Raw genomic sequence first — 72,089 nt, forward strand, 5'->3', positions numbered from 1 at the left:
GCACCTTAGAGGGAACACTGGTAATGATATTCATTTCAAAATGTAATTCTGGTCAGTACTGGAAGAAGCGATATTATCGACAATATTTTACATATTGCCTTGCGTATCGTGACAGGATGTCTGCGACCTACACCATCGGACAATTTCCCTGTCCTTGCAGGCAACCAACCAACTGAGTTTCGTCGCGAAGAAGCCATCCTGTCTCTTTCTCGCCGCACTACGAACCCCAACCACTTGCTCCACTCAAGTCTCTATGAGTCTATGAGCGAGCAATCGAGCATCCTCGGCAACTGAAATCGAGACAACCATTTGTATGTGACGCACAACTCCTGATGAAAACCGCTGAAGACCAATCCATCAGCGCGACTACCTGGGAGGACAACAAATGGAGCTCAGAGTGGAAGAAGAACTCCTCAAGACTCTAAAGTTGTATCTCCGACACCAGCCCCCATCCAACCGGAATGCATAATTTGCCAAGGAAGGCCTGGGTGCGGCTCAACCGCCTGCGTACTGGGCTAGCCTACAGGAGTCAGACTATTCCGCTCCAACATGCACAAATGGGGGATGGCTCCATCCGCAATCTGTGAGTGTGGCAAAGAGGAACAAACCACAGACCACACCATCTGTAACTGCGCCAAATGGGGTGCGTGGTCTGCTTGAACTGGATGACGAATCAATGGATAAATGGACGAATCAAAGGATTGCTGCTCGACACTTGCTCAAGCATCTAAACCGCATCGCCACTGCCCAAGAGTGGTAAAAGACAGAGCCCTTGACCCCTGGAGTAACAAAGAAGGTTTAAACGAAGAAGAATCGACAATATTGTTCTTGTTGGAATTTGGAAACAGTTTCCTGTGTTCAGTAACAACTTGCAAAAGAAACTGAAGTTGTGGCTCATCTTCAGTTAAGATTTTGTTAAAATCCTGGATTAGACTTAGAGCAACTCCTCTCTCTGCTCTGTCATTCACTACTGAAAGTCCCTTCGCCATGTGTAAAGCTTGAATAAATGCACCATCTTCAGTCCAATGAGCAAGATCCTTTGAAAGTATAATTATTGCTTCATCTTCACCCAACAGCTGAAGAAGCCATTTTGAATTAGAGGTGTAATACTGTTCTAGACCCTTATTGCTAAGAAACGCATCTACTTTGATGCTTGGTCTCCTTGGTGGACGTTCTCCTGTTTCATCTAACATGGTTGCCACCATTAGCTTTTTACTTTCCACAGACAATCAAGAGTCAAACAAGGCTAGTCCAACCATTTCTTCGGACAGATACCATGAATGCAAATCAAGCTTTTTGCATAAATCGCCTTCGCCATCCAACAAGTGCGATGCATAGCACCTGAAGCTGGAAAGCGGATTCCACGCTCAGGAGTTTCTCCAAGGAATATGATAAAAAACGGTTATTTTAGCTATGCATGAATGCATAAAAGTTAAAGAATACTTATTTCGTTTATTGCTTTACCAGTTTTACAGGTTAGTTTATGAACTTTGTTAATTGAATAGGTTGGGCCACAATACTTGTTTAGCACTGTTTTGTGCTAGAATACCGAAAACAGGTTTTTTCTAAATAACTGCTTTTCTACTCAAGATAGACGCAATCACTGTTCAGAAAGCAGATAGGAAATCATGCTTTCTGCATCTTTTGACACAAAAACCGTATCTCTAGCTCAAGCAGTTTTTGAGATATGCAGGTTTTGTATTTTGGAGGAGGGCGCAAAACTTTAGGGGTGGAGGGCCACCTCTAAATCAATTTGAAATTCAAAAATTTTTTACAGGTGTTATTTTTTCTTACAACCTCACCTTTTAAAAGGGTGTCCCACACAAAATTCAATTTTTTTTCATTTTTTGCCAAATAAGAGCCACCCTAATGCGTAACAATAAATTTCCCTTAGAATGTGTTTTCTATAATGACGTTAAAATGACAGTGTAAACGAATGATAACATTCGTTTTCAAGGTCATTTTTGCTTCACTAGGGACTTGAAGAGTGTTTCCTAGTGTCATTTTAGACAAAAGTAGCGGAAGAAGTAGCGGTAGCGCGCGCTATTTTGGTCCGAGTAGCGGATAGTGCGTTACTTTTGTAAATTGGTAGCGGTAGCGCGTGCTATTTTGGTCCAAGTAGTGGGTAGCGTGTTACTTTAAAAGTAGCGGGTACCCACCCTTGCTTATGGGTAGTTATGGGTAATTCGATGTGGCTTATTGATAATTTGACGTGGCTTATGGGTAGTTTGACACGGCTTATGGGTAGTTTGACGCGGCTTATGAGTAATTCGACGTGGCTTATGTGCAATTCTGCATCAATTATGAGTACTTATGGGTAATTCGGTGTCACGTATGGGTGCTTATTGGTAATTCGATGTAACTTATGGGTAATGCGACGTGGCTTATGGGTAATTCGGCGTTACGTATTTATGTGTAATTTGACATGTCTTATGGGAACTTATAGGTAATTTGACGTGACTTATGGGTAATTCCACATGGCTTACGGGTGCTTATGGGTAATTCGTGGGACCGATAAAGAAGTGTGCCATGCATTGTTTGGAAAAGGATGAAATATTTAAACTCAATTCAAGAGGCGTTGTTGTTGTTCAATCAATTTCTAGTTCAATTTTGTTGTTCAATCATCATTGCAGGCATAGAACATCCCTGATAACTTCTGGACCACAGCATAATACAGCAGTCTAGAAATTATTATTGCAGTTGTAAAAAAAAAAAATTTGCTAGTGATTTGAAAATGTATATTAGGAGGCATCTGGCATACCTACCAACTTTTTATGTCAAATTTTAGCTAAAATTTTGCCTATAAAAGCTATATTATACACTAGGTATATGTAGTAAAAAGTGTTAATGTATGACAGGTCACTAATTAACGTTTAAGTATTTGAAGAAATTTTGTTCAAACATTGTGATGCCTCAGCAGTCAGCATCAAGGATTTTTGCTGTTAATTATGCAATGGCGTACACAGGGTTGTCTATCTCAGAATGGCCCGTTTCGGCTAGTCCGATTCGGCTAGTTTCCTATTCGGGTACAGTCTTTCTCGGCTAGTTCCATTTTCGACAAATTTTTGAAAATCCAACCATAATCCTTCTGTAATCCAACAAAATCCTTAAGTAATTCCAACAAACCAACCGAAAAAGATTGCAGCCGAATCGGACTAGCCGAATCGGACTAGCCGAATCGGACCAGCCGAATCGAACTAGCCGAATAGTAGCAGACCCCGTCTATCTAGCAATGGATTTAGTAGCCTACTTGCCTAATTTATAACCATAGGCGCCGACTTATATTTTTGCTCGGGGTGGCGGTAGCACAATATGGCAGCCTAAAAACTATCAAACTGCATGTTTTTGTTTGATTTTTACTAAGCGTGTTTTGTAGATGCAATTGTCTTTTCACACCTGATTTGTAGCTCGACAATTTACAAAGTAACTTTAAAACAAAGCACAGGAGGTATGTCGTGAATTTGATTGTTACGTTGCTGGTCTGACACTTAACATTTGGCAAAAATATTTTTGCGAACAGCAGCTCTGTCAATCCAACTGCTAATCAACTGGTCAAGTTGTAACCGTGAAGCTTCAGCTTGATAAACATTTAAAATTAGGACGTGGTTCAATCGCTGTTGCGTCATGGTAGATCGCAAGTAGGTTTTTATGTGCCTGAGTGCACTAAATGATCACTCCGCCTCGCAGGTGGTGGAAGGCAACGATAAGTATATTTTCACAATGCAGACCACGTTTGAAAGCATTAATGAAATTGTTTCATTGCTTGCAAATAGATCAAGCAGTTGCGACATAGTTGAAACAAAAATCTGTTTGCTGTTGAAAACTTTCCAGCTGTTGCAATTCCAGACGCAGAAGCGTTGGGTTTATGTCTTCTTTATTTTCTATGGTGTAATAAGCAACTCCTATTTCAGACCAATAAATTCTCGCCTCAGACTTTTACAGGACGACTTTTCGTAATTTTTTCTATGATGTAACAAGCAACTCCTACAGTATGTCAGACCAATAAATTCCCGCCTCACAGTTTGTCACGCATTGACACGCAATATTATTGCATGAAGTAGATAACAAAGTAGAAATTAAAGCATGAAGTAGATGACAGTACACTCCAATTGAAATCGGAAAATAATTCAAAATGCAAAATCTTGAGTAATTGAAAAAGGTTGCTTTCATTATTGGGAATTGGCAGGGGGTGTAGCTTTCCTCGAATAGAGTCATATAACCGTGTAAATTTGCAGAACGTTAAAACTGCTACTTTACTAAGTGCACTATTTAAATAAAACTCAAAAAGTTTCGAAAATTGCATTTTTTTAATGAAATTTGAAAATAGATATTCATTTAGGGAGTGGAGCTATCAATCATCCAGATAAGTTTATTTCCAAGTATTTTATAGCTGTCATGATTTATAGCGATATTATGAGCAGTTTAAAAATTTTCAAAAAAGATTTTTGAGGGAGGCAATGGAAAGATCGTATTTTATTGATTAATAAATCCCATTGTAAACCTAACGTAACAATGACTTATGACAAGTAACAAATAAAACGATCGCAACAACAACAAGGAAAAAACTTGTAGCCACGTGTTGCGTAATCTTCACGTAGCTTGCTTGATGTTTCGCTAGTATCATGCTTGTGACAAAACAATCATTTTGTTTGCAATACTGTATTGGTTCACCTCTTGCTTCACGTTGACTTGAAGCGAAAAACAATGATCAAAAAAAGATTTAAACTTCCGTTCAAATTACATTTATTTGCAGTAAGTAATGTAACCTAAACGGGGTGGCTGCCACCCCGCCATAGCGGTTACGGGGTGGCGTGGCCACCCCGTAAGTCGGCGCCAGTGTTTATAACAATATTGTTATTTGCTTTGACAGCGCTAACCAAAACATATTGAATGTCGTCTCTACTTTGCTAAGTTGATGAAAATTTTCTTGGAAACGTGATGCAAAGCCCAATACCTCCTGCATATACCACTGGTTATAGGCAATCTCACAAAACAGCCTGAAACAAAAGCACGTAAAGAAATAACTCAAGTAATATTACAGCAGTCATAAATACGGTATTACTGCCCCACACAGTAAACAAAGCATTCAGATTGGCATTGAGCCAAGTGTGTAGACTGTAGATGGTACAGTATCATTCCTTCATAGTAGTTTTATAAAATGGCATCTTGTTCAATTGGCATCATCATCATGTTCAATGGCATCATCATCAATTTTCAGTGCAAACGTCGGTAGGAAAAACCAATGTCGATTAGCCTCAATTTTGGTGGGTGGCTTTCAACTAGAAGGTGAAGTTATGTTTTTGTTTTCACTGAAATTTTCTTTGATTGTATTCAACATTTTACGAGGTGCCACCAATTATTTTTAGGATGGAAATGGACCAGTAATTCATGTGGTTATTTTGTTTTCTCCCAGGAAAACAACTCGCAAGTTTTTTTATTCTATTTCAAAAACGTTTAATTTTTGTTTTTGATAAGGAAGTTATGCTTTGTTTTAAAATCACTGCAAATTCACTTTGATGTGAGGTCAAAACCCACAACAATTTGTAATTCAATTTTCATAAAACAGTATTTTAATCCTTGCTTGTTGAACTTACCCAAACTTTACAAAATCAGTCAAAGGAACTGTAAATTTTCAATCCCGTACCTTAAAAAAGTTTACATTAAAACTATTCTAAACCAGGAAGTAGCATGTATGTTGTATCTTGTAATGTTCAACTCTTATAAAATAGTTTTCTATGTAGTGTGATGTATCTGTTTATGAACTGGATCAACATATAGTTTGTAGTTGTACATACGAGGTCCGGCTAAAAAGAAACGAGACTGGTGAATTTTAAAGTTTATTAAAACCCATAGCAAGTGAAGTTCACTTTGAATACGAAGTACAACTATAATGTGACCTCTAACGGTCACCTTCAAAATATTCGCCATTGGCTTCCATGCACTTTGTCATTCTTCTTGACCATGTCCTGAAGCATTCTTCAAATTCCCTTTTTTCTATTGATTTGATGTGTGCTGATTGGTGAATTCACAGTTTTCCATTGCCGGCTCTGTCTTTTTGTCTCAGGATCGTATTGAAAAATCCACGATTCGTCTCCTGTGATGACCCTTTCTAATATTGTTTCATCTGCATCAATTTGTTCAAGAATGTCTTGACACACGTTCAGACGACGAGCTTTCTACTCTTGTGTCAAGAGCCGTGGAACCATTTTGGCACACACTTTTCGCATGCCCAACTTTTCTACCAAAATGCTTCGGACTGTTTCTTTGTCAAGTCCAAGTTCGCCAGCCATAATTCGAATAGTGAGCCGGGGGTCACTGCGAACCAACTGACGAACCTTTTCGATGTTTGCATCTGTCTTAGAAGTGGAAGGTTTTCCTGATTTGAGATCATCATCCACATCCTCCCTTCCCTCCACAAATCGCTTGTGCCATTCAAACACTCTTGCTCTCGACATGCAAGAATCACCATAAGCCTCACGCAGCATCTTCAAAGTCTCTGTTGCTGTTTTTCCAAGTTTAACACAAAATTTGATGTTGATTCTTTGTTCAGTTGTCATTTTGCAAAATTGAAAACAAAATCACTTTATTCAATAAAAAAGTGTAATGGAAATTGTTAACAGATACTTTACCACCTTCACTTCACTCTCCCTAAAAACAAACGCAACAATGTCATTGTGACAACACATCTGTTGAACACTCAACAGATGTTATGAAACTCTGTGAAAGCATTGATTCGAGTGAGACTTTTGTATTACGCAGTCTGTGGTGTCAGTCGCGTTTCTTTTTAGCCGGACCTCGTATACTCTCTTTCTGTAGGTATCATGGCTGATACAGCCCTTGATGTACAATGATGTTCCAGTTTGATCGATCTCGTGCATCTTGCCAAATTTTAGTAGGGTTTTTGATATGTGGTTTAAAATTGTGCAAAAATGTCAATCTTTGAGCTCCTCTTGACCGTTTTCCTAGTATTTTTCCACTTAACGATAAATCTTCAAGTTCACCTTTCCTTATATGACGTGACCCAAGAACTTCAGCTGCCGCATTTCTACAGATCTCATTATCTGCTGCTCCTGGCTCATTTGTTGAACTGCTCTGTTCGTTCGAAAGTAGATCTTAAAAATATTTTTTTTGAAAACTCCAGCTGTGTAACAGATATGTAAAAAGTTGGCACTAACAACAGAAAAAAAGTTGTTAGTGCCAACTTTTGCACGTTTTCCATTTCTTCACCTGGCAACTTCTGAGAAAACTTCCAGATTGCATCAACGACCAACGTAGTGCAAGAGTTAAAGAAATCTCTACACTGCTACATCAGCAAGAGTGGCTGAAGTCATTTTTTTGGGTATACTATTCACCCTTGATTCTTTTTGGGAATTATGATGTGCAGTGATTGATTGAGGGAATCTTTATTCCTTATCTTTGGACTGCAAAAGCATCTTAGTCTTAGACAGCTTAGTCTTGCTATTTTCATACATTTTAGACTGTAGTGTAGATAGAGGATTTGAACCATGGATGCAGGCTCGATCACCAATTGACAGAGCAAAGTTTTTGCTTATTCATAAAATGTTGTAGTCAGTTTGTTGCATATTTTTTTGAGGTCTATGAGTCAGATATAGCCTATTTTATTTGTGATAAATTATAGCAAACATTGATCCAACTGTTTATTTCTCAGTTACTATAATTGCACTTTGCTTTGTTGGCTTGTGTTTTCGAGGCTCATTGTTTCTGCGCACGCGTCATCTAATTTGGCTTAATTGTTTCTGCTGCGCGTCATCGAATTTGTTAGCGCTTTAGCTGTGGGAAGGTGCCTTCTCAAACGTAGAGCCAGTATTGTTTCACTGTTTACTTTAAATCACTTCAGTTTTTTGTTAAATGCCGTCCGCATGGCTGAAATCTTTTGTTGTTGATATTGTTCGGTGTTTGTAAAGAACTATTTTTAATCCTTTAAAAAGAACAAACAAATAATCTTTAACGAGTTGTACGTTGAAGAAAGTTTTAGAAAAGGATAGGGGAGACTTACAATACAAGCTCCCTAAATTTGAAAGTCTCCTTAAGCAGCCTTGAAGGGCGTGCCAAATTAAAAATAGTTTTTGTTGTCTATGGAAGTAAATATTAAAACTTGTGTTCTTAATATAGCAAAAACATGAACAAATATTAAAATCATGGCAGTTGCTATAGTATGTATATTCATAACGTTTTTAATGATTTTATTTACAGAAAACATCATTCTCCATCAAGTTTTGTATGTAAGCAATGTCATTACTTCTTTTTATGATAGGAGTTGCATCATACTATTATTTATATGTGCTATATTTTGATGAGGCTGAAAAAACATCCGAAGAAGATCTCAAAGACAAAAATGTAACTCAAACAGATTCATCTCAGGCCCAGGGAACTGTTCAAAAGCTTGTTTTTTCATGCAAAAAATTTCTCCTGAGTATTGCTGATCCAGCCAACAATAGTTATGCTGATGCCACCAACACAACACGAAATCCATTTTTATTTCGATCTTTTATTGACAGGTATGTATACTATTTTATAACATACTTTGGCCATACCTTCATAAAATAAAATTGTATATACCATACCTAATCATCTCATGAAGGACGGGTTGATTCTCACGGATATCTGTGAATTTCATTTACGGTAACTTGAATAATTGGAACTGAAGTTTTGTAACGAAAAACTGTTTGAAGATTCAAACCCATCTGCATTCTGCATCATGCATATTTATAATCAAATTCCTTTTTATGCAGTGTAGCTCTTTCATCTAACTGAAAGCATCAAAATGATATTTACAGAAAGGGACTGTTCACCAGGTGTTTCATTATAAAACGACTTAGCGTTCTTGTGGTGAAAAAGAAGAATGCAAGTTATTTTATAAAATGATATTTATTAGCCCACATTATAGATACATAACCATAGCTCAGGGCCAGATTATAAGTAATACAGGCCTAAAGCTTAAATTACTTGTGAGCTATTAATCAAACGCTACAACCCAAATTTAAACAAACAATTATTTGCGGGCGGCGCGTCCATTCTACTAAACATTTACTAAGTTAGATGGATCACCTACGCGTTGGTGCTAATTCTTTTGTAGTCATGTGGTTGCCTTTTTGTAATGTAATTGTGTTTTCTGTCCGTCTGTTTGTTTTCCACACTATTGCTTTTAACCGTTGCGTATTTCTTGTTGCTTACAATCAGTTAGCTAGCTACCTTCAAGAAGTTGAAATTTATTGCATTTTATAAATATTTTCAGATTCCTGATGAGGGCTTAAGTTACGCCGAAAACGTTCGATTGTTAAAACTTTTTGTAAATATGTAAAATATATTGTTGCAATGCTCAACCCTGTGGTATTGTTGTGTCTTGCCTGTCTTTGGTACAAGAAAGCGAACTCTCTCCCGAAACTATATTATTTTTATGTGCGTAGAAACTTCAAAGACCTACTTTGGCTTATAATATGAGTATCAATGCAGTTTCTTTTTTGCCAGTTGGAGTTTTTTCTGTAAAATTATACAGTATGAACTTGGCAACAAAGAACTATTTTTCCTTTCAAACAAATCTTTCATGGCGTAATCATAGTATAATACCATAAGAAGCACAGCATTTTTAAAATATTTATCCTTGTTTTACGACCTGGCCTTATTTATAGTCAAGTGGGTCGAATTTCAATGAGCCTAAAGCTTCAGCTTGTTTACTTGTTTAGCTTTGTGAATAACTCCTCACTGTCATCACTGTGTTACAGATTTAAGACATTTGCTGATGTCACAAGTGCAATGAAAGAGGCTGGCCTGGGGCAGTGCCATCTCATCTTAGGCATTGATTTTACTGCCAGCAATGAATGGCAGGGCAGAACAACGCATAAAGGTCGTTCATTGCACAATTTAGGATCAACAAGGTTAGTCTCTTTACAAGCTCTTTATTGTAATGATCTACTCTTTTGTTTGCTTTCTTAATCATGAAGCTGTGACATCAAAAGTATGTGTAAACATTTCTGTATAGGTGGTGTTGCTTTGCAAGATTTTTGAATGCCAGTATGCAACACGTGCATTGTAAAATAAAATGTATTTTTCAGGAAAAAACTCAGTAAATTGTATGTCAATAAGATATTTTATTTACTTTTTTAACTTAAAAAAAGAAAGTGCTTATGAATATCAAAATAAAGTATAACATGTTGATTGTTGAATTGATATAATGAGTCTTGTGGCTATAATTTGAGATTACTTACAATAAAAATGACTTTTGTTTCAGAGTTCAGAATCCATACCAACATGTCATCACTGTCTTGCAGCGCACGCTGAAGGATTTTGTGGATCTTCATGATTCTGTCTCGTATGGTGATGTTAACGAGCATTCAAAAAAGCTTTTATCTGGCATTCCAGCGTATGGATTCGGCGACACAACAACGAGAGATCACTCAACGTTCTCTTTGAGACCGGATGGTTTGCCTTGTTCTAGTTTCGAAAACGTGTTGCAGTATTACAAAGACTGTGCCAGTCAGAAAGTGCTTTCTGGGCCAACCAGTTATGCACCGATCATACATAAAGCGATCGAAATCGTGGAACACACCAATCAGTATCATATTTTAGTAATCGTAGCCGATGGACAGTTTGTCAACAAAGGCCCGACCACCCAGGCTATTGTGGCTGCGTCTTATTACCCTTTAAGCATCATAGTAGTTGGGGTTGGGGACGGTCCTTGGGAGACGATGCACCAATTCGATGATTGGTTACCTCAGAGACAATTTGACAACTTTCAATTTGTGGAATACGAAAGAATTGTTAAATCATCAAACTCCAAACATTTTGAAGCTTTACTGGCAATGCATATGCTGATGGAAGTGCCAGATCAGTATAAAATGGTACACAAACTTGGCTATGTCGGAAACGTACAAAAAACTAACAAAACCTTTAAGCAACTGTGAGTGTTATTTTTTAAACCACGCTGTGCTACTTTACAAATTTAAGCTTTTTTGCTTTTATTTATACGTTATTGGATGTGCCTTGAGTGTACTGTAGTGTAGAACGTTTCTGTTATGCTATCAATTGCACTGGCCTAACCTACAATGCTTTCAGAAATTATGTCACTACTCAATCTGTTTTTTTGCTATGGTGGACTTTTTTGAACACTTTTTGGTGTTCACAGTTGTTGTTACACTACATGTTGCATATCGACAACACAGCTGTTCAGCAGAATTTGTTTAGCTTGTTTTTACAGAATTTCACTGTGCCGTTTGAGAACTAGTCGCTTATAAAACATTAGCCTCAACTTTCCTTTTGCAAATAAACAAAACTGGAAACCTTAAGTCAGGGGTTCCCAACCTTTTTTACAAAATCAATGGCCTCCCTATTTTTTCAACCTTTTGAAAAAATTAAGAAACGTCATCTTATATTATTATTTTTAAAACAACCGGGAATTGAAGACCATTTCATATAGATTTGGGCAAAAGGTACCAGTGTTTTTATTAAATTTTAATTTATTTCTTTTGTTATATAGTGTTGGAATGGACTTGGAGATGATAAATTTAAAAAATTATTATTTTTCAAATTTTTCCATAGCCCCTTTGAAAAAGGCTTATGGCCCACTAGGGGACCATGCCCCCAGGTTGGGAACCCCTGCCTTAAGTGTTTATCCTTTTCTGTTATACCGACAAAACATGGAAGAAAACATATTAAGTACAGTAGTACACCGGAATGGCCCGTTTCGGTGAGTCCGATTCGGTGAGTCCGATTCGGTTAGTCCGATTCGGTGAGTCCGATCCCTTAACGGGGGATTTTTTCAATTTTTTTTTTAATTATCGGGTACCATAGCCTAATTATCATTGCCGTTTTAGGGTTAGGGGTTAAGGGTTTGGGTTAGGGGTTAGAAGTTAGTAACTCACCGAATCAGACTCACCGAATCGGACTCACCGAATAGTAGCAGACCCGTAGTACACAGTACACACTCTTGTTGCACCATACAACTTTTTCTACCGGCAGTGAACAGCTAAACTTAATCTAGAAGTATTTTTTTCAGATAGTGAAAATTTGAGCTGTTTATTTGAGCAGTCACAACAGAAACTAATTAAACATTACAAACAGTACATCAGCAGATTTATTTGAACATAATGCGTTCATCAATGCATAACATCTAGGATTTGCAAAATACAAAACACAAAAAATGTTTGTGGAATTAAAATATGGAGAGAAAATTTCAAGTTGTTTATAATTTTTGACAACATTATAATTAAGAAGTATATATTTGAGTTTTTGTTTAATAAACCATAACTTTCACCGTGATATCGTAATTCCCAGCACCTTAAATAATTATTATTCTTACTTGTCATTTAATATCAACACCAAGATGGGTTTGCATACATGAGGTGCAAGTACGTGGGCACTTGCACTCACAGCGATAGGAGATGGGGGTGCAGGGAGGGGAGCAGTCGCACGCTCGTTACAAAAAAATGTCGCAAATTTTGGCAATTGTAAAGTGTTGTGTGTATAAAATATATTTGCAAAGACAGAATTTAAGAAAATTTTGTTCGCACCCCCAAAACGTATATTTCTCCTACGGCTGTGCTTACACTTAGAAAATAGCGCATTTCCACCAACACTATCTTCAATTTTCATAAAAAATATCATGGTTTCAAAACTTTTGCTATAGTAGACTGCCCCAATACCGTAACTATTGGCTCATGTCTCTTTGTAGTTCGGAAAGTGAATTACATAGAAACTAGATTTGTTTAATTTATGTATTAAATCAAGTTCTGTGTGACTCTATTTCAAATAATTTGGCACTTAAAAGGCAACATGTTGAACACATAGTGCAGTAAGCACAACCGATGCCATTTTTGACATTGCTTCAACGAAGCATTGTCTTGTTAAGCGATGCCAATTATAGCGTGCTTGCTAACCAACCAGCCACTTTTGTTTGATATTGCCATTATTTCTTATAACGCCAGTAAATTGCAGCCGCGTCAGTTTTAATTGTAGCAAATTACTCATTGTACTAAATTTAATGTTTTCTATCGTGCAATAAGTGCTTAAAAATTCACTTCAACTTTTTAATTTACATTTAATTGATTAATCGTGTTATTTGATTATTATTGTCGGCTTCTTACGTTTTATGCAACAATTCGCTTGCAGTTTCTTAGTCGTGATGTTTTCATTGTTTTTTCCCATGTGGAATCCTAGGCTGTGGTTCATATGCGGTTTATTGGCACTCTTAAAGCTATAGAAATTTTTGACTGAAATATTGACAAATGTGATTTCTGTTGCTGCCATCGCAACTGTTTGCAAATTTAGCCTCATTTCATTCACCACTATAGATAAAGTAAATGTTCATCATGTTTTAACTTGAAAAGAACATTTTAAATACAATTTTAAGCTTTCAAAATCCAATCACGTGATTGCACTGTTGAAAAAAATTTCCGAAAGTTTGTTTTAGCTACCAAACCTATAAATAAGCATTAAGCAGTGGTTAATTTTAAAATCATACTACCTCCTTCATCGACAGGGAAATTTCCTCCATCCGAGTGAGCTAATAATAGAAATGGAATAGTCAATCACATGAATGAGAACAGCAAGCAGGTTAAGTTAAATCGTGTTGTGTAAATGTATTGCTAACTTAATTTTTGAAATAACTTTTTGCTGTTGCACAATGCATGCCATATAACGAAGTAGATCACAATTTTCTTCCACAAGTTATATATTTCATACAATCACCTTGCGGTTCTATGTGACTAGGTCCGGACTGAACTGATGAAAGAATTTAAGGAATTGTTGAGTTGCAGTTAAATTGTCAATTTTGTGTCCCTGATTTTGATGTGTACTGTATTTTTGTTGCTGCAGAAACAATGCCATTTAAGCGTTGTATTTTAATGTTTATCGGTCAAAAATCATATCTTCGTTCTAAGCACAACTAGAATCACCCCTCCCAACGTCATTGTCTGGATCCCCGTCAGTCGCATTTGGTTTTTTCTTCCATTCTCCTTTTTCTTTCAATCAACTGGTGCAAGTTCAAGGCAGCCGGTCCTTTTGTGCAGCAGGGTTTCAGTACCAAAAATAAATGAAAACGTGGTAAATTAGTCGCGTATTTTGCTGCCTATTGCCGGTCACATTTTCTTGTGCTGAAACTGAAAATGCTCTCAATTGCCGCTGCTCAAATGTCAAACATTATTTGCTAAATAGTTACAGCCCACAGCTGTGTCCGCTTTGTTGATACCGAAGTATATTTGCCATGCAAATAGAAACCAAATGTTTCCACCACTCTTTCCTTCAAGACTGTTTGTTCTCCAGGCACGAGATATGGGCCGTGCTTGACATTTTGTCTGTATTTGTATGCACTTGAAGAGTCTCTTAGATATTACGTTGACTTAACGTTTTTAAACTTTAAATTGTTGCAAATGTTTCTTGAAGCTTGTTCTATGAAATAAACTTTAATGGCCGATGAATCATTGACTGCAGAATTTTTTTCTTTCTAACATTAAACCTGATGCCAGTTGGTTTATATTTTACAATTCGATAATTTTTTTCTCATTAACGTTTATTTTACAACTTTTGAAAGGTTCAACGATTATTCTAAAAATGCGGTATTAAACCAATAGGCTTTCTCGCGCCTTGAATGCGAACCGAAGTTAAGTTCCGGTTGAGTTTGACACAGAAAGGAATAAACAACGTTGTATTCAGCTGTTAAAATTTATATCATATTAGCCTCCCAAGCGATCTAAAATTTGCGATTTGAAGAATTTTATTGAGCGACTGCAATTATTTATGACGTCACCTCGTCTTCTTAACAACGCCACCAATAAATCAGTACTTTTTTACATTAATTTAACGTCTGCAGACATAAAAAGCACTGATTTTCTTGCTGAGGTCGCAATGAAACAGTCGCATACCAAATTCGGCTATGTGACGGCATGCACGAAATGCGTTCTTCATCTTTTACCATATAAAAATACTAAATTAAATTTCCATAATCTGACAGCATAGGCAACTTAAAAACATAAATAGTAGCCGAATGAGTTCTTGCCCGTGGTGCACAAACTATTGTTCCGGAAACAATGAAACACACAACGAAAACCTCAATGGTTATTTGCAAAACTTCGTTAAATTAGTTTCTAGATACTGCAGCTTACTTGCGTTGGAGTCAATCAGCTATTTCCTGCCGCCAGTTACGTTGGGTGATGCTAGATAGATGTAAGTGTTAAAGCTTAATTTCGACCACATAAATTCAGAAACATCTGTTACTCGACATCAATCGATGCTGATTAGATATTTCCAGTTAGCAAGCTAATGTAAAAAAAACGAACTGGTTTGTTTGCTCTGTTATATGTGATGGCATATTGAACTCGCAAATCTTCTAGAATCTAGAGGGCAAAAAGCAATAGCCTATCATCGGCGTGCAGTGAAACTCGTGGTGATTGAGGCCAGTGGTGCCGAAGTTAGTTGAGGATTGGGGGGGATAAATCAACATTTAATCAAATTTTAGACGATTTTGAACATTGAGGGGTATGCATACTTTTATACACAATTTTAGTGGTACCGGTATTAAGTTTATTAAACAATCACTGGACCTCGGTAAATTAGCTGCTAACAGCATAATATACAGATAAGAAATCATGGAGATAAAAGTGCTACCAGTGCTCTTGTGAATGACTGCTGTAAGATTAAGAAACAAGCAAAGAAAAACTGGTACCTCCAGGAGGATTTGAACCTATGACCTTCCTATAAATATTTAGTTTTTTCAAAAATAACAAAAGTTATTCTTTTCTTCTTGTCCTCTTATTCACCACAATCACCACACTTAGTGCACTATAGGACAAAGTCACTAATCAAGAGACTGAAAACGATGGAAGCTACAGAAGAACATCTGCAAATTTATCACAAAAATAATAACTTTCAAAGACATCACAAGAACTTGTTACAGCCGAACATATTGCGTCTTACGGTAGTGGGCATTGAAAACTCATTAGCAATGTCATTTATGCTGATGTCATTAAGAATATTTTGCTGAATGGTGCAAACAATGCTAGCACTCAACCTATCCTGTCCCAAAGTATTACTCAGCCAGGTTTTCAATCTACGAAGATTGGAAAACGACCTCTCACAAGCAGCAAAACTTACCGAGCAAACTAAGAGGATCTCAATCAGCTGGAGTATTTGAGAATAGAGAGGTTTTTCCAACTCGGACAATGTCTGGTAAGCCCTTTTAGCATCGTACAGAGATTTTGCTCCAGTTGCCTTTCTGAATGAATCAATTTGATAACTCATCGATTGTCTATTCAGCTCTGGATAATTTTTGACCATTTCAGGAACTAAGCCGGTTTTGAAACTTTGTGCAAGTTGTTTGTAGCTTACTTTTCCGAATCGGAATTCAGGCTACTTTCAAACCGTTCGGTCAGTTCAGAGATAACTCTTTAAAAATTTCATTTTCAATATATTTTTCACTTTTGTGTTTTATTTTCATGTTTTTATTTTGTTGCACAACTTTTGAGGTTTTTGCTTAGAAACTCCGACTCGCAAGACAACGCCAAGTCATCTATTATCTACATGGCCATATGAATGGCCATATAGATATTATATAGATATATGATCTCAAATTGCTTCATAGAAACGTTGTTTTGACATTCTGTACATGAGAAAATGTGATCTTTAATTGCGCTTTTCTGTACAGAATTCAAATTGAGGTGTTCCCCAGCTCTAGTCGATAAATGTCTTGTTGACATACCGATGTATGTCAGGCTTGCATCACGCAAACAACTGAATTTATAAACGACATTTGAGATCATGTCCAGAGGCTGGTCTGACTATCAAACTAAGATCTTTGAAGCCTTGTACATAAAACGTCACAATCCACTTTTGAACAGACAATTGTATGCTTGCGGCTCGTCTTTCTTGCTCTCTGTATTTTAAAATTAGTTTTTTCGCACCTTGCCTTTCTACCATATCATGTGATCTGTTTAACACCTTTTGAAGCAGTTAACTTTGATTCTCGTGGAGCCTATCGTTGAGTTTGAGCTAGTTAGAAGTACTGTGCAGTTTTTGTTTTTTCCTGTTTATAGATTTTTTGTTTGTGTCTGACAAAAATCCAAGTCGTGTTACATACTACCTGAAAAGTGTTTCGGTGCTCGTACTGGTTGTTTAATTTTCGTGGTTGCATGTGAAATATTCACCGGACCGCAAAAATATTCAACTTGTCAAAATGGACCTTTGCTAAAATTAGTTGAGTAGCCCTGGCCTAGACCCTAGATGCTGAAACTTTTTCTTTCACTGCGGATGTTATGGCACAGGTTATCGTGTTGTATTCATGCAATTGTAAATTAAGTTATAGAAAACTTTGGCCTTAACGCTTTTGATCTTTTAAATCTAACCATTTAGCGTCTGAAGTGCAAAATTTGGAGGACTTGAGCCAAGGAAGAATACAAAGAGGAAATTTTTGCGTACGTCCCCTCTTCAAGTCAAAATTGTCTCAAAACCTCAAAAAATGTGGCAAATATTAAAGAGCTTTTGCTCACGATTTTAGATTTGTTGAAATAATTTTTCGATTTTAAATCGTGCTAAAAGGCAAAAATTTTGCGCCTTCGGCGCGAAACATGCCGCCTAAGACGCTGCATAAGAAACTGAAGCTTTCAGTAATGCGAAAGAGGGTCTGGGTGGCAACCTTCCAGAAGTATGTGATGCGATAATCCAATAAACCCCCTGTCGATGTCAAAACATCGTTCCCGCCCCTGCTTAAATTACCCCCTCCCACTCTCAGGAAGTGCCCGGAGCCCCTGCAGTTGAGTGTCTGTAGTAGCTGCCATCAAGCCTCCACCCAATCTTTCAGGGACTTTTCTTTAACAGTAATTCGAGATGCTTGCAAAACAACTAAATCGAAGTAGTTTACAACTTCATAGCAAACATTTCTTTCTAAATTATTGGGGGGGGGGATGCTGCCAAAATATTGGGAGGACATATCCTCCCCATCCCTCCCTACTTCGGCACCACTGATTGAGGCGCTGATATTTTCCTGACTTGAGTAACAGGTTTATATTCAAACTTTGATAACTTGCGTTATTTTTTAAGCTTTATGTTTTGACCACACTGCTGCTACAGATAGATAGTTTTACCAGATGAACGCAAAATGAACTCCAAAGAACAAAAGTATAAGCAAAGTGCACTGACTTCCATATTTGTCTAACATTTTTCTATGTTGATTCGCGCAACGTGACATACCTTTGTCACTGATTTACTGATGAGATGATATTTTTTATTTTGTACATCTTGCGATACAAGACAAGTAGGATGTTGTAGCTGTTGCTGTACATCATGACAACGCAGAAAAGAGTCAAGCCACGTTCATCACTTTCACGAGTTTTCAGCATCAAAAAGCATCATATTTCGGTTTAGCCATAATTTTCTCTTATTTCCTGTGCATATTTTCTAAAGCAATTAACGTTTTAATGCAGTGTCTTGTGATCATAAAAGTAATTTGGCTTGGAAGAGATATTATTTAGCTTTCACTATAAGCAAAACCTGTTCATGTGGCCAATATTGGTTTCAATCCAGTAAAATATTTTATTGGAAACAAAGCGTGCTCTCAAGGACAGTGCAGAAGAATAGTTCTTCTTACACCTCAACCAAACGTGAAACAACTTCATTTAATGATTTATGACGTAAGTTATGCTATACTATTACTACTGTGCATAGTCTTTGATCTCTTACTTGCAAAGTGTGCGACTTCATTTTGATATGCCAAACAAATCGCAGCATTTGAATAATTGTGTTTAAAATTTTATGAAAAAAAATCACACAAGAAGAGCGAGATGCATTATTAAGAATGAACACCAACATGAAAATTCTGCAAACAATTAAAACAAAAATTTGACTCATATTTTCGTCACAGAAAAAAATTGTTTTCACACGAGCTTGTTCGATCATAACACGCTAAAATTCGGCATCGACCTGCTATTACAGCTAGATTATTTTTAGTTTAAGCCTATTCAAGTCGAAAAAAAATTGATTCAGCAACACAATGAAAAAAAGATATAATAAATTCATAATACATCAAATGATTTATTGTAAAGATATTTGCAGCAGTTACACAAGTGTTGTGCTTTCGACGTAAAATTCTCACGAGCAACAAGAAGTTCTGCATTTTTTACACGTCTGTTTATCATGTTCATGGTAACAGCGTTAAATTGTCAAAGTAAAATTAAGTGACAAACAAACATAGGCTGATTGGTCAAAGTAGAGTCTATTTAAATCAAAATATTATCATGGGAAAATTTCAAACAAAGCTTCCGAAGTCACTTCACATACCCTTAACTGTGCCTTAACTTAAGTTCTTAAAAAAATTACAATGGGCAAACACGAAACTCAAAAAACATCTAAATCAGTTATCAGTATTTAAAAAAAAAATTTTGATCAATTCACGTCACATTGACGTCATTTTTCAGAAACGCGACTGACTCAAACTCGTCACATACAAGAAACGCTGTTCTCCACGAGGTGAAAAAGTTACGAGTTGCTCTCTGTAGGCTATGCTTAATCCTGGGTAGTTTTGATTATGCGAATAGGCTACCGTACTACGGTACTCGAATTTATCCACCTCTTTGTTTGAAATCTCTTCATTAGCGGCTGGGAAGAGTTAAGACACATGACACACCTGTATATTATTGCAGAGATTTTTTTTCAGATTGTGAAAGGACATGTCTCAATGCTTTTTTCCCTAAAACTAGCCAGTGGTTGAAAACAGTCATGCCTCTATGCCCTTAGTTATGTTAATTAAGCAAATTAAAAAACAAATTGAAAAACTTTAAAGCATCGCGATCTTTCTCTTGGTTGACACGCTGCCAAGCCCCTCTTGGATCCGCTACTGATGTCGAATGAGGGATTTGAATGTGTCTATTTTCCCATGACATTGAGGTTTTAGAGTTAGACTGAGAGTGATGCCCTACCATTTGACATCAGAACATATGTTTGTAACGTTAAAGGCTAAATTTTATATTGAGAAAAGTTGAACAAAGAAAAATATAAGATGTTAGCAATAAACAGTTTTCTTTGATGTCACGTGTTTAATTAATTAGCTTATAGCAGTCTACAATTCGGGGAAGAATATTTTCTCAATTCCCTTAAATGGTAGACTAAGGCATAGCCTACACAGGCTGTAGGGCTACAAATCAAAACAAATAATGATTTTAGTTACAACTAATTACAAAGAACAACGCAAAGGCTTCACCTTAATTGGCAGGGTAGCTTCTTTTAGAAACTTTGAATAATATAATTTATATTAGTTTCTTACATCATCTCAAACAAACAAAGTTCTGGTGTTTTCTGGCTGTTTATTTTGGAATAATCACGTGAGTTACATGTGTAGCCATTCACCATTGCCAACTGCGTGAAGCTTTTTTACGTCAGTGTAAATTATTGAGTTAGAAGAAGCTCATTGAATTTCCTTGAAATATTCATGGGATTTTTATTTTCTAAAAGCTTTTCTGTGGACTTTTAATTTAATTCCAGTAGACTCGTCCATGCCATAAGTTACAAAACAATAGAATAACTCTTTCCAAGCTGTTAACGCTTCAATCTAATCAGCCTAACAATGTAATAAAAAAAAATTAACAGAAAAAAATTCTAATTAAAAATTTAAAACAATTTGTAAAATAATAAATTAAACATGGCTGTTTAATTTTGGATTGAGTAGGTCTGTCACAAAACTTTGTCAAGACAATACTAACAATTCTTTCATGCTTTTTGTTTTTTATACTGCGTGGGGAGCTAAACACGAGGTTAAACTTCAAAGATACATCGCCTCGATAGCTCAGTTGGTTAGCGCGTGACTTCGTAAACGAAGAAACTTCAAGATCAAGCGGCGCTGTTTCCACTCTCGGGATGTGCGCTTGAGCAACGCATTCTAGGGACTGATCTCCATTCAGCGGCACCTGATGGATGGAATAATTCCCGGCAACCACACTTTAACAATAGAAAACTTCACTTTGTCAATCTCGGTAACCGCCCTGCGTCAAAAGCATAGCCGTAGGAGTGTAAAATATTTTGGGGAGACGAACAAAATTTGCCCAAATTTTCCAAAGTTTGCCCAAATTTTGTCTTTGCATAATATATTTTCAAAAACGCAAAACTACTCACAACCTCTGAGGTAGTGCAGTCTAATAATAGGCTAACTTTACAGTTGTCAACTGGGCCGTGTACAAAAACACAGGAAACAAAACGTTGGCTACAGCAGCAAAACAAGACTAACTTAAATTTAACCTGCATTTAGACCTGTCTAGTGTCTGCGTCCCAATTAAATAAACCATCAAATTGAAACACTCTTGTGTGGTACAAAAATATATATATTAAGCCTAACTGGATTCAACAATTTGAACTGAGACTTCAGCAATAACTGGATAACAATAATTGCTGAATACTCATGTCGCCAGATTATTTGAAAAACTCCAGCCGAACTCCAATAAAAGGCCAGACCAAAAGTAGCTCAACCTTTTCATTATGAAGATAGTCCAAAGACACAGTAATTGTAAATTTGCATTGAAAAAAAAAACTAAAATGACAACCTATTTATATACGATGGACTAAACACTAGTAATTTATCTTGCAAAACAGACTATTGTTTAGAAACCAAAATTTGTTCTTCGAAGCCTATACTAGTAAGTTACTGCATATGAAATTGGTTGCCTGACCACTGACCAACCATTTTTAAAAGGAATCACGAATATTGTGCAAGTTCCTAATACAAGAAAAATAGATTTTATTGCAATGTATTGTATCGATAAATGTAATGTATACACTCAAACAATCAAAAACATGATAGCCTCCTACTGTATATTCTGTTTTTATTACATAGGTAGGCTACTAGACTAAACTAAATTCTTATTTTACTGTTTGGTGGCTGAAGTGGCTATTTTACCACCAGAGAGCTAAAGTGGGCCCGGTACCCGGAAGGGGGCCCGGTGCTTTACCATCTGACGGCTGAGCTGGCTGTTTTAACCTCTGATGGCAATTCCTTTGAATCTGATTATTTTAAGATCTTGATAATGTTTGAAGTCGCGGGGAATCTTTTAAATCCGCCCCTTAAATATTCCGACACGGGTCCAAAAGTACCATCTAGACCCCCTGGGGCCCCTTCCGGTCGGAGGGCGCTTGCTATGCCTCTGATCAAAATATTAAAGTGCACCAACTTGCGATGTAAAATATTTTTTCCAAACAATTTAATACTCGAATCAGGTTTTTCAACTGGTTTGCAAATGAAAACAAAACAAAGAAACAGACTAGACGTGGAAAATGACATCCGTTGCGCTCTTTCCAATAGGCTACTGCTTATTCCACGCAATCATGAGTTGTTGAGACAAAAACAATCTATCAAGGCTTTGTCAATCCGAGGATAAAGATTCAAAACCAATCAACCACAAGCTTCACACTGACTGTTAAATACATTGACTCTTGTTGAACCATAGGCATACGAAGAGCTCTATCATTCTATTAGTAACAAGAGAGGAATCCTAGTTAGTCAATTGAGAAAATTAGAAAATTTGGGAAAAAAGGTTGTAAAATTGAAACTGGACAAACAATACTTCGAAACTTGCATCAACCTGAACATTTGCCCAGAATTTTTAACTTCGTATGCCTATGGTTTAACAAGACAAACTCTCTACCGAAGCTCTAACATTGACTCTTATATTTCAAATATATTCTTTGAATAAAGTATTTTTCAGCAAAGTTCATCATTGATTATTTTAGTGTGAAGAATATTAGAAGCTACAGAACTTCTTACTAGCAAGAGTTTAGTTTCTCTGTTCTATGAGAGATTAAAATATTATTCTAAACAAGTTATTAAACTAAATTTGTAGGGGGAAATTTAGATTTGAATATCGACTGAAAGGGTCCACAAGATAAAAAAGGTTGGGAACCACTGCAGTAGAGGATCTCTGTGAATGGCAACTTAAGCATAAACTTTGGGAGGCTGTTTGAATTCGAAAGGATTTTAAAGATCAGCAAAATCGCGTCATGGCTCCTCTTGCGGAATCGAAGTTGGAAAGATTTTTAGACTTGGTACGTCCTGGCATGAATGTTAGACAGCATCCACAAAGCACAAAACACCTGTGTCGTCACTGAAAAAGATTAAGTATCTTCAACATCCAGTGGAGACTCGCTAACGGCACTGTAGCTAAAAGTGTGGAAGCGGCTATTTCTATACTGCTACCATAAGTTGTAAATGTTTTATTTTCCAAAGATAAATTAACACCAAAGCTTGCATGCCGCCGCCATTTCACAAATCAAACTAGGAACATGAAAGCGATCATGTGAAGAAAGCGTCCTGGCCGCTTGATCATCACCCCCTGAGTATGATGCAGTAGAGCTGCTCTCCACAGCACCAAATCAAGGTGAACCATTTGAAACAAAGTTTGCAGACGTTAAATTGATGTTAAAACAATTGATTTTGCTCATCATCATCATTAAGTTTCTTCCTCTCGTCGAGATTTGGAGGCAATGAGGCGCCAAGTTTCTCTGTTGTGAGATTTTTCTACTGCAGTATGATTTGCTACCTAGGTTGAAATGCTTAATCTTCTAATAGGCGTAGGCTACAGACGTACTAATTGGCGTTGGCAGGAGGGGTCTAGGGGTACTTTTGGAGCCGGGATAATTTCAGGGGCTTGCAACCTTTCCAAGGGGCCCGAGAACTTCAACAAACCATTACGTATGCTTGGGGCACATTTTTCTGAAAAGTATCTTGATTTGGTGCTCGAGAATTCCATTGGTACCGGGCCCAAACAATCCTCTTAACGGCCCTGGACGTACTTCACCTATACACAAAGTTGCGGCTGGCATTTGAACCGATATCTTTCGTCATTTCACTTTTCAATCAAGCTATCGGAGTTCATGACACGGTTTTATATTTGATAATCATAATGGAATTGAATGACGACATAAACAGATAAAACAAATGCAATGCACTGGAATTTGCTTTGGTTTACTTCAAATAACAACAGGAAAAACAAAATAATAAGAAATTGGAAGCAGGAAAGACTAACCCACCAACTGTAGCGATAAGTGAATGGAATGCTACGCAAATGTAGCGTAAGTATTGCAATGTTGATAAAAAACACGTAATCTAACATTTGACAAGTGAACATTGCAAGGACGCTACAAGATAAAATGACGAACAATTGAATTCCTAAGAATCGGGCAGTGCGACAGACTCTGATGTCTCAAGCACGACAATACGTAGATTAAAAAAAAAACTTCAACTGGTGGGATCGAACCACGATCCTCTGCTTTCTCGAACAGTGCTGTAAAACACTGATACGACTCAGTGATTGAAGATAAAGCTTGAGGAAGCTCATTAATATGGGATAACCAACCGTTGAATCCAATCAGCACAATAGTGATATCACAGTAAAATTGATTATGAAGAACACGGCTTTCCGATCAAAAGATACCGTTATTTTACGTTTAATTAACAACGAAACAAATCACATCGACTGCAACAAAGTTGCTTTGTCGTCCATCAGAAAGAAAATGAAAAATCAATCGTAGTTCCTTGAATTTGCAAACATTTGCTAACCGTGGTGAATTGCTATTTGACAGCTCTACGATTTACCCAGCCGCTTGGACCAGTGGTTTCTAGACAGCAAATCAGTCGTTCTTTACATTGATTTTCTGTCTAGGTATTCACATATTCGAAATGCTGCACCTTGGAAGAGACTCATAGATTCAACGTGACGCTTTTAGTTATATTGGACTTGAACATACCCCCTGGAACACGCCACTACCTCCGTTTCATACGTTGATGTGTCCATAAAATTTAGATTGAGAACATTTTCATGTGTCCATAGAGTTTAGATCGAGAACATTTTCTGTTAACAGTCTTCACCACCAGGTTCATTTATCATCACACCGTGATATGGAATGTTTGCTTGCAACGCTTGCAATATGAAACCGACGTCACATTTAAGGACTAAAATTTTATAACCGGGCTGGAAACTAACCAGAAGAATGAATGCGGTTTCAGTGCTTTGTTACAGCGGCGTGTAATGTCCATGAATTTTGTTTTTGGCAATGTCAAGAGGCCAATGCGCAGCCTTTTTATTCTAAAATTAGTTTTATAAATAAAATACAAAAAAAAATCAAATAAAGGAAAAAATAATTAAAAAATTGATGATCACAAGCTAGACCCCCCGAGACATGATAGCAAGACCAACTAAAAATTTAAACGGACAGCACAAATGCAAAGAGTTTAAAGTAGGAAATGCAAAATAAGCACGAAGAGACTCATATCGACAACGTTTTAACGTCTAGCGACGTTTAATCGAAAAATAAAAACAGTACGCTTGTAATCACAACACGACATCCGCCTACAAACATGTACGAGAGATTACATCAACATAATTTTCTCTCCTGATCAAGGATTGCATTTTTGCATCGTCACCAAGGTTTGATTCAAGCGCTGCAAGTAACCCAGATCCACCGTTTGTACTTTGTTTCAACGTCTGCATATGTTAGTTGAAATTTTGCATCATACATGGTTGGATGCATCAGCAAAGACCTGTTAAGCAGCAGGCTAAGTTAATCGTCGATCCCTAATCAGCAGATTACAGTCGATGGATAAAGAAAAAACTTAGTATGCGGATTAAGCTGCTAAGTCGTCATTGCTTAGTCAGTGAAACTGATTTTAAGCAAATCTTTTCACCAACGATTAAGCTTATCATCGGATTAGTTAATCGCGAATCAATTTGGGTGAGGTTTATCGATTGATCAGTAATCGGTGATTCTATCCAGAGGATTACCATTGGCGCACACAAGAACATTGTTCGCCCAATAAGCTATTTAATCGCCCGATTTGCTCAACAGGTAAACAATAAACATGCACTGTTGGTGCATCCAATCCTAAAAGACGTTAGAATGAGCGTGGCAGTGTAATTCTAAGGGAAGTAAAAGTTTAGATCGAGAAAAAATCATTTATTCGTTTTCCCAGCGTGGTTGTAGTGTCCCTAACTGGCAAGGAAAAATGATTTCATTTATTTTGCAACTAACACGTTTCGGGCACCCTGCCTCCACAAGACTCAACACAAAGTGTGAAATTATATCCAAAGCTCAAACTTTGATTTGATTTGCATACAATAAACATTACCAAGCATTGTAAATGTAAAACTGTGATACGCATCGTCAACTGAAGCAATCCTTACCAAGACAGCAAAATCCGTCATTTTTACATTGAAAAGACGTTGAATCAATGTAAAAATGACGGATTTTGCTGCATGGCCATCAGTAGGACGTCATTAACAAACAAAACCCCGCTGACAAAATTGGTCCTTTTAACACTGATTTAAAAAGAACCAGTTAGCTAGTTGGGTATTAAACGATAAAAAATACAGTGGTAGTTCGAAAATATTTGGATCACATCCATCGTCGATTAACAGTTTGAGGACGTATTTAAATTCGTTCAAAGCGGAAGCTGTAGACAAACATAACTCCTTATGGCTGGGAAAACATCATTGAAAACTTAACAGTTGCCTAATTTCTTTGTCGGCAAAACTACGTCTTCTTTGCGTCGGTCGGCGTTTGACAAATGTAAAAACTACGACATTTGAAATTAACAGATAAAACATCTTGAAATCACGGTTGATCATAGCTACTTGCACACAGTGAAAACATAAAAAGAAAAAAAGAAAATTAATGTCATGTCCGATCAGGCAATGGGAAAACAAAGTGAGAGAGATTCGCAGCGGTTTCTGGAGTAGTGGACTTTGCAGTACCCCCGGTTTTAGGGGTGATGTGACCCTTTGTTGGTATAGAATGTGTTTCTCTATCGGCCAACTGAACGTTGCTTTTGTTGTCAGGTATTTCACTTGCAAAGTGGCAATTTTCGGAATCGTTTTTTAAGACTGTTTTAGTATCAACGGATAAAGTTTCAGGTGAAGATGGATTGGAAAACGAAAAACTGAAATTAAACGCTTTTTTTGAGTTCGCTCCCGCTTCTAACTTTGAGTGATTTTCTTGCGTTTTGCCATTCAGGCAAGCTCCGTTTCCCGGCAATTCGAAATGGCCGTTCGATGTCGGAGATGAAGCGGCGACGTTCATGTCTTTATTTTGTAAACACAACCGTCCAAAAGGAGATTGAAGGGCAGGAGAAGATGCTGACTCTGGAGGTTCAGAAGGATTCTCGGATTTACTCTGTTGTACAGGCGAGGGAGAAAGACGTTCCGACGTTGGCAACCGCATCTTCTTCTTTCGTTGCTTGGAAGAGCGATTCTTTTCCGAAGATTGCAACTTGGATGTGTTGTTGTTGTGTACAAGTTGTTGTGGTGTTGGCTGCTTTAAGTTTATTTTCGGTTCTTTCGGTGATGGAAGATTGGCTTCTGATAAGGATCGTCTATTCTTCGGAGTTTGGGAACGTGGGACTTCAATGGTTAAAGCTTCCTTAGATGTAGGATGCCTACCGTTCACATCACGGGGACTACGGATGGATCCCGTCGTCGAAGGAGTGGTCACATTCTCCCCTGCCAAGATGCGGCCGTATCTGCTCAAGGCTTGATGGATGAACTGATACTGCTCCCAGGTCTGGACCATTCCACCCCTGAAAGAAAGCAAAAACAACGTTAAATCAAAAATCGACGTCCAGCCGAAACAATCTAAACCAAAATTTAAGTTTAATTTTTCATTATTTAGTGTGAAACTTCCGGGCTTTAATATAAAAGAAACACAAGTCGTTTACCAAACATAAGTGGCGTGAAAAAAAGTCCATTTAACGACGATCAACTGAGTCAAACGTGAAGTACAGCCAACATCACTGACCTGTCGAGTCTCATTTGCGATACAAGCCTCAAAATGTCAGTACGGCCAGTCTTTATGAGTTGCTGGCAGCCAACGGTGACGGCGATGTAGCAACCGGTGCGTCCAATGCCAGCGCTGTTTCAAAACATGGTACTTGTTAGATAAGCGGTTAAAGCCACAGTACAAAGCTCGAACGGCGCAGGCTCGATATCGCTCGAGAGCGTGCAGCTGCGTCGCTGGTAAGACACTTAAGGTATGTTTGAAGGTACACAAGATTGGCTTCCTTGCCTTCCCGTCCAGGTAATCTAAATCTTCAATCACCGGGAGTAAGACTGGATTGGATACAACAAACAAACCACACAAGTAAACATGCCATTCATAAATCGACGGTGCCAATACAAAAAAGCTCGATGTAGCGATATTACCTGCAATGGACCACCATGGGCCCATGTGACGGCTTTTTCCATATCGAAACTTCTTGAACCAACTCAAGCAAGCCTCTGGTCTTTTCTGGTGTCTCATGGTCCATCCAAGTGGTGTACCAGTAATGTCTTATAGTTCTGGTTTGGTTTTCTCGGCTCATTTCGAGCTATGGAATCAAAAACATGTTTCAAATAATGTAAAACACAACATGTACTTAATGGATGCCTCAAAAGGAAGTTTATTTCACTTCAATGTCTGCTGAATCAACGTAAAAACGAACTGATTTGCTCTGGATGAGTAGGATTATTCCGGCAGAGTAGCTGGTACTGAACTATTGGTACTAAAATTTCACGTTGAAAATTTTTCAGGCAAATTTTACGATGGGTTTAACAAGTAGGTAACTGCGGAATAGTGAAGAGCCCCTACTGATGCAAGCACGAAATGTAAAATGGCTACATGACTAGACTCACCGATCTGACCGCAAAATGGTCATATTTTCTCAAGGCTACCACTTTGATTTTCACGTCATGATATGTTGCCGTATCTTCGACTTCAATGGGAAGATATTGCGTGCATTTCTATAAAAGATCAAGCGAAACTGAATGAAAACCTAATCAAATTAACATACAATGGCTATTGTAGCTATTGTTTTAACTATTAAGATTAAGACTGATCATAGAAAACATTTTAAGGTTTAACTATACACTGTACAACAAAATACGTTTCTATGTAGTCGTGTAGATGGAATGGTCGAGCACATTACGAATGCTTGAATTTAGACTACTCACTTATGTGGCGTCGTCTTTTTGCAGTAAAAATACAGAAGTATAAAGGGGAAAGGTGGTACAGTAGTAACGCTATACAGCAGTAAAAAAGGTACGCGCTTGATGTATAAGATCTGCATTAATCTTTGTGCAATATTTGTAGAAACATGAACGTTGACAGCCGGCAAAACCAGGGCGTTATGCATTGATTCGACGTCTGAATGGATCTAAGTAGCGTCTATTTGTTCGATGCAAAGTTAATTTCAAACTGTCGCAACTCCATGAGCGTTGACCTCGCAGCTTCTACAACTAATTCCAACCCAGACAGCAAATAAGTCGTTTTTACATTGATTTTTTTGCAGACGTTGAATAAATGTAAAAAAAAGCTGATTTGCTATCTGGGAAGAGATTACAGCAACCATTTTGAATTCAATGTAGAAAGGACAGACTTTACCAGAAGGTCAAAACAAAAGTACATGCATCGACCAGTCGACCACACATCACTGACTCACTTCTTTACGTTCTTTAAGCTTGGTGATCATTATCACACTAGCCGCGTTTTCTTCCCACACCATTCTCCAAAAGTCTACCACAGTGTTAGCCATTGGTCCCTGCAAAGCATAAAAGCACGATTGAAACTGCGTTGGCGTAGGACAAGTGGAATAGGTTTCGTGTATATTGAAAGACTTATATGATGTGAGCCAATGAGTTACGCGCATGACATTACAAACCTACCAGTTCAAACCAGTCATAACAGGTTAATTTGTTTTGTGCAGGCGTCCTCTGCAAAGCCCAACAATCAGCGAAACATGTTCGGCTATATCACAACACGTTAAAGCAACGTAAAATTAATCAAAAATCGCGGCATTTTACCTGAGTTGCAATAAAAGCCGCGTTTTTGCGATTAACTGAAGGACTAGTCAACTCTTCATCTGTTGATGAAGAGGTCGAAGAAGGAAGATCCGTGCAATCCCGGATGTAGTTAGCGTTGATGTAGGTGGATAATGGTTCATCTTCGGAAGTTTTCGGGAGCTTCACACGGCTGTGTTCATCTGAGTAAGATGCGAAGTTAATTATGTATTCGAAGATTGGGAGATTGTAAGATGTCATGTCATAAAGCAAACATGATTTTGATCAGTCGTTTTCAGTTAGATCACAGGACAGAGAAACAAATTAAAAAGATCTGTGGGTCATATTTACCACAACAGTGGTTTGTCATGCAAGAGTACAAAATCATATTTTAATGTTGAGATCTTTCATCGGCCCTTAATTCTGACACTTACGCATTCCTGCAGGGGTCTGAAAACGCATGATTTTGTCAAACTGCTACCACGGTTGACAGCTCAATGTCCTAGGTTTGAATTTAAGCGGAATGTTTCTAAACGCATTCAATCCGCTAGGTGCTGCTGACGGGGGAGCTTTTAGTAAAGTGGATTGCACGATCACACAATCTAAGAGCTACATCTTCGATGCTGCATTGTAGCATTTCATGGCCAGCGAAGCCGTTTGTTTATTGATTCAGTTATCGACACAGACAACACGTCTGCACATCTAACCTTATATGAACTACCGTACCAGAGATTTACTTTTTAAATCGTGAACAGCCTGACCCGAGTTGCTATTTTTAATGCATAAGAGTTATACATCGCATAAATCTTAAATTGTTCGTCAAATTTGTAATAAAACAGAAAAGATCAAGCATGTCTTTAAAAAAACAAAATTGTCTGTAGTACAATCTGGACATAACCACGCACTGAACAAGACGTAAACAAACAAACACAATTTAAACGATCAAGTTCATGCACCGCTGAAGAAACTAAACTCTAGAATACGTAGGCTAGCAAAGACACATACTTGGCAAAATTGTCCTGTATCTGTTCTTGGTGCCGTGCCCGGCTACGTTGAAGTGGTTCTCAGAGGGATGGTTCATTGGTATCTCCCAAAATTCTCTTTGCAAGCAGCTGGCATCGCATGATTTCACGTGCAGTTCGGTGGGAGACAACGGCGATGAAGCCCTTTGCAGGTAGGCGAGAGGTCTCCTAAAATCATCGAATCAAATACAATTTCAGTATTTTCAGTTCATGTCATGCGAAAAAACTGACCTCGGCATAGTGAGACTCGATAAAATACAACAATATTGTAAAATTATCTTTTTCTTCTTCTTCGCGTACCAAGCCTGTCCCAAGCCGAAACTCTCATGCGTTTTAGTTATCAGTAGTCACGCAGCTTGACTTTGAGTGACGTTTATTGTTAAAAAAAAACTTTTTTTTTTAAATATTTAGAAGTCTAAGTATGATGTCTAAGTAATGTATGAATATGATGACGATGAACTACGAGTGTTAGAACAGGTCAATGCGCATGCACAATGACTTTTCACACTGCAGCGCAACACGTACAAGCTATCGACGTGAATGCGTAACAGGGCGTTTTGGCCTTTGATGACGTAAGGCTATGACCTAACCAACCAGTCGCTACAAACACAGATTCAAGCGAACAATAAACATCGGGGCTCAAATGGCCTATGCCCGTGTGATACCACAGAGGTAATGAGTTAATTGTTATTGAGTGGTTGCAACTTACGGTGACTTCGCAGAAGTTATAGTGGCAGGAACGTTGCTTTTCTCGCCCGCACGAAGGGTGATGGTCAAAGCAACATTGGATCCACGCCTGACAAGATATAAACAACGCATTGATATCACAGTCATATTCACTTTCAACAATCAACATTTAACTTACTTACTGCTTTTACCACCTTTATGCTTTAACTTTCTGCTAAAAGATCACATAAAGTGTGGAAATTGACACAAAAGCATATTTTCACATTCATTTTCTAACAATTCTTAAGTGCTCTGCTTCAAACCAGCATGGATCAGATGCACTCACCATTTTGCTATTAAAACATGCATTATGATATTTGTAATCACCAATTATGAAAATAAGAACCAATTGTCCACAACCAACACAAGTTGAAAGGGCCATGTTGCTTGTATACCTGGGCTTGGGCAGAAACAGGTGTCAAGAGTATAGATTTATAGCTATCATGTCCACATTGGCGCTATGCAGAAAGAATGAATAAGAATCGGGGTTTGAAAATAAACATAGCTTACCTCTCCAGCAGTCCTCTTGGCTTCATTCGTTTACTTTTAGGTTTTGCGTTGACGAGAGGGGTGACTTTGTCTTCGCACTCATCGACTGTAGGTTCGTTAGATTCAACAAGACTATCGTGCACTTCACATATCGTATAATCTAAATTAAAACATGTACAAATAACAGCTCATGAAACAATCTAATATATTCAATCACATTTCTCTTTGCTGACTAAAAATAGAGTTCGCTAAACTTTCCATAAAATAGAGGTGTAAAAAGTAAAACAGCGTTTTTAAAGGGGAAGTTTTCTTAAACAGACGGCAAGAAGTGTGGTTGCCTACAAAGCAAGACAGTATAGTGATCACGCACAAAACTCTCACATAGAAGCAATTTCCTATTTAAAATACAACTGATTCTGTATTTTCAGCAAAAAATGTAAAAGTGGCCACCCTCAACCACAGTAGCCCACCGTAGTCAGTTTCCCTTTCCTTCGCTGCCTTTCTATTGGAAACGGCACCTTCCAAATTCAGCAACACCTGGGCAAAGGTGAGCGTTGTTTTTGAACACCCAACTTGACCGGATGTGGAACTAGGTTCAAATGGTTGGAAACCAAGCGCCTGTGCTTTCTGAAACCTCACGACCTCTGGTACTGGCTTGCGCTTTTCTCTGTTACTTTAACCTTGAATGCTACAAATAACCTACAAATTTCTTCCATACTAAACATTAAACTGTTTTTTTTTGCGTAAACTTGAGGTTTTAAAATATTTTTGTCTTTCTTTTTATTTACAGCACTTTCCGTCGAAGAGAAGACATGTTACTGAATCCATGACATTTTTCATCAAATCTACAAATCATATATTTAAGTCGATTTATATACCCATTAAATTTAGTTACTGTAATGCAAAAATAAAGGAAAAAAAATGAGCAATTTCCGCTTCCTGGCTGAAACCCTCAGTCTGTTTCGTTGACACTGACTTCCAACGTTGCCATCATGCTCTTAAACTTTAACAAAACTTTAACGTCTAAAGTCGAAAAACTGACGTAAAACAAAGATCGGCTTCAAATCTGGACTGTTAAAAAAAGCAGTTTTGCCACAAATACAACAAACATCTTTGATGTTTTTGTGTAGCAGCGATGCTCTTCCACCTGAATCAAGACTAAGTTTTGGAGAAAAAACCTACACGGGTGCGAAAAAGTTAATTATGAAATAATAACAATTCATCATCGTGGCACCAAGGTAATTACAGTCAAAGCGAACACATTTCCGCTGGGAGAATCTCTAAACACTTGAAAAACCTAGAAGTGATACAATAATTAATCAGAACATTACCATGATTACTGGTGGCATTACATATCCTTAGCGCTAAAACATATCATTCTCAGAAGGCCTAAACGTTGTTTTTTTTGTAATCGAAAAAAGAGAAGTAGTTCAGGTTTAAAACAGATGCGCTTGGTGGAGCTTTCAAATTCTGCTTCACTGACGTATAGGCAGGCTACTACGGCTAAAAAACTGAGTAATCTAAGGCCGCGCGAGGCAGCTGCATCCAGTCTACACAACAACAACAATAGCCTTGGGTAAATCAAACACTAACTACTGGTCTGCACTTTAGACATACGGTGGCAGGAGTCAGGAAGCTCTGACGTCACAAACTGACTCAACTCGGGCTTGAGTGCGGTGGAATCAAGCTCAGGCTAGAGAGTTTTTTCGTATTATTTTTCATCTAATTACTGAAAAAATTCTGCTTTTTCAACGTAAATAATGCGAAGTTGGCTGAGCTGGTGAAACATCTATGCAGCACACCATACTGAAGTAATTGCGCGTTTAACAAAACGTACAATTATAGAATTTAATTAATGGCATTAAAGGTTACCATAACAGGCTACATTCTACCTTGTCGGCTTTTATCGTATTAACGTTGAATCTACACTAGAGAACGTAAAATCGACAAAATGTAGTTTATTTGCTAAAGAGAAGCAGTGTTTTCTGAATGGGTAAGACCATGTCACACCTGATTGCTCAAGTCTTGATGGTGAATTTGAAAGCAATAATTTAACCACACACATAACCGCAATTGAGTTAGTAGAAATAAAGAGGAATCAACAAATAGATGGCTTCAAAATGGAAAGATTGAAGACCTTGAAACTAACCCACTAATCAGTGTGACGTCACTGTGAATTTCTCATCATCGTAACAAATTGCTGTTTTGATTCTCAAGGAAAAAATTTTATATCGAGAAAACGATGCTAGATGCTTGTAAATCAATAAGCACCTTTTTTTCGTTTCTAAAGTGCAGGCCACGTGCAGTAGGGATTTAGTTTGAAATAAAAAAAATAAAAATAAAAAAAAAACTACACACTGCGTTAAAATAAACGTTTTTAAGACTATTTTCTACTTTCTTTTCATTGTACAATTGGACATTTTCCAAATTAAATCACCAGGCTAAGCCAATTTCATACGATACGCTGTCTTCGTAATTCAAGGTTGAGAATGGCTTTGCAGTTTAAAAACAAAATGCTGCAAAACAGTGCGCGCCATTTCATGGTAAATAATATTGAATGATAAAAATGAAATGTTGTAACACGCGAAACATAATTATCGTTTATTACATCAGTATGATGCAGGATGGTTCAATTCTCCGAACGCTAACGACAATGAAGAGCTACGAATTAAATTAGAGCCACTCAAGGAACCAGGAGCAGATGCCGACCGCCTTACGTTGCTTTAACGTCGATTGAAGTGGAATTGATGTGAAATACTCAATTTTTCTTGACCAAGTAGAAGAATTGCAATTTTTAAAGCTATATCAAAATCATGTCTAAAATGTTTGCGAATTTTTCGGATGCTTTGTAGATGCGTGAAAACTAAGACAGTGACACAAACAAGACAGTCTGCACCGTTGAAGACATGTCCTTGATATCTCCGCTGATAAAAACAGCAGTTTTGCTTAACTGTGTAAAATCTCGAAACTGATTATATACCTCTCTCTGGCTGCAAACTTTCTTACCATCTGAACTGTGTGATACGAGCAAAAATGCTTCAGAAATCGACTGATGTACTACACTTCACACCAGCTGTGCATCTTCCATAAAGTGCATCCTGAAAGTTTTTTTCCAGTGACTTGATACGCTGAACGCAAAATCGTAAGAAAATCCAGCAAATTTTCACTTTCACGCAGTTTCTCTGCAAGCAAGACTAGAATCTCGCAAAATCATGTTAGCTGTAAAGATCTTCACTGCATGTAACAAGCAATATATATGCAGGGAGAACAATAATGCTTGATAAACCGAAGAGTTCTTTGAAGTTAGGTTGATATCTCACAACATTTGTTCAACGTGAAACAGCGAATGTAATAGCTCGAACGAGTGTCTTGATCACGTGACTTCTATTCAGATCAGGAAACGAGGGACATCTGCTATCAGCGATGGGAGAATTGCACAACCGCGCAATCAAGTCTATCCTGGTCACAAGGGGGAACATCGTTGAGTTGATTCTCTTGCAAACAACATCCTTGGTGGGTTTTTTTTAATGTACAACAAGTGAATCAGCTGCTCAGATATACGTTCTTCAAGACTGCAGCAAATTTAATAATTTCTGTAACAAGCAAATAAACCTTTCCTGTTTCAAAGGCACTGTGTATCACCTTTAGTTGGCACTTTCATGTGCAATTGTGCAGTGAAAAGATGTCACGCTAGAAACAATGTATTTTTTCACTCTTGAACTAATCCTCTTTCAAGGCACATTCCCAGACAGCAAATCAGTCGTTTTTTACATTGATTGAACGTTTGTAAAAATTGATGAAAAATGTAAAAATTGAAAAGTTAAAAACTGAATGTAAAAATTAATTCAACGTTGAATCAATATAAAAAAACTGATTGACGAAAAACTGACGACTGATTTGCTGACTGGGTTGTGCGCGCAGGATACACTTACCTGCACCATACAGTTCATCGTAATACGATGGGATATTTACACTAAATCAAATCCTTGAACGATTAAGCCAGTGAAGAGAGTCAGATCCTACTGCATTGCCACTAACCTGGGTCTGGTGTGTACGGAAGGCGTTTCAATGCTGGAACAGTGGAAGCTTGAAATGCTGCAGCTGCTGCAAGGAAATTTGAATTGTCAGCTTGCTCCTTGCTTGGCTGCTCGTTCATCACACTCTTCTGGGATTCAACTTCGGGTTTCTCTACTTGAACTTCCGAAAATGTTACACATGGAGTTGGGTCCGATAAGGGAGCGTGACACCCAGGGGAGTAACGATTCTTTTTATCCAACTCCTCCTCCCTGGTAAGATCAAATAATTGTAACTTATCACATGGCTGACAGGTTGCGGACCTATACAATATTTTTAGGGGCACCAAAAATAACCTTGCAGGCTTGCACGAAAGGTAAAAAGGTGAAACGTGGGAGAAAGCTTTAGCTTGGGGAGCAGTCACGGAATTTTTTCTAAATCACAAAATATAGCATTTTTCTCCACTTTTATTAGATCACGTGATTAAACACTCCTCCTGATCTGTCATTATCGCAAAAGGGGTAAGAGCATCACTGTTAACATCCAACAAACCAATTTAATCAACAGAATTAAACTGATTGCCCAACGCTGTCTGGCTCGTGCAAATAAACAAGCAAAGGATTCGCAAATTACACCTCAACTGGTATGGTTCAATTTCAACTGCGTTTTTAATTTGACTTAACATGTTCAAATGAACTAACAACGCGCAACAATATTTCAGCCGCAAGTAACAACTTTAAAACATCAACATTGATGGCCAGGAAAGAGTAAGCAACCCTCTTTTCTAAAGTTATGCCTGAGATAGTGGTGATCATCTCCTGGCTATTACCGCGACTTGAGCAATAAAACATAATACGGTTCGCTTACAACTTAAATCGAAGTCTTGTTTAAACATTAAATTGACATGAAACATGATTAGTTTCAGCTTCAGAAAAGTTAAATCAGCAAGCACCAAAGCAAAACTCTTACTTCGCAACTGTGTTCGTCTGCGGCTCCAGGATGATGCGCATGTCCGGATGTTCGTTTGATGTCGGATCTGTTGTGCGTAGTGGTTCCTTCTCCTCAATGCACGATTCGGGATCAATATTACAATTGCTCTTAAGTCCTTCACGGTGACTCTTGTAATATTTTCTGACAAAACAAGCGGTTGTTGTCTGCAAAGATTAAAAAGAAAGTTATAACTCACAAGAATTTCGGTAGTTGCCAAACTATCTGCATATTAGTTTTATTAGCAAAATAAGCAGTTTGCGATGGTAAGGTCTCCAATAAGCTGTTTTACAGATGGTTGGTTTTGGACCTTACATTGTCATTGAAAAAACGCAATAACTGGCATCATCATAAGCTTAGCATTATAAACAATTTCGGTGTTCAACTGTTAAAGAAATTGAACATTCTGCATCGTGATATAAAAATGACCAGAAAAGTTTATTTTCGACAAACTGGAACAAAAACACTGCTTCACACCCAAAGTACTTTCCGTGTTAGCTGCCTCATTAATATACTGCTGCACTGAGTGACTGTACCCGTTAGCATATGTTCTCTCGCACTCCAGCTCATAACCTATCTCAAGCCTGGGCTAATGTCATCAGACTGTTCAATAAACTTTCTTGTCTGGGGTACTTGCTTTCACTTTTTCGCTCGATGCACGAACTTCAACAAAACAGTGATTCACAAGTCATGTGTTGAACTACAATAAACTGGGTCTTAGCTTTTAGCTTCCGGGAGGGCTAAGCAATGATTACCCAACAAGTTAGCATGCTTACACCATTTCAACGTCGGTGAAACGATACAAAACTGTATTTTTTTCCCATCTAAGTACAGACGGTTAGCTGCATCATGGTATTGCAAGCTAGAGAGACTAATAAGCGTTCTGCAACTCGACACAGTAACAGGAAGTGGGATACTCGCGTGTGTTTTTTTGCTTTTACTAAAACAATAGAAGGGCTTGAAAACACGAGGCTTAGTCTACCGAACTCAAGAGAAATGAGTAAACGACCGATATCGCTCAAAGTCCACTGCCATGTGCCAAACAAACTTTCACCGTATTTTTCTTCTCTTTTCTATTCAAAAAACGTCCAGAAAGAGCATTTCTCTCTGACTATCGGGGCATATCATGCTTTGTAATGACTCACAGCATCAATGCAATTTTACATGACAACAGGATAAAACGTTAGAGCTTGCAAAACAGGAAAGATTTTACTTCAAACGTCGATTTTGCTCATGAACCAATCCAACAAAATGCAACAGTTTTGCATCGAAGTAACGCGACAAGACGATAGAGTGGTGACATGTTCTGTAAGGCAATATTTCTCCTAACCTAGTAATTACGCGGCCGGGTATATTTTGCATAAAATATTAATTGTGCTACAGATGTGTCATGTGCAGAGCAGAATAAAAGATCTGATAAACTGATTGGATCAAAATGTCTATCATTATCAATCGAGGAAAACTCATCCCCCATAAAAGCCAACTTTTAAATTGCAAGTGTGAACTGAAAATGCAATTTCTATAGTCGAAATAGATGATTAAACACAGCATGAACTTGGCATGGGTGCAATCTTCCCTTGTTCAATTTTACTCAGGGACTATTGACACTCGGATTTTTATCGACTTGCTTGGCTTCAAAAATTTCGGCCCCTTGTAGGTCATTTTTTATTTGTTTCATATCTTTGTTTGCCGTGGGAAGTACATTTTTCTGTGAACACAAAATATGTCTACCGTAGGAAGACAGCATAACGCTTTGCAATACCGAAAACGTCTGCTTTTGGGTATATGATATATAAAATGTTAAAATTGTATAAATTTATTTTAACACAAGCAGCAACCTACAACGTTTTAAGACGGCCGAAACCATTTACTTTAGATCGGATTTAAAAATTTTATCTGAAAGGTGAAAGAATTAAAAGTAAAAAAAAATGAAAGTATTCAGAGAAATATTTCTAAACTGAAGTTCAAATCAGATTCGACTTTAAAGCTTTTGGCCTACACAGTGTAAATTCTGATTAAAACCAGTCAAAGCAAACCACTCTCTCTGAGCAAAACCTAGCTTATTGTTCTGACCTTCTTTAAAAGTAACTTCACAACTAAAAGAAATGCACTAAAGTTGCCAGCAATAAAAACTTTTCTCAACAGTCCAACAACATTTTCTGGCATAAACGATCCTGCAAATAACAGAAGAAATTTTCATCATAGACTTTTGCAGAAAATCATCATCATCATCATTAAGTTCCTTCCTCGTATTGAGGGTTGGATACAATGCGCCATTGTTCTCGATCAAGAGCTGTTCGTACTGCACTTTCAGAACTTAATTTTGTCCATTTAGTGATGCTGTTGTCCAATGTCCATATCATTCTTGGTCTGCCTTTGTTTCTTTAACCTTTTAACTTCCCTTCTATGAACGATCTTTGTAACGAGTTTTGCCTTATTGTGTGTTCGAAATACTTCAATTTTCTTCTTTTGACTATTTGTTAGCGAATTTTGCTTGATTGAATTTGGATAATACTTCATCGTTTGTGATCTTTTGTTTCGATGAAATTTTTAACATTCGCCTGTATGTTCTGAGCTCGGCAGCATCGATCCGTTTCTCCATTTTTCGTGACACTGTCCAAGCTCGATCGTTTTGCTTTTGTACATGTGGTACTGTCCGAAGTAAAATTAACTGCAACTGATCAAAAGCAAACACATTTTTGTCATGGCACCCATGTGTCTCTGAGGTGTTATAACAAAGACGGTCTTGACTATAATCATGGATGTGATAATAAAAAACGGCTGCATCCAAGCCTTCTCTTAGTTCCGGTAAACAAGAGCAAAAAAGAAACAAGTAAACTAGTGCCTCTTCTAATTGGAGCAGATCTTTTTTTACCAAAAAAACATTCAATTTCCTGCGACCATTCTGTATCTGTACACATCTCGTTGTTTGCTATTCCTTCATTTAACAATGTAAGACGTTGAAAGGATGTAACAGGTGCCGCATTCTTGATGGGAAGCCGCCTAATTAGACCACGGAAAGAAAAAAGTAAATAGCGGAAAGCAACACAAAGAGAGCGGACGGGGATTAAAGGTTAATCTCGATTTTGCGGGTGCCGAGGAAATCCTCAATACAACATCCAATTAGAAACACGCCACAGATATTGCTAATTCCTTTATGCTGATGATGATGAAAGTTGCATTCTCAATGTAGTTGCTGTGAAAAACAATGATTAACATTCCTATAGGTTAAAGATGCAACTTAAAAAAAAATCATGTTTGTGGCACTATTGGGGTGAACTGTTAAGAATTCAATTGACATGAGATTAGAAATACACCAATGGATATTGAGTCAATTCTTGCTGAACTCCGGCTGTTGAAAAACTTTTACGTTAGCTCGCACTTTCAAATAGACTCACTCGCAAAAAACGTTTCTCGGCAGCAGAATGTTGCAGAAATTGCCTGCAATACACACCGGCGCAGGCGCGAATCTAAGAGTTTTTTTCGGGGGGGGGGGCCAGAAAATTTGAAAATCAATTAAAAAGAAAGAAAAAGCTAAACAGATATGAACAATGATACTACGACATGTACGATATGCCAGAAAATAGACATTAAAACAACCATTTTCATCAATTGTGATGCCGAGGGACTAATATCAGCTGTTTAGAAGCATATCAAACCATTTGAATGATGCGAAAACATACAATTTTTCACAAAATTTCGGGGGGGGCCCGGGCCCCCTCCCCCATAAATCCGCGCCTGCACCAGCGTTTCGGCCAAAAAGCTTGCCTCATCAATATCGCACCACTAATTCATGTTAGAGGCCACTAATTCTCAACTACCACTGGAGATGCCGATCACCCAGGTAAAAATCAGTTAATATAGTTTCGGGAGAGAATTTTATTTTTTATACCAAAGACAGGCAAGACACAACAATACCACAGGGTTGAGCATTACAACAGTATATTTTTTACATATTTACAAAAATTTTAACAGTCAAACGTTTTCGGCTTAACTTAAGCCCTCATCAGGAATCTGCAAATATTTATAAAATACAATAAATTTCAACTTCTTGAAAGTAACTACCGTAACTAACTAACTAAACAACTTACTTTCAACTTACTATAAGTTGTTTAGTTAGTTTAGTTGTTGTTTATTAGTTAGTTACGGTAGTTACTTTCAAGAAGTTGAAATTTATTGTATTTTATAAATATTTGCAGATTCCTGATGAGGGCTTAAGTTAAGCCGAAAACGTTTGACTGTTAAACTTTTTGTAAATATGTAAAAAATATACTGTTGTAATGCTCAACCCTGTGGTATTGTTGTGTCTTGCCTGTCTTTGGTATAAAAAATCAGTTAGTCTTACGTCATAAAAAAACGACCAAATAAAATGACACTACTAATTTCAACCAACTAGGTTGAAAAATGATAATTATTTTGTTTTGTAACCAAACTTTTTCTCTTTCCATTGCAATTATATTGCTAAGCGCTAGCAGCTGATTCAGATAACTTCGATACATTGCCCTTAGCTGTCATAAAAACGTTACCAATATTCTATGAATTAATTATCTTGAAGCTATGCTCTGCTATCAAAAGCAGACTTGTGCAATGTGCATTATGTGCAATATCGACGAAAACATAAATTCTAATGTATAAGCAGGTTTCAAAGATTCATTGCAGCCAAGACTAATACGGCTTCAAATAGTTTTCACTGTTTATTCGACTATCTGACAATTAAACTAATGATATAAGCACTTTTTACATCTGCAGAAGCTAAATCAGTGCAAAAAACTGATTTGCTGACTGGAAAAAAATTGTCTTCATAACTCAAATAACACCCCATTGCCGCAATCTGCCACAAAACACGTCTCATCGATTTTTACAAACACTGTTCCCTTCCACAAAAAAAAATTCTGAATCATAAAACGAGGAACAGATCGTGTTTTAACAATAACTAACGTGGAATTACTTGTGAGAGCCTTGGAGACAACGCAAAGCAAGAGATAACAAATCTACGTTAACTGACATGAAATTAAATAGTTAGAAATTGTCAAAAATTGAAATTGGTCGTGTGCGTCTATCTCTCTATACGTATAGATAGAATTATTTTTGGACACTTTGAGTCAATCACACACTTCTCATCTAAGAAAGATTGTCCTTTTAACATCGCTTCGATAAACACGGCCACGTTTGCAACCTGGGTTAGTAGATAAAATGCAACAAAACCTATTACCAACTAGCCATGAGAAAACTCAAAAACAAGCTAATTTTTTTTACTGCGAAAGTAAAACAAACATCGACTACACTTATCTCGACTGTGGGCTCACCACAAAACAATATAGTGTGCGCAATGCGCATGGGCAACAACCAATTCCATCAAAGGACAATCACCAAATTTACAAAGTTGAATGGACAAGATATTAACAAAAATATCTTCTGTAGGTGTTATACAGCGAGTCTTTAACAACAATATGGTCAGGTGATAAAACAGAGGATGTGGCTCTACAAGAACACAAAAAGAACTAACACATTGACCATTCATAAAGATTAAACAAAAGGTTATCCTGTCATTCAAAGTCATTTACTTAGACAGCAAAATCCGTCAAATCACGTCTGCAGAAGTTGAATCAATGTAAAAACGACGGATTTTGCTGTTGAGTAGTTGGATATCGTTAAATTTAAATCGCGTGATCAATGAATGGGTGGCGATAATTAATGCATTAATGTTTGATTTGGCATATCAGAAATAGGAAATTCATTATTATTGGCCCTGCTATCCTTCCTTAGCATTGTCCTGGAAAAGGATTGAACGATCAACTAATTACAACTCGACGGTTGAATGCATGGGAGAATATTCAAATCACTTCAAACAGAACTTTACCTGAAAACTGGAAATTACCACTGCAAAATGAAACGTGTTAATTTTTATTGAATCTAGATAGAAAAAAAATTAACATACATTCACTGCAAGTTTTAAAATGGATAAAACAACTCATGGTCAGTGAAGATGTAGCGGTGACAATTATCTTCAGATCAGAAACGTCGGGTATCACCATAAAATAGGGCATGCTTGTTACTCTCTGCTACTTCGCTGACGATATATATCAGGTTAAGAGAGCAAATTATTGGCAATTTGAATGCCATTTTGTTTACAGATGTACCTTTTCGATTTTTTTAACGTAAAACAAACTTTTTCGAATGAAACATTAGAACGCTTTTCTCTTTATTTATCAAATACGCCGCTGTGTAAAACCGAGAAAATGCCCTGATGCTTGTTGCGCTTGTTGAATTAAACTCGCAATGGTTGGCGTTCCTTAGTGAGTTCTCGGCCTTCCGCTGACGCTAGGTAGATCACTGCTTCTATACAAGTAAGTAGTCAATCCAAAAGAATCGTTTTTATGTGAAGGTAAGTACGGATGATTGAAACACATGTAGATGAATTCTCTGGATTAATGCATGACATGAAAAAGACAATTTGATAACGTTGATTCAACATCACCCGATGAAAACCAGCATAGAAAAAAATCTGCTTCTCAAACATAAGATTGTCAGAAACCATCGATATTTCGCTTTTCTTTGTCAACACTGAAGCGATGCAAAAATGGTTTTAAACCAACATGTTCAGTTAGCAAAACCGGCATTTTTTCGTTGAACGAACGTCGACAGACCGGTGTTAACAAATCATATAGAATAAAACAAGATAAACAAAATGCCCTTTGACGTCACATGTCTATTACGTTAAATGGCAGTTTTGGAAACACAAGGGAAATAATTTGTTGTGTGGATTGACGTCCATCGCATGGGCATTGTATTTTATTGACGCAAAAAAAAGAAAAAAACTACAACGGCACAATCTACAAAATCGTTAATAGATTGAAACGTTCTGGATCGTTGAAACCGTGAGACTTGTAGAGCAAGAGAAAGCTTTTTGTTTGAGCTAAGCCAGATGAGGAAAATATTATAATTCATGTATTTTTAACTTCAATGAGCAATAAGCGGGTCATGCAAAGGTGACATAGTCAGCGGTTTGTTCCTTCGCAAGGTAGGAGGAAGACAAATAAAATCATGGCAAGTGAAGCTTCGAGACAAACCGTTCTGTGGCTGAAAAAGAGCAACCAAACTACTACGACTGTGAATGAATCAATCGTATTAGAGAAAGCGTGGTGACCAGAGACCAGTTTGTTGCAGGCTGGTCTTGAAACTGTGCCAGAATAATAATAAAAATAATCACGTTTTTATTTGCGCCCATTGCGATAACATACAGTACACTGCGATCACAGATGCAATACAACAGACGACAGGAAGCAGCGAAGTGACATATATACGTCTTCGAGTCAGCTGCTCCCCTTATTTTGGCTTGCCATTAAGTGTCTTTGCCGAGACACAGACGCTTGCTCTGGAGCGGTGTCGAACCCACGTCCTTTCGAACATAGCGCAGACGTTCTCACCACTCGGCTACGCAGCCGACGAGCAAATATTCATTACTACTCTGAGAATTTTTGACAATTAATACTTTAGAGCAGGGGTCACCAAACTTTTTTCTCTGAGGTGCCGGATTGCTGCGAAATTAACAGCTGCGGGCCGGGTGCAAATTGCAAAAAGATATACAACTACTTAGAATCTCCATTGACTTGAATAGAGCACAATAAATAACAAAGTCAGCGGTGGAATAGCAAAGTTGTAATGAAAATCGAAAGGTTGCTGGAAAAGTTATCCCCTGCTGTGGTACACTACAGGGCATCGTGCTCTTGAAAAGACATTACATTTTTCCAAATTTGGCCTAGGCTGTACCCATTTGTGGTGACCTAATGATAAACAGCAACGCCAGTCCTTTACAAAAAGTTTGGTAACATTTTTACCTAACAGTTGTAGTGCAGCTGTTATTTCCGCAGCACGTGGCGGGCCAGATGAAATCAGTTCGCGGGCCGGTTCCGGCCCGCGGGCCGTAGTTTGGTGACCCCTGCTTTAGAGCGACGAAAAACTAGAATGTAGTTTTGTTTGCTTTAAAACGTAAAAACCAACACTAGCCTACCCAACAGCTATCACAATGGACAAAACAGCAAGACCTAAACAGAAAACAAGCAACTAAGACAAAAATTTGAAATTAACGTTCAAGTCATGCATACAAACGTAAAAATTACGTCCATCACACTCCGATATGATGGACTTGCTTATTTAATTGTGTAGCCAAGACGCCGCAAAAATAAAAATCATGCGACGGAAATATGAATGAAGTTTGCAAGTTAATGTTACGTCAGCAACACTCGTAGGCAGCGGATAGATGAAACAATTGCAACCCACTAGAGTGGCGTGACTTGCAGATAATAAGGCTGTGATACATCGCTGAAAGACTCAGAGGCTTAAATGAGCTCACATAATCTTGTCAGAGTGGGGAGAGACTTAATTTAGTATATTTGCCGCAGATGGCGATGGAGAATGGGGCCGGTTTCAAGTTACTCGTTTCTGGGGAGAACGAACTTAAAACTAAAAAGCAATGTTTGCAGGTGGATGTTAGGGACAGTGCCATCCCTAGTTGATGTGAACAAAGTAATGAAAAGCTTTAATATGCTACGTTTGGTACATGACAATAAATTGCTACAATTGCTCGAATCATAGGACTAATGACAAAGCAAAATGACAAGGTCAATGACACAACTTGAACCAAAATTTTACTTACCGGTACTTTAGACAAATTTGAACAGCCCCGAAACAAGGCAATGACCAACATTACGTGAAAACGTGATAACTGTAAACCCAGAAATCGAAAGTAAGCAATCTCTTGCATCACTAACTATCACGTCAAAAATTGTAAGGAAAGTTTGATTTTTTTTATCAGGAAGCGGAATAGGAAATGGAACAGAAGCGGATGGTATCTCGGTAGCAGTTACGTGTTGGTGACAGCCCATTGCGTAGACTTCAACTCAAACCGGAAGTAGGAAAGTCTAGCAGTTGCTGTACGAGTAACTTGAAAACGTGCTCCTAGAAAACCGAGCAACGTCCATTTTTGGCTTTGACTGAATTTCTGTAGGAAGTTACATAACTTCATGTTTCAATTTTATCTGTAATTTTATTACTTTTATCTCCAGCTATCGAATTCTTAGACTTATTCAAAATCACGCACTCATCCAATGCAATGATGGTGATTTTTTCCAACTTTATATATTGCTTTCATTTTCTTTGGTTGTGAGAAAATACGATCTAGAATTTGCACAAATAACCAAATCTCTCAACATAACATTATTTATTGACTTAGAATCGATTTTGTTATAATAATAGCACTTTAAGCTACAAAATGTAGAAATGTAGATTAGATTTGAAAAGAAAAGGGAAAATGACACAGGCATAGTGGAAAGACTGCGCAGTGCCCAGCCCAGTCAGCAAAAGTCTCATTCTTATATCTTTTCAACGTCAGAGCCGTTGCAAAACTTTGTACGTTGGGCTTCCAAAACACTGCATTTCGTACAATTGCGTGACAGAAGAGGTTGAGTAGAACAATTTGTCTTTGCATGCAAATAAAAACGCTGCATTAATAGTCAGATTTGCTGCGACAACAAGAAAACAATTCGTGACGAATACAAATGCCATCCCTCGACTGAAGACCCTTCTCAAACTTCCTCACATGGACAACTCTCGTTCTCCACCTAGCGGCCATTTTGAAACCAACTTGAAGCACACACAGCTTTTTTACAAAAAGGGCGCAACTGCATATTGTGGTTGGACAAACCTATGTGGCAACACACCTTCTTTTCTGATTTCACAAAAGCTTACCAAAAGTTATTTTCTTACGCATCGAGAAGAAATTAAAAAAAAGTTTGTTGTTTGTTTGTATTAAAACAACGCGACCTTGAAGAAGCATGATGGGATTCTTATTATTGTGTTGAGATGCAACATCCAGACTTCAGATCGTTGTTCTTGATTGGTGCTTGGTCAATCAACGCAAAAAAAATCGTCCAACGTGGTGCTGTGTCAATCAATTTCAAAAAATATTCAGAATCTACACGAATGGTTAAGAAACTGAAACCCTGGAATTTCTGAAACCCTTGAAACTCTAGATGCAAGTCCTCTCGTTCGGTGAGACATATATTAAAATATAATATTTTATTGAAAAAAAACAAAAAAACATAAATTAACATTTGCAGCAAACAAACAAGACAACTACACTTGAACAAGAAATAAATGCCCCTATCCCTTTATTCGCTTGAACCAATAAACATAATATAACCCACTTATCATAATTGAAAAACAAAGGAGTCTGCAAAACTGTAAAAAATATTTTGGGTTGTAATATTACAAATATCTTATAAGTGTGCCTAAGTTATCATCAAACCAGGGTAAGCGACAACTGGCTATGCTCCACGAAACACAACATGTTCGCTGTGCTGGTGAGTACTCAGCCTGGCGATGATAGCATGGTTGAACTTTACCATGGCAAGAAATCTAAGGTTACATTTTTGAAACAGCACTTCCAAAAGTCCCACTATGATAAGCAACCGCTTGCTCTCAGAAGAACCTGAAAATCATGATCCCATTCAGCAAATGAAAACTTTTTATGTTGATTCATCGTTTAAAAATATGATTTAAATGTAAAAAGGACTGATTTGCTGACTGGGCTGTGACTAGAGACGATGTCAAAACAGGTGAACACCAGTGTTGTGAATGCGGTGTCTTTGCACATTCAAAGACATCCTCTAAGCAAACTGTTCTTCCAATGCTAGTTTGATGTCCTGATATTGGAGTTCAAAGTGCATTGTCACCAAGAATAGGCCGCTCATGACCTAACGAGCTGATCGTATTTCGCAAAAAGGTAAATTATTAACAGAATGAGAATTAAAGGACAGCTAACGAATCACGAACATAGTGACTGAAAATTACGAACTTGCCAACGCAAATTTGGTCAGCGAATTAAGATTGATAGAAAGGTCAAATATCTTGACCACTTGACGGATTTGTGAGTATACTTTGCTCGTTCTGTGCCGCACACTCACACATAGAGATGATTGTTATCTTTCAGTGTAGCCTACGTATAGTACGAATGAAAACAAGTGATATAATACTGTAGATTTCAATTCAAAGGAATCTTCATTTGGTATCTATGACAAATGTAACATTACTCCAGCATGTGATTTTAATTTCCGATTCAAAACATCATTGATCAAGATCAATCTGGTGTTTACGAGCATTGTTCGTCAGCTTTTTCTGCAAATAAAGATCTCTTACTCTAACTTGGAGTATCTTATTGAAAAATGGATCAGTAAATATCTATATGTATTATGTAATCGAAACTGTTGACAACACACTGTAAGCAGACGGTTTATCTTCGTCGAAGAAATAGTGTTTACCAATTTTTGGGCATTGAGCTATGGGCACGAGTAAATCGCCTAGTCAATGCCATCAGTTTTGTACACTTGAAAGTTATCCGATGATTAAGATCTTTTCAAGTTTCAGAGAGACACGAGACTGAGTGCAAACAACAAATCAATGACCCAAGGGCTGATTCAAGCTAATAGCTTTCACATAGCTTTCTTTCATATATTATGGAAATTCCAGTAAACCCTGGTGAACCTCTACTTAGAATAGGGTGTGTTTTTTGCAAATCACGGGCGATGATCGCTTGTTTTGTGATTTCAAGCTAACTAGTAACGACCAAAATGAAACGACGTATGCTGCTATAAATCGCTTTTTAGATAAAATTGGACATGTTGACTGGCTATCGAAAACACACAAAATTAGATGTTAACTAACCAAATGTTTACCGGTACTCGGCTATAGAAGCTATTACTATATCTTGTTGAATACGCACGCGAAGTTATAACGCAAAAAAGAAACTTTCTCAATTGAATTTAGTTTGTAAAACCTTCGAAGATGCTAAATGTTTCATGAGTCACCACAGTAAATTTACAAATAATGTTCAAATATCTGTTAACAAGAGGATGCTTTGACATTACAAGCGCATGAAACATAAGAACCTTAGCTGACAGAATCCGCTGCTTCCTTGCTTTCACATCTTTATCACGTTAAAACAACGAAGCAGTCGCAAATGCTACTTTCCGTTTTCGACCTTCAGAAAACAGGAACCATTCTTAGTTCAGAATACCCAATCAAGCCTGATATCTCTTGACCTACAAACTCCAAGAAAAACCAGAAACAGCCCACGCAAAATTTCAAGCTCACACATACCAATACCATCATCCTGTATAAAAACCGTTAAAATCCCAAACTATTAGCTGCACTTTCATGATCGCTCAAGAGATTAAAGGCAGCGCCACATGCTTTTAAGAAAAGTAAATATATCGCGGCTTCGTAGATTTGTTGAAATTCGCATCTAAATTAACAATAACGAAGCACTGATATTTGTAAATGTTGATTTAATGTGAAAAAAGTGAATTTGTACTTGATGGTTTCGCCCACTCGTAAATCAATTGTGGACAAATAGAAGGGCTATCATTTCATGAACCAACGGGAAGGCAATCCTGGCTTAAGTCATAGTGCTTTTAATGGGAGGAAAGTCATTGATAAAAACTCAGTTCACAAAACAGAATGTAAAATGCAAATTCCTCGACATCAACTGGCATGAGCTACAGAACATTTTTGACAGCAACTTCGAAGAGAAGACGTTTTTTTGGTAGCCTGCTCTTTATATGCCAACATAATGCCATGTGCAAGCATGACATTCGTAAATCACTTAGCGTCAGAGCGGTATCTGTGATCGGTAAGCACGAAGGCAGCCATGTGCTTCACACCATGATGAAAGTACTTTATTTTTCAAGCGATTTGTCAAAACATACAAATGAGTAACAACAAAAGCAGAAAAAGCTGAACGGACTATTTCATCATAAGTATTTTACAACATTTTTCTAATTACAACGTTGAGTTTGGAATCCCGATAAATTTGCTTCGAAATAATAATAATGCAGCAGCCACTAAAATAACAAAGACACAAATATGAAATACCTTCTTGAAATATTGAATGCTTTACATGGCGCGTATTTGAAGGCTTTCAGCAAGTGCACTACTACGTACTACCCAGCCAAAAAATTCTCTCTGTTCTCTTCACATCAATTCAATGTCTACACTCAGCATTCATTTCTTTTGTTGGATATTTAGTTCAGTGAAAACAAAATCTGACTTTTGTTACAATTAAAACAAAAAAAGTAGTTTATTAAATAGCATGGCACGTTTTCATAGTGTAGATTTTGCATGATATTTCCATTTCTTTCTATAGCATACAAGTTTTTGCTTTGGGTCAGTAGTTCTCAATTTTTTGTATTTTTCCATAGGACGATTTCAGAAAAAAATTTTGCTGCTGCGACGAGAGTAAGTTTGTTAAGACCATTACGTAATGGTCTTAACTTCATTAGCAAAGTTTTATTTATTAAAACTGCAGCAAAATGAAGTACATACTAAACATGATGTATTTATCTTTCCTTCTTTTTTTGTTTTCTGTGATAAGACAGCCAGTCACGTAGTCACGTTTTCTTTTTACCAACAATACTACAGAATTACACTGAAGTACACCATAAATGTTTTAAGCTGGAAGTAATATTCAAATGTTCAAATATTCAAATTTTAAGCTGGAAGTAATGTTCGACGAAACGTTGGGGTGAATGCAGAATACCAAATTGCTACAGTTTGTAATAGGTTCACCTATCTTTAACAGAAAATCGTATCGTGTTTTCAAACTGAATGCATGGAGAACAGTCCAATTCAAATTTGCTTCCTGTCGATTGGCTGAGTTCCATTGGTGATTTGTGCAACCAGTCTCTGCAGGAAATGAGATTTTATTCCATTTCGGATTGAGCGCAAAAATCGCGTTTCAAATCAGCCACTTCACCAGTTGATGAAAAGTGGTTTGGTAGAAAGCATGAGCCAATTCGGAACAAATACGGAAACTGTCGAAGGAAATATTACCCTCCAATAGTGGAGAAAGTAATGCGAAAATTCAATCCAGACCACACAAATTCAAGCAAGCGTGCAAAGGCTGCTCAATACAGTTCCCACAAACCTCAATTTTGAATTTGTTTTGCTTGATTGATTTAGCTGCAGTTAGCATAAACACAAAATACTAAAGTTAAGCGCATTCCTCAACTACAATCCAATGCTAACTCGTAAATCACGAATGTGTTTGTTTCATGACGTCAAGATGAAATCGTGAGTAAACAATTGTGAAATTCAACAAAACAAGCAGAGTTGCTTAGTAAAAAAGTAAAGAGAAACGCATAAAAAAAATGTAAAACAATGATGTTCATCAATAAGGCAGTTCAAAAAAAGGTTTCCAAACTTTGATTCACGCAAAAACTTATCTGTCCTAGTTTCGTTTTGGAGTTTCATGGTGAAAGATTTTGTTTCGACCTGTCTTTCATAAAGCGAAATCTTGCTTGGCTAAAATAAGAAATATTAGTATGGATGGCACCAAACGTCTCAGTTTTATCTGATATATTATTCAAAAAACCCGTTTCCTTTTGTTGATAACACAATTGAAAGCATTCCACGTAAACGTGTATTCTTCAAGTGAAAATGAACCACAACTTAAGTTCATGTAAAGCACAAATTCTGTAGACAAAGCGGGAATGAGCTTCGTCTACAAACTCATTACTGCGGCCACGTTCGACTTTCAACCTTCTCCGTCTTGGGTTATGTCATTGCCATGCCAAAACTCGCCATGTTATGCATAGCATTATACGTTTTGAAGTCAAATAATTTGTGTGGTGAAAGGTATGACTTGGTGTTACTGTTAGTGATACTGCAGTATCGTTAACTTAAACCTTAAGATTGAACCAAGCCACAATTTTTATCTACTGTATATTACCGCTGAATAATTCACTTTGGCCGCCAAGTTTCTCGATCTGCAAAGCGAAGCTGTAAAGAAAATCCTTTGCGTAAATTGACCCTGTATCACTATCAGCAATCCCCTTAAACATGTGATCAAGTCACAGCCTCTATCTTCTACACTGAGTCACACGTTTAACGCTCCTAAAGATCAAGTAATGTGTTTATTGTGACTGTATTTTTGTGAAACCGATGACCAACATTGACTACTGGATACTGATGCTAAATGACGTTTTGATCACTAATGAAATTTCTGCCACGTGTGTGAAGATTCACGCCGCAGTTTGCAGTATATTAATTTTTATCGAGTTTGTGAATGATAAACTATTGTCGCAATGTCCACAAAAAGCTATGTGACTATTTACAAAACACAGAGATACCTACCTGTGCTCTAATCTAATGCACAAAATCAGGGTTGAGAAAAACCCGGGTTTTTTAAAAAAGCCCAACTCGCCCGGGTTTTTTTGGGTTTTATTGTTTTTTTTCAAAAAAGATGCAAAAAAAGGTAGATTCATGCTTATTTCACCTCAAAACTACTTTTTATGAATGAAGTGCCTTTCACTCACAGTACATGCTTGCCATAACTCAATAAAATAATGCACTAGGGCTGTTGTTGCTTGAATGTTGCATCATCCATTAATTTCAAGATCAAGTTGGATGTTGCATCATCCACTGATTTCTATATCAAGTTGATGCTACCGTGGTAGAAATCACATTATTGCATCATTTGCTATAGGTTTGAAGGCAAGGAGCATTTATGCCATCATGTTTAAATATTTTTTATCATTTATATATATATATATTATATATAGTAATGGATGAGCAATTGAGCGATTGCGTGGTCAATTAGGCAAATGCTCTGAAACAGCCATGCATTAAAATCCAGAATCTGTAATTGGTAAATAGCCTCCTAAATTGCATTTCACACCATATATACAGACTACAGTAGAGTAGTACATTCACCAGTTTAACTATAAGGCCTTCTTGCATCAATGAGTTTTAGTGTAGTATACACAAAGTGGCATTACTTGATTTTTGTGTACTGTACAATATCCACTGCGTTTTCAGTTTATTCTTGGAAATTTACTTCACAATCACATCCTTAAGTCCTAATTTAAAGTTTGTTTTAAACAATATCATAATGTCAAGTTTGCCTTTCGATAGGAAAGTGAGGGTTTGAAACCTGTCAGAACATGCTTTTTCATTTTCTTAATCCACAAATACACAAGTTTACAACTTAATTAAACTAACCAAGCAAATGATGAAGAGTATGGACAAAATTGGAATCAAGACTGGAAGAAGAAGTGAAGAACCGGAACCCTGCGATTGCTGACCACCATCTCGATCAGGAGGATAAGCAAAGAGCTGTGGAATCTGCTCGAAGTTACTTGGAGGTCTTGATGGAGGAACTTTAATTACATTAGACTTTATAACCTGAAATAGAATTTTAACAAAACTAAAATGAACTTTTGATGATAACATCAAGAAAAAGAGTGGTACGTACAAATGTGTCAAATTGGCTCATGATACAAGAGGAGCACTTGCAAAGAAGACAAACTGACTTCTATCAGTCAACAAATGAAATAAAATCCAGCAACTTTTCAAGGCTATTAGCTCCATTTTATTATGCAGCATAAAAAACTTGACTTTAGATCATTGTTTAAGGAGAAAAAATGCCCAATAGGTGTTACATTATTTATTGCAGGCAGAGGCCAACTGTACTGACAAAATTAATTTTTTTAATTGTTTGTTCCGTTCAAAATAATCAGCCTCTGTCTGTAATTAAAAATGTAATCTGTATTTAAGCATTTTCTATTCTCAAAAAGGTTTGATATACTTGACCCATCAACAACACAAATCTGGCTCAGTCATTACACTGATTAAGTGTTTTTACAGGACTATAAACAACTGTGCCAGGTGAGACCTTTAAAGAAACAATAGTTGTTTTGCATTGGTTTTAAACAACTGTTTGGGCACTACTTACGCTTTGAGATTGCAAAATTTGACCTCTGTTGCCATTAGAGAAAAGTAGAGCAATGCACAACATATAAGACACTATCAGATATAATCTACTGACATTACAAATATCATACCACGTATTCAGTCAAATCATTCTGTGTTACTGCAACAGTAGAGTTCAATAAGAAGAACGTTTCATTTTCATTTGCTCCTGTTTGTTTCATAACTGTCTTCAAGGTAAAATGAGATTGAGGTATAAAAACTTAGAAAAGCTTTCCACATCAAATTATATGACAGCAAATATGCCACACAATTGCGATAAAAAGTTACAATTTTAATAAAAAATTTAGCAGTAAAATACCTGAAATATCGACATAATAAACATTAAATTAAAACTGACATAAAAGTATTAAATACCATAACAAAACATGAAGATTTTCAATCAATGTAGGTTTGATTGTTTTCAGGCATCTGTAAATTTTTTTTAAGCCTTGTGGCATTCTTGTGCTTATAAATACATGCCTCTAAGCTCGGTTATTTTTCCGGCAACCAAACATGGCCTACCAGAGCTGATGGAGGTGTTGATGCAGGACAAAGCATGACTTTCACTGACGGGGTGGAAGCTGAACTGGTGACCTTGTCGGGTCTTTTGCTCCCATCCCCTCTCATTTCACTATGTAATGTAGGACGTAGGTAGTATATAATGTATTGTTGTGATATTTTAAGAAAAAAAGTCCTTTTTCTACATGACATGAAAAGTGAAAATCCTTAACGCAGTTTAAAGTTTTAGAATTATATCAATCATACAAACTATCCAGGCAGCAGAGGTACTTCTAAATACCCATTGTCAGAGTTGCCAGCTTCAAAAGACCAGTTTTTCAGATTATGAGTACAGGTTAAAATTATGGTCTGACAACCATTAAAAATGTCTGCCAGTTTTTCAAAATGCTGACAATGCCCACCAAAGTGTGTTATCAGTAGCTTACAGTTTTCGTATGTGAAACTTGGCAAGTTATAATTCTCAATTGCAGAAAAAATTTATCAAAATTGTGAGTTGTGGTATCTTTGACTTTGGTTTTAATAAAATAAATAACATTTTTACGATAGCACTAGGCTACTTAAAACATTTTGCAACACTGACTATGGGTATTTAGAGGCACCCGACAGAAGTGCAAATTCATCCAAAGAAAAATTATTTGGGCTGGTAGGATTTAAAGCGCTTGCAATTCCATTTTTTGTTAGAAAAAAAAACAACTTTTGACTGAACTGCCAAATTTTTTATTTATTTTCATAAATTATTTTGAAGTTTTGTCAAATAAGGGCAAAGTTAGATAGGCTACTGCAAAGAACATAAATTTAATCGCTGCTGATCGGCAAAGCATATCGGTGCAACTTTGGCACATATACTCTTTTATTTGCTATCAACTACCGGTACTCAGCTAAAAATGCAGATTGTTCATCTTGCAGGAAAACATTTTACTGGACCTTCAGAACTTTAATCCTAGTGTATTGTAGTGATAACTGTAACATTGTAATGAGCAGAGGCGTAGCCAGCAAACTATTCTGGGGGGAGCAAATAATATTTTTGCACATGTATGTTAACATTGTGCATTTTGAGAGTACTTTCAAGCTAAATCAATAGGCTAGTAAAACTTTGCCAACTGATGCTGTAACAAAGTTTGAAATGTTTATTTAAAATATTTCAGGGGGGCAATTACTTCTTTTGCCTCCTCTCCCTGACTATGCTCCTGGTAATGAGCACTTGAGCAGTGTTGTTTTTTCAATTCATTGTAAGTGTTTAAGTTTCAGTCTTTGTTTCATCTAGAAAATAATTTGTTTGAGTTTTTATCCTCAGACTGACAAATCCTCTGACAAGATATTCTTGGCAGTTTCACATATTAAAACCAAACCGACACCGCATGACCTATAGCGCTGCTACAACAAAAGTGTTAGCGTCACCTGACAGCTACAATGACATGACGAAAAACGGATGCAACCTAGTGCGTACCCTGAACAGTTCGTACCCTCAGTTCATACCCTGAAAAGATCAAGAGAAAAAATTAAAAAAAGCGGAAATCGCTGATCGCAGCTTACGCAAACATTTAAAAAATTTCTCCCTGAACAGATCGAGAGAAAGATAGCACAAAGCCGAAGTCGCTGATCGCAGTTTCCGCTAACCCTAACCATAACCCTTACCCTAATGCTAACCCTCGCTCATCGCAGTTTCCGCAAACATTTTTCCGCAGTTTCCGCTAACCCTAACCATAGACTAATCTATGCTCTAACCTTCGCTGACCGCAGTTTCTGCAAACATTTTTCCGCAGTTTCCGCTAACCTTTACCCTAACCCTAGAGTAATCTATGTTCTAACCCTAACTCTCGCTGATCGCAGTTTCTGCAAACATTTTTCCGCAGTTTCCGCTTACCCTAACTCGGCCCTAACTCTAACAATCAAGTAATCTATGCTCTCTAACCCTAACCCTCGCTGATCGCAGTTTCCGCAAACATTTTTTCGCGGTTTCCGCTAACCTTTAGGCCTACCCTAACCATAGAGTAATCTATGCTATAAAGTCTAACCCTAACCCTCGCTGATCGCAGTTTCCGTGAATATTTTTTCGCAGTTTCATTTTTCCACAGTTTCCGCTAACCCTAACCCTCAAGTTTGTTTGCGGAAACTCTGATCAGCGAGTTCGCCTTTGTGCTATTAAACTGCGATCAGCGACTTTGGCTTTTTTAATTTTTTCTCTTGATCTTTTCAGGGTACGAACTGAGGGTACGAACTGTTCAGGGTACGAACCAGGTTGCATCCACGAAAAACCATTCAGCTCCTACAACATCAAACATTACCGTATGCATATATGCCACCTTCCCATATCATACCCTAGTACCTAGTTGTAGCCACAGTTCACAACACACACTCTTTATGACACAAACGAATCTATATATAATTTGTGTTTTTCGTTTTATGTTGTACCTTTATATGATATGTAACGGCTACTCTAGGTCAGTGGTTTTCAACTTTTTTCATCCCATGACCCATTTTAACAACCCAATGTGACTAACAAAAATTTCAAAAATTTTGATTCAGGCATATGTAATACATTTGCAGACAGTGCATACCGTTTCGACCTTCCAGCCTGCTGAGTGCAGTAGGTAGGCTACATTGGGTATGGCTACGGAGATTGATCGATTGAATCTTTATCCTCGGACTGGGAAAGCTTCTTGCAGAGCTTAATCCTGGCAGTTTCGCATACTTGTAGAGCAGTGGTTCCCAACCTTTTTGTTGTCACGGACCCCCTTAGACAAATTATTAATTCTGCGGACCCCTACCTAAATTTTGCCTGAAACTCAATTAACATACTATCGACTATTGTAATAATTATGCTACTCAACTACTGTAGTGTGTCATATTGCATTGCCGCTATGACTCCTGCGCAAATATCAGGTTAAACAGTTGCTCAAATAAGAAAATGAATGAATTGTTCAAGAAATGTCAGCAGTATTTGAATATTAAGGTGACCCAAAATGCCATGTCGAAACTTTTTCAACTTAAGCAAATTTAATGAGAGGGCTGTTGTTTCCTTTCCTGAACTAAACGACTGAACTGTGGTTGAGTTTTTGACAATGCAACACGCATGTCATTTTCAACGTCCAGGCGATTTCGATGTTTAGTTTTTATTGTAACAAGAGCTGAGAATCCTGCCTCGCAAAGGTAAGTAGTTATCAATGGTAACAAAACAATAATCGCTTGCTTTGCCAAGAATGGCTAGGTTTGCAGTTGTGAGCACCAAAATTCTTCCACAGTTTTTGAATGAAATTCAATGCGTAATTACTCTTTTGATCTCAAATCATGAGAATGTAATCGACAATAGATGTAGTTTAAGGTCAATGTACAGTGTACACACTGTAGGCAGCAGCATAGGTATATTGCAATACATACCGGTACAGTTTATTCTCGCGGGCTTGAGGTTGACACATTTGCATTTAAAGAGAGAAATGAAAGTAAAAAGATCGCTTTTCGTTTTTTTCCAAAATCCATCAAGGTAATCATGGACCCCCAAATGCTTTCTCACGGACCCCCGAGGGGTCCGCGCACCCCAGGTTGGGAACCACTGTTGTAGAGGCTTTGAATCACTGACGCAGGCCCGGTCACCGAGATTGACAAAGTGAAGTTTCCGACTGTTGAAGTCTTGTTGCCGGGGAACTATTCCATCCATTAGATGCCGCTGAATGGAGAGCAGTCCTTAACGTGCGTTGCTCAAGCGCACACCCCGAGAGTCGAACCAGCGCCGCTTGATCTTGAAGCTTCTTCGTTCCAGAAGTGACGCGCTAACCAATTGAGCTATCGAGGCGGATACGTGTGACGTTTTCCCATTTGTGGAACCTAAGCTCCCAAAAATGGTACTACCGCCAACCTTGCCAAAGTGTTCAAACTGCAAGTAGTGTGCTTTGCGCAATGCACAGCAAGGTGACTCCAGTAAAGTGTTAATCGGCATAGACCAAGAGCGTCCATAACTGCAGACAGTACACATTGTTTCGGCCTTCCAAACATTATTGAAAAAAAATCTCGTATTTTTGTTTTTATGTTAAAAGACCTTTGTGACATATTTATGATAATTAATTGGCATTCTCATTTTACTGATTGGCATTTTAGAAATAGCAAAAACGGCACATACCAGTAACTCTAGTTCTAGTATCTAGTAGGATAATAATTAGTCTATTTTTCTGCTTAAATCTTTTGCTTTTTTTATTGTTTGTCTTCGCGACCCCCAAAGAAAAGGCAAACAGCCCACCCAGGGGTCACGACCCCCCAAGTTGAAAACCACTGCTCTACCCTCTAGCTAGGTAGTATTGACTCGTTTTTCTTGGTGTTTTTTGTTTCTCTTGTTTATGACTTTCTTGTTAGTATTCTATTTCATTGTTCATTTTTTACTATTTTTGCTACGTAAGTTATCATGAAGGTGAAAAACCACTATTGTGCTTGCAACACGATCATATTTATCATAATGCATTGCAAACCATACAACACAACTAATGGGTTTTGAATTCTTTGGTCTATCATATCATAAGCAGGAGCGAAGACATTAACACACCGCTCAGTTTAATTATACTACTTAAATGTTGTTTGAACTTTTATTTGCAATAAGTGCGGTAGCGATAAAACGCGAGTAACCACTGACGCAAAATAAAGTGAGCCAGATCATGAAGACCTTGAATACCGGTATACCGCGCCTCACGGCGTGAGAGGAAGGGTGACATAGCTAGTCAACGCTTGTATACACTTTCTCAACAATCGACTTGCAGACTAATAAAAGTTGACGTAGTGGTACTACCATGGATGGTGCTACACTGCTACAGTACCGCACTATTTTGACTTTGTTTGAACTTTAGTTTGATCGGTTTGATGTTCGTGTTTGTTTTGAAGTGACAACACTGCCAATGTTGCCAAGCCAAAACGTGTATATAATATATAACTATATAAAGTCGCCAATCTAATTAGTGAACGCTGTTAGTACCTAAAAGAATGTGCCATGAAATGCTTGGAGCAATGCCACAAGGTCTAAATTTTGAAAGTGATCATGCAAAACAATTTTTCCTCAAGTTTTTTTTTTCTTAATTAAGAGTTGTATGTACAACGATTTTTTGCCATTTAGTCTACTAAAAGATTGTGTATCTCCCCAGGAAGTCAAAAACTAATTGGACTTGTTTTTGATGAAATAAAAAATTGAGTAGTGATGACTTATAACATTAATTTTTCTTCAAAAATATTCTTTATTGTCTTTTGCACTTCTCCATTTTTAACCCTACTTGAGCTTTTTTGGGATGTTCATTGATAGCACGCCGACCGATATGCACCAGTCATGCCAACATGCAAGCTTCAAATTTGATAGGAAGCCAATTTACTAAACTTTACAGCAATCAGGATTGCTAATGTTAGTTGATTATCTGAGTTGTAGTCAGCAAATATTGTTTTTTATATAGCCTATATTGAGTAGCCTAATTTTGGGCTTTTTTGTGCGACTTTTACCATACAAATAATGAATTATATTTTATCATATGTGTTACAAATCAGAAGGAAATCTGACAATTTTGGTACGGTACCGTAACGGGAAACAATTTTTTGTTTGTTTTGTTTTTCATACCTTTATCCTGCATTGCGGGAAAGCGGACTTGAGCGCTATGCATCGGTGTAGGCTACGCCTTCCGACGTAGGCTACACCTTACCCACGCTGCAGCCGACGGCAATGTCTGTTTCCGGTTGTCTACTCTACTTATGACTTAAATTTGGTACTACCGGTACCCATTACTCGAAATTGATCACTGGGTAGAGGCAATTATCGTAAAGTTTCTTGCCCAGAGAAACAACAGCAAGTGCGGGTGGCTGGAGTCGAATATGCAGGATCTCGACTGCGAGCCCAACTCGATAACCACTCGGCCACTGCTGCCGAATTTGCATTTTTTTAATTGAAGCTAGAAGTTTTGCAGTGTTTTGAAACTCAGTAATCACATTTTAGAAATTTGTATTTTTAAAGTCATCATTTTGACCATAGCTAATAAATACTATGTTTTGACGAAACATAAAGTGCATTAATTTTCTCAAGTTCAAAATCATTATTCCTCCATTCACTATTGCTTGTTTGGACGTTATTGGTTTGACGCAAATAAATAATAAGAAGAAAATATGATAGAAACAATTTTTTTGTTAGCGCGGTAAGCTTAGTGGATAAAATAATTCACAGAATACAACGTCAGAGGGTCATAGCAAAGGTGCACCTGAGCAGGAGTTTTGTAGTACCGGTAGTCTATTTAGGAGCCGGAATGTCAGTTTTTGGCCGGAGTCTAAAATTCTTTGCAAAAAGAGGAGCCGGAGTCTGATTTTTTGCCAGTTACTGATACTTTTAAGATGCAATATTTACGCCTTATATGGCGCAGTTGTTCTTTTTGCGTAGCCTACTTCTATGGTTTTACTTTCCAAGCAGTTTTTTTTTCGTTTAGAAATTAGCTTTTCAAGGGATAGGAAAGGTGTAGCCTAAGTGTTAGACAGAGAATCCTGCAAAAAATTTAGGTTGTGGTTTATGTTTTACGTTTGGAGTCGGATTGGAGTTTGGATGATATTCAACAGTTCACAGAATTGGACTTGTTCAAAATTAAACACTCCTGAAATGGCAAGAAATGTTAATTTACATGTTCTCCGCTCCGTGGGGTCGTGGGGGGGGGGGGGCTGGAAAACTCCCTGAATCAGGACATAAAAAACCTCTCAGCTTATCTCCAGAAATGGCGATTGAAACTCAGCAACACCAAAACTGTGACAGCAGCTTTCCATCTACATAACCAGGAAGCTGATCGTGAGCTGAGTTTTCTGGGCAACGGAAGGTCAATGTCCTTGCCTCGCCGGAGTGCCTCCGAGTGACATTAGACGGATGGCTCACGCACCGCCTATTGGTGTAAAAGCAAGAAACTCTCATCGCTCGCTGTAGCCTACTGCTCAAGCTTTTTGCGGGCTCCGGCTGGGTAACTGGGCTGACACTTTGCGTGTGGCGGCCCTCACTCTTATCTGCTACTTAGCGGAGTGCTGTGCACCTCTTTGGTGCATCGGTGCTTGCTGCCACGGCATCGACATTGCAATCAACAGTGCTTTGAGCACATTGACCGGATGCCTGCGTCCCACACCATTGGACAATTTTTCCATTCTTGCTGGCATCTATAATTAATCTGCTGAGCTTCGTTTCGAAGGCGCTACTCTGTATCTCGGTTGACGGGCTTTGGAGCCCAGCCATCTACAGTACATTCCAGAATCTATGCTTCCCCAGGGGGAAACTCGTCGATTGAAACCAAAACACCCCTGCGTGCCAACCGCTCAACTTCTGGTCAACAAAGCTGATGTACAAAACATCTCTGCGACTAATTGGGTATACCATAAATGGAGTTCTCAATGGTTTGTGTGCCCCGATAGCTCAGTTGGTTAGCGCGTGACTTCTGGAACGAAGACGCTTCAAGATCAAGCGGCGCTGGTTCGACTCTCGGGGTGTGCGCTTCACAACGCACGTTAAAGACTGCACTCCATTCAGTGGCACCTAATGGATGGAATAATTCCAGGCAACAAGACTTCAACAATCGGAAACTTCACTCTGTCAATCTTGGTGACCGGGCCTGCGTCAGTGATTCAAAGATTCTACAAGTACGCAAAAATGCCAGGATTAAGCTCTTCAAGAAGCTTTCCCAGTCTGAGGATAAAGATTCAATCAATCAAGTCAAACGCCACCAGACTCCATTCGTTCATCCCCGATGCCGACGCCCGTCCCCACCGGCTTGACACCACCGAGACAGGCATGGGTGCGCCTCAACCGTCGCACGGGTGTCGAGCTTTTCTGCTCAACCATGCACCAGTGGGAATTGGGAAATGACTTCTTTTTCTACTTGTGCATGCGGTGCTGAGGAACAGACCGCAGACCACATCATCGGCGACTGCGCAATCTTCGGGCCGCCTGGTGAAGTGGAGGGTCTGCGAGAAGCTTCAAGATCAAGCGGCGCTGGTTCGACTCTCGGGGTGTGCTCTTGACAACGCACGTTAAGGACTGCTCTCCATTCAGTGGCACCTAATGGATGGAATAATTCCAGGCAACAAGACTTCAACAATCGGAAACTTCACTCTGTCAATCTCGGTGACCGGGCCTGCGTCAGTGATTCAAAGATTCTACAAGTATGAGAAACTGCCAGGATTAAGCTCTTCAATAAGCTTTCCCTGTCCGAGGATAAAAATTCAATCAATCAATCAAAGTCATTTTCAACTTTTTTACCATAATTTGTCATCATTGCTGGTCAAAACGGCAGCACACAGCAGACCTTTGACTAAACAACAAATGTAGGCCTATATGTATCACAAGAGAATAACACACAGAAAAAGTGAAAATTTGCAGTTATTGAACTTTAAACAATCTGGTTTTATACACGCAAAGCGGTGGAGTTCACAGTTGGAATTAGACATTTCAAAGCTCGCCTAGTAACGTTTAGCCAATCAGAGCAAAGGAGAGCAAGCTATCTTTGCTTGCCAACTATGTAGCGTTGGTTTTATGCAGTTTCCGTCATATTTATGCTGTAATTTTTTAGAAATAGAATTTTCTTGTGCGGTACTTGCAGGTTTGGCAGCAAATACTTATTTGAGATGTCTTAAAAAACTTAAAATTGGAAACCTGCTGCAAATAGTGCTTTCTATGACCCAGTTTAAATGGATTGTTAGAGCCATGCAGTGTTATCAATGGTTTGAATAGTTGATCATATTTTTATAAAAGAAGTTACATAGCCTGAATGGTGTGCTGTGCTGCAACTGCTACGTTTGTTTGATTTGCTACAATTCACTGGAGTGAAAAATTAAATCTAGAGGCCAAATCTTTTAAATGAAACCCATTTCTTACCTGCAAAGAGTCAAAAGTGGCTGACTTTCCAAAGACAACTTAAAACATTTTTCTTTGCATTCTTTGTATTGGCACTTGTGGCATTTTGCATCAAAAAATCAAACATGGTTTTAAATTGCACGTGACTTAAACCAGTACGGTAGGTTATAATATGCAAACAATTCATTGACAGGAGAATTTAAAATGGAACTTACACTAAAAAATTACCTTCTTGCTATTGTAGAAAAAGAAGAGATTGCGATTCATGTTGCATTTTTAGAGCACAAAGTTCCTCTTTCAAAGCTTGATTTTGAGTTATCAGCTTGCATGATTCTGCAATGAATAACAAGCTTGTAAACTATGGTTGTTTAAATTTAATGGTTGCATAAGATGAAAAAAAATGAACTGAAACACATAATACCAATAGCAGGGGCGCCGGAAGCGGGGGGGGGGGGGGGCAGGGGGGGAAATGGTGCCCTTTTAAAGTCATGTAAGCTACTGTACATTTTGCAATATAACAATTTCTGCTATTCAATCAATCAATCATTTTATTTTTCGTCATTAACGCGTCCGGACGAAAAAGATACTATAACTACAAAAATCGATATAAACCTACCAGCACGTTAACGAACGGGAAAAGGTGGCAAAATCTTGAAAGGTTTAAAACGTGCCTGAATGAAAAATTATGTAGTAGGCTATATATCAGTAGTTAGCACGGCCACAAAACCCAAAAAACAAATAGCAAAAAATAAAACAAAAACAGAGAGAAGCACACATGTAGTAATGAATGACAGCCTAATGAAAAGTGTTGTGGATTAAATTTGCCAGTTCCAATATTGATGTGGATGAGCATCATAATAATAGGATGGAGAAAGAAAACCGGACATAAAAGAAACCTATCCTCAGGCAAAAGCCCGTTTCGATGTGGCCCAGGAGAGCAGGTGTTGAGCTCTTTCTATGGTTAGACTGCACATCACACAGTAGCCTACGACGATTGAGGTTTGATATCCAGGTTTAATATCCATTCGCTTTTAGCCTATTTATAATCTTTCATTTTTGCCTCAAAATTATATTTACGGCACAAAATTTTGCAATTGCAACACAGTAGCCTACAGGCCTTAAAACTCGTTTTTTTGGGCAGCTATCGTGGCCTACCGGGAGCTCCTTCTCGGCGGCCAAATGTGCGTGCTTGGAGGCCAAAATACAAAATAAAAATAACGATAGCACAAGTAAATAAAATTAAACTTGCAACAATGCTAAAATGATCACTTTAGCGTTGTTGAAGTCTAGGCCTGGGCGACGTCCTACAATAGAATCGTTGTACCACGCAGTAACTGCTTTATCGGGATTGTAATCCAGTACTGCGGGAACATCTAACGACACTCGTACGAGTGTCTCCAATGTGACTGATTTTAAAGAAGTTCGCCACTCCCCTAGAATTCTTTTTAGCAACGAAAAACAACTTTCGACATGTGTTGACGATGACGGCAAGGTAATAAAGTAAGTATTTCAATAATGTGAAGGACATTACTAAAAGAAGCATAATTTTTGCAAAATAACTTACGATCAAAAAATTTTCCCCTCGGATGTCAACTAACCTAGTTCTCCTTTTTAACAACGATTTAATGTCCGACAACATCAAATCGACATAAAAACTACAACATTGCCAGCCGATGTAAATTAGCACTTCGGATTAAGACTTTGTTAAAATAAACGTGGGGAATTACAAACAAGACTTACAGCGCTGGTGATCGCAGATGGATATATTCCATCAATAACAAATATTCCTGCACAATGCAACAGTGGCGATCAGTGGCTCCGAGAGGGGGGGGGGGAATTCGGGCTACTTTTCCCCCTAGCATAACATTGTAAAGAAAAAACGAGTAGTTTTTCGTTTTGTCACTTTTGAGGGGGCCCCATTTTTACTACTAAAATAAAAATTTATCAACTTAAAAATAAACAAATTTTTGAATGAAATGCGTAGTTACAAGTATTTTCCGATCATTGTAGATGCTACTTGTTTCTTATCAAGAACAAACCATTCTCGTATTGAGTACGGCTATGTTAGACTGCTTCAACACGTGAAATCTGTTGTTGTTAAGCTTGCTGATCTCTGTATCACTGAACGTTTTGTCTTGTTTTAACTTGAAAACTAGTGCTGCTTTGGCTAAGCGTGTAGGCTATTATGTTTGCTTGACCAACTGTACCTTGACATGAAAAACTGCGTTAGTCAGGCGTATGATAATGGATCCAACATATTTGGAAAAGTGTCCAAGCAAGTTTGAAGGAAGTAAACCCTTCTTGCCTATTTTTTGCTTATGGATGTCATTGCTTAAATGCACTAGAGTTGGAGTTCATGGTGTGCAGTGTTGTCCAAATATTATATCATTTTTGAGTAGTCTAATTGATCGACTAAGCTTATGTCATTTTCAATTGCAGCCAAGTCAGATAGAAAATTTTAAAGAAAGTTATCCCATTTCCAAGCAGCCTACCTGAGCAGCTTCAAACCTGTGCTTTTCTGCATTATGTAGATCACAGTCCTAAGCGAGATTCACTATACTAACCTATTTATGCAGCGATTAAGAACTGTGCAATGTTTTTCGGCCCCAGAGGAGGCTCACACGACGACGACGAATGGACAATAAGCTGATGAATTTAATGAAGTTAAAGAAAGATGTAATCAAAGTTACAGAAAGCTGGAAAGTAGGCTACTCGCAAGCGTTGTTATAGGAACTATAAATTAAAAAAAGATTTTATTTTTCTGGGGACGGAACGCTCCAACAACTCCGCTACACCAGCTCAATCTTACAAACGAAATTTATTCTACTGTACACTATGTTGCAAAGGATTCGCTAGCTGTTGGTAGTTTATTTACAAATGTATCAACAAACTCAAAGATATCGATAAGTTTGAAGTCCAATGGAAATATCCTTGTATGTCTGATGTGTAGTTGCAGGCATGTGGAACAAATTTAAACAAGTTGTAGAACAATGACATTTTGGATGAGTTGGTAGGCTACTTTTGAAAGAAAGCTACCCATCAAAATTGAGCTGCAAACCGGAACGCATCACCCCATGATATCTACTCAAGGAAATCATTGATTGCAACTTTCGAAACACTTTTCCAAATATTTTTGTTGCTCTGAAAATTTGTGACGTAAACCTGTACCTCCTACGGTTGCGAATTGAAAACGTGGTTTCAGCACACAGAAGTTTGTAGGAATTGTTTACGCTCCATCACGACTCAAAACCGTATCTTACCGTATCTTGGCTGCACGAGGAGGCATTGCCAATCTAAACTAATACACGTCAAACGAGAGAAGAACGACTCAAAACCGAGTGAACAGTATATGCAATATGCATGTTGTGCATCAAATTAGACCTTGCAAAATCTTTATTATTTGATGCTGTGATCCGTAACTGCATTGCAAAAGGTTCAAAATGGATTGAATGCTTTGTTGAGCTATTTTCATTGCCCGCATTGTGTGTTTACAATTCTTCCTCTATCTACTGTAGGTTATAGCTTACTAAAATTACCACCTATAGCAATTTCGATTCACAACATGACTGGAACCAACGCAGACGCAGTGACGTAGACTTGTCAAAGGAGGAGACGTTATCACCGACCCAAAAGCGGCTCTTCCAGGATTTCACACAACAAAGGGTTGTGTTGTTGTGTGGTTGGTATGTAGCTTATATGTAGCGGTTGATGCGCGATTAGTTTTATATGGGCTGACACCTAGTGGCCTCAAACCGAAGTTCTATTTCTAGCCATTTTGTTTATCTGTGGTACAACTACCCGTCAACCGGGGTGATTTTGTTCACCGGGGTGACTTTGTTCAGCACTGTTTTAGCTTTGTAATTGCCAATTTGAGTAACTGGACTTCGCTCAAGTACTTCAGACCCCATCCTTGGAATTTGAGCGAAGTCCAATTACTCAAATTGGCAATTACAATGCTAAAACAGTGCTGATCAAAGTCACCCCGTTTGACGGGTACATTCTATTTCTACAGCATATCAAGTTGATATTGATAAACAAAATGATATTATTGAGATGATATTATCAACTTCTCTGACTTCTGAAAATCTGATTTGTGCTGTCAGTGTATGTCTGGTGTAGGGACAGTGGAATACCAGGACGACTCACTACTGATTTTTCTTGCAAAATGGACAGCTGGAGGATTACAGTACTAAGAGGTTCAAAAATTACCAGAACTGCACAACATTTTCTTTGCTTTTAGGTAAATTCATTCTCCTCAAATGAATTGCTATATTTGGTTAAAATTTTGGGTGCTAGAAAATCTGCAAAACCTCACTGCAGCAGTGTGAGGCTACCTACCCGGAGTACCGGTACCGTTACCAGTGTTGCGTGAAGTCTACCCCTGCATTATCATGACTTCAATACTATTCAATAAACATGACATATTTCCTACATTTGTTTTGGCGATACACACTTTGTACACACGTGGGGCAGGTCATATAAACTGCACCTGATTATGCGACATATGGCAGTAGACCTCAAGGTGTAGTTGCTTCAATTTTTGTCATAATTTTACGGTATGTTGTCCACCTTACTTTTGAGTGAGCAATCCCCTACTTTTACCATCCCTAGTCTGGTGTAAGCCAACGACTAATTGTGATTTGTGTTGTCTTTCAGTGTGGGAATAGTAGTCTAATTCAGTCGATAAAGCTGTGTTGAACATCAAATTTCTGACTGTTGTAATTGATACTTTGTATCTTTCAAAAAGATTTACTAATAGCTTGTAGGCGCTATTTTAACTGTCAGCAATGTCTGATATCAGTGAGCTAAGTTGGTATCATGGAAGTATTTCTCGTCATATTGCAGAAGCATTGCTGATGGCAAATGGTATGGAAGGAAGTTATCTTTTGAGAGATGGTTCTGAAGCAAGTACTTTGTGTATATCTGTACGAGGTCGAGATTCAGTGAAACATTTTAGAATCTCCTTGGACGGAACAGTGTTCAAGTTTGGAATTACAGAGTTTGAAACTCTTGATATGCTTATCTCGCATTTTGCCAATCAGCCATTGTTAGGTGGAAATTCTGGTACTCTTGTATTACTTAAGCATCCATACCCAAAAGTAGTTGAAGAACCTGATAACTATGAAAGTATTGTTTTGCAGTCCACAGTTCGCACTGGAGCTACAGAAAAAGATCTTGAGTTTCAAACTCATGCTAATTCACTTGCATCCAAAGAGGGTTTTTTAACTAAACAAGGTTGGTTTGTTAAAAACTGGAAGACACGGTGGTTTGTACTGTCTAAAAATGAATTGAGCTACTATTCTGATAGAACAAAAGAAAAGCCAATCAAAACACTGTACCTGGAAGATTGCCAGGGGTGTTGGAAAGATGACTCAACTGGAAAAAAATTTTGTTTTCGTCTTGAGTTTCCTGATAGAACCTGGTACTTTTATGCAAACACTGAAGAGGAACAAAAAGAGTGGATGGAGATGATCAAGTGGAAGATAAAGCAAATGAAAAAAGATGGCGGTTCATCTCAATATCATTAACATTTTTTTAAACATTGAAGTGACTTTCTTTCTAGCAGTTTCAATAAACAGTGTATGACAGCACTGATTTCAGATCGTTGTTTTTATTCTTTCTTTGACATTTTGCAAATTTGTATCTTTTCATAAAGTTGCTGAGGATAGTTTTCCTGTTTTTCTGTTTCTGAGCATAAGATCATAAAGGCTTTTATGGATTTATCTAGCCCAGTTATATCTGAAAGCAGATGACAGATAGCATTAAGTGGTTTTATGCTTTTGATTTTTACTACTCATTTTTATTAAAAAAAATTGTATTTCAAATCATTTTTTTTTACGTTATAGTTATCGGATCGATGAGTCTATGTGCATTGTGGTCACTTTTTTATTAGAAATATATGTATGTTAATGTTCTGGAGTCCTGAGCACATAACAATTTTGTGAAAGTATTTTTTATTACAAAAATACAAGAGTTGGAGTTGTGGTTAAGAATTTAATAAAATTTTCATAACTAAAAAATAAATAGGCTAGTTAAATTTTTACTACCAAATCTTTTGAAACTTTAAAATAATTGCAACTTATCAAGTGACCACAATTTTCTGACTGATTGTATACACTACTGGCTCATTGATTCTAGTTAAGAAGAATGTTGTAGGTATAACTTTTAAAGTTATGGTTACAGTTTTGTCAATCTAGCCAATGACGGAAACTGTATGACAATGTGCTTGTCATTGCACAATCTTCTTTAAAAATTTAACATTTTTTGCATTGCAAATTTGTATGTACAATGGGCATATTTTAATAAAACTATGTGTTTTTTCTGATCACACATGCACAATTAGTGATTTTATAGCCATGGTCTCAGAAATTATGCTTCCATGCTGCATAACTATATGTAGCTATTTTTATAAATTATATTAAATATTATTACTGGAGTTGCATACTTTAACAATTTCTTGGTTTATGTTTATATACAAGATCCAATCCATTTTGTGATGACAAGATTACATTTTTTTTTTGTATTTTGATGTTGCATACAGTTTTAGATGGTCAAGTCAGAACATTGTGTTGCTGCAACAAAGATTCTCAAATTTGTATCAACATAAGAATGTAGCAGTTAAAACACTTTTAATACTGTTGTTTGTTGGCTCTGTTTAAATTACAAATTGTTTTGATTTGGATGTTGCAAATTCTATAATAGTTTTTTTTAATGTTTGTACTAGTTCATGGTGGTCCAATTTTGCAAGCAGTTAAAGTAACAGCTGTTTGTGCAAAGTTGGGTTGTTGACTAACTGCTGATTAATCAGGACAAAATTAAGATATTAATTGTTGAGGTGAAAACTAATGGCCTAATTTGTGATGAGATAGATATTTTTAATTTCAAAACCATGGTGGTTTTAGAAAACGTACACACAGGAATGAAAACAGGCAATGCAAACTTGGTTTTGAATTTAGTTCAGTTAATTTTGTTTGTTGGCAAATAAATATATATATATTCAAAACACAATAAACACAAATAATTTGCTCAAGGATGGCAGCAAAAGGTCACCAAAAAGTCAACTGCCACCTAACCATTTAAACAAAAACGCCAAAAATTAGGAACAGTAATTCGAAGAATTATTGTATTTTAAAGAATAGTTTTTGTTTAAACCATGTTTGCAACTTTGCATGCCTGCATGGTTTAATTGCATCGCATCTTCATGAGTTTTTTGAATTTGTTAATGAAGGCAAAGAAGTTGACTCGGATACATTTCTTGCTTTGATGCTCAATTCCAGACAACTTTGAATCCCTACATGGGCTTTGAACTACTGACACAAGGCCAGTCATTAGTGTCTGCATAGTATAAAATTTCAGCTGATTGTGGAAATGTTGCTGCTTAAAATGTAACCTGTGATTCCAACTGCTGAATCTGGTTTACATTGAATTATTGTAATGCTGTCTGTCTGCAAATAAAAAGTACATGGAAAAGAAAGAATGAGTTGCTGGCTGAGGGGTTTTTCTTTGGTTATCATGGAGAAAAAATCATTAAAGAAAGAATCATCATGAAGTTTATTCATTAAAATATTCCTAATAGTAAAATTGAAAACTTTGAATTGACCTGATAGTGATAACTTATGTTAAAGTCTGATACCGTACGCTAGATTTAAATTTACAAAAAATGCTTGTTTTAATGCATTTGATTATAACTTATACAGATAAAATTGAAAATACTAGAGTCAAACACTCTCCTATAGGAATGACTTTTATTGATGTGATTAATTAAGTTGCGATCAAAATAAAATAGTATCACATGACACTGGACAGTATGAACAATATTTTTTTCACTTAAGATAAGAAGTATAGTTCCCAAACTGTAAAAACTTGAGGTTATAGCCACCGCTTTGGACCACCCTGTACCAGTTCACACAAGACTGATTGAATTTCCTCCAAGCAGTAAAATAAATCAAAGTTTTTTGGTGTGCATTAATTAATGTTACATTGATCAAGATTAATTTACTGATGGTAACAGTATTTGTCATAAGAATAACCATGTTTGCGGGCTTTTTGTTGGTATTTTTTCAAAGTTCTTATGTTTTTAATGATCTATTTTTACAAAAAAGGCTGTCGTACTCGATTTGTGGAGTTTTTATCAATTTCTCATGTTGATTATCACAATATTAATCACAACATATATTTTATACATATCGCATCATGTGACCACATAAACAATCTTGATTATATACTTGTTTTACACTAATATTCCTTGTGACTTTGCCTTATGTGAATAACTGAATATGTGTCCATGCCTGATTGCATTCTGGAATTGCAAACTACAACTTTTAAATTTAAAACAACTTCATTGGTGCCACACCTAGTGAGTTAACAATGAAGTTTCTTGTTTTCAAACGTTGTACATAAGCTTCATTATCTAAACTGTTTTTATAGATTGTGACAATGTTGTTACAAAATGCAAAGACACCAGAATTAATCAATCAAACCTGCAGGTTATATCATGCTTGTGGTGTTAAAGGGATCAAGTTATGCTTATGGAAGAGCAATGTTTACTTCTAGATTATAAATTGAAATGGTGTATCTCTGCACAACCCAGTTTTTTAGTGCTGTTTATGTTTTGTACAATGTAAATTTTAAAATAATTTTTGCAAAAAGAAAGTAAATTCCAGCAGTTTTCATGTTTATTTAAATCAAACATAAATCAGCAATTTCTCATAAATACTTGGTGTGGAACCTTTGGTTGATTATTACATCATAATATTTATGTGGCTACATAAATTTCTTCCATTGTATTATATTCAGCTTGTGCAAATTTTGAAAGTATGCTTCTTTGCAATGTTAGAAGCTTGATATGTTGTTCAAAACCTGTATGTAATCATAATACTGTATCACAGCTTTTACCACTATTTGTACTGC

At 37.4% G+C, this 72,089-nt stretch overlaps 4 protein-coding genes and 1 pseudogene across 4 annotated transcripts in view; 2 read left to right on the forward strand and 3 right to left on the reverse strand.

The window, feature by feature from the left end:
• Positions 1-6,176: 6,176 nt before the first annotated feature.
• On the reverse strand, positions 6,177-6,557 carry LOC145772507 (protein GVQW3 pseudogene; annotated as a pseudogene).
• A 1,662-nt stretch (positions 6,558-8,219) lies between these two features.
• Positions 8,220-11,163, forward strand: LOC145771659 (uncharacterized). Its single transcript, XM_082583387.1, has 3 exons — positions 8,220-8,519; positions 9,744-9,896; positions 10,250-11,163. The coding sequence occupies exons 1-3, from the start codon at positions 8,251-8,253 to the stop codon at positions 10,920-10,922; spliced, it is 1,095 nt and encodes a 364-aa protein (XP_082439513.1). The 5' UTR covers positions 8,220-8,250; the 3' UTR covers positions 10,923-11,163.
• A 12,690-nt stretch (positions 11,164-23,853) lies between these two features.
• On the reverse strand, positions 23,854-37,099 carry LOC145772258 (uncharacterized). Its single transcript, XM_082584118.1, has 11 exons — positions 37,007-37,099; positions 36,062-36,309; positions 32,045-32,183; positions 31,518-31,604; positions 30,792-30,976; positions 29,811-29,989; positions 29,450-29,548; positions 28,644-28,751; positions 28,176-28,339; positions 27,772-27,885; positions 23,854-27,553 (listed from the first exon to the last, which is right to left on the reverse strand). Exons 1-11 carry the CDS (start codon positions 37,045-37,047, stop codon positions 26,656-26,658), a joined length of 2,262 nt encoding a protein of 753 aa, XP_082440244.1. The 5' UTR covers positions 37,048-37,099; the 3' UTR covers positions 23,854-26,655.
• A 13,588-nt stretch (positions 37,100-50,687) lies between these two features.
• On the reverse strand, positions 50,688-54,022 carry LOC145771852 (uncharacterized). The gene is made up of 3 exons (XM_082583595.1): positions 53,923-54,022; positions 53,081-53,263; positions 50,688-50,764 (listed from the first exon to the last, which is right to left on the reverse strand). The coding sequence occupies exons 1-3, from the start codon at positions 54,010-54,012 to the stop codon at positions 50,708-50,710; spliced, it is 330 nt and encodes a 109-aa protein (XP_082439721.1). The 5' UTR covers positions 54,013-54,022; the 3' UTR covers positions 50,688-50,707.
• Positions 54,023-67,844: 13,822 nt separating this feature from the next.
• Positions 67,845-72,089, forward strand: part of LOC145772345 (dual adapter for phosphotyrosine and 3-phosphotyrosine and 3-phosphoinositide-like) — a 5,588-nt gene continuing 1,343 nt past the window's right edge. The window contains exon 1 of the mRNA XM_082584222.1: positions 67,845-72,089. This exon is cut by the window's right edge and continues 1,343 nt beyond it. Within this exon, the coding sequence (XP_082440348.1) occupies positions 67,967-68,707 (741 nt within the window). The 5' untranslated portion in view covers positions 67,845-67,966 and the 3' untranslated portion in view covers positions 68,708-72,089.

This window comes from Aplidium turbinatum, chromosome 6, assembly GCF_918807975.1.
Source record: "Aplidium turbinatum chromosome 6, kaAplTurb1.1, whole genome shotgun sequence".
Classification (NCBI taxonomy): Eukaryota; Metazoa; Chordata; class Ascidiacea; order Aplousobranchia; family Polyclinidae; genus Aplidium; species Aplidium turbinatum.

Bases quoted from the DNA above. Each gene is read 5' to 3' on its own strand.
- LOC145771659 (XM_082583387.1), top strand. From the start codon at position 8,251: ATGTCATTACTTCTTTTTATGATAGGAGTTGCATCATACTATTATTTA. The intron at 8,520-9,743 runs GTATGTATACTA...ACTGTGTTACAG, and splicing joins TTTCGATCTTTTATTGACAG to ATTTAAGACATTTGCTGATG. The intron at 9,897-10,249 runs GTTAGTCTCTTT...CTTTTGTTTCAG, and splicing joins CACAATTTAGGATCAACAAG to AGTTCAGAATCCATACCAAC.
- LOC145772258 (XM_082584118.1), bottom strand. From the start codon at position 37,047: ATGCGCATCATCCTGGAGCCGCAGACGAACACAGTTGCGAA. The intron at 31,605-32,044 runs GTAAGCTATGTT...ATATCTTGTCAG, and splicing joins CCAAGAGGACTGCTGGAGAG to GCGTGGATCCAATGTTGCTT. The intron at 27,886-28,175 runs GTAATATCGCTA...GTTTTGAAACAG, and splicing joins CCCATGGTGGTCCATTGCAG to CGCTGGCATTGGACGCACCG.
- LOC145771852 (XM_082583595.1), bottom strand. From the start codon at position 54,012: ATGAAACAAACAGGAGCAAATGAAAATGAAACGTTCTTCTTATTGAAC. The intron at 53,264-53,922 runs GTATGATATTTG...ATTCTATTTCAG, and splicing joins ATGATTTGACTGAATACGTG to GTTATAAAGTCTAATGTAAT. The intron at 50,765-53,080 runs GTTAGTTTAATT...CATTTCCTGCAG, and splicing joins TACTCTTCATCATTTGCTTG to AGACTGGTTGCACAAATCAC.